The sequence below is a fragment of the Cyprinus carpio genome, unplaced genomic scaffold (assembly GCF_018340385.1).
Source record: "Cyprinus carpio isolate SPL01 unplaced genomic scaffold, ASM1834038v1 S000000001, whole genome shotgun sequence".
Taxonomy (NCBI): domain Eukaryota; kingdom Metazoa; phylum Chordata; class Actinopteri; order Cypriniformes; family Cyprinidae; genus Cyprinus; species Cyprinus carpio.
The window spans coordinates 59,567-131,655 of NW_024872754.1; the positions used below are offsets into that span (position 1 = coordinate 59,567).

At 37.4% G+C, this 72,089-nt stretch overlaps 2 protein-coding genes and 2 pseudogenes across 2 annotated transcripts; 1 reads left to right on the forward strand and 3 right to left on the reverse strand.

Moving 5' to 3' along the window:
* Nucleotides 1-18,244: 18,244 nt before the first annotated feature.
* Nucleotides 18,245-20,035, reverse strand: LOC122142560. Its single transcript, XM_042753782.1, has 5 exons — nt 19,671-20,035; nt 19,473-19,572; nt 19,265-19,345; nt 18,906-19,059; nt 18,245-18,649 (listed from the first exon to the last, which is right to left on the reverse strand). The coding sequence occupies exons 1-5, from the start codon at nt 19,727-19,729 to the stop codon at nt 18,432-18,434; spliced, it is 612 nt and encodes a 203-aa protein (XP_042609716.1). The 5' UTR covers nt 19,730-20,035; the 3' UTR covers nt 18,245-18,431.
* A 3,392-nt stretch (nt 20,036-23,427) lies between these two features.
* On the reverse strand, nt 23,428-26,866 carry LOC109105041 (annotated as a pseudogene).
* Nucleotides 26,867-26,986: 120 nt separating this feature from the next.
* LOC109077424 (keratin-associated protein 10-4-like) lies at nt 26,987-31,867 on the reverse strand. Its single transcript, XM_042753780.1, has 5 exons — nt 31,226-31,867; nt 30,481-30,631; nt 27,565-30,302; nt 27,343-27,482; nt 26,987-27,034 (listed from the first exon to the last, which is right to left on the reverse strand). The coding sequence occupies exons 1-3, from the start codon at nt 31,247-31,249 to the stop codon at nt 28,471-28,473; spliced, it is 2,007 nt and encodes a 668-aa protein (XP_042609714.1). The 5' UTR covers nt 31,250-31,867; the 3' UTR covers nt 26,987-27,034; nt 27,343-27,482; nt 27,565-28,470.
* Nucleotides 31,868-42,010: 10,143 nt separating this feature from the next.
* Nucleotides 42,011-56,499, forward strand: LOC109112725 (annotated as a pseudogene).
* The last annotated feature ends 15,590 nt before the right edge of the window (nt 56,500-72,089 follow it).

The window sequence follows — 72,089 nt, forward strand, 5'->3', positions numbered from 1 at the left end:
CTATTAAAGCATGTGCTTCATTTGCAAACATGCAAGTAAACATGTATACAGGCTGTTATCCTTTTAAGATAATATGCCCACTCAATAAAACAGATACCCGAATGAACACAGAGACCTCAATACATGGTACACCATACACAATGATGGTAACAATCAGTGAATAGTGTTTGAGTATAAATGGGTCATTTTGAGTAGAAAATTAACTTCAGATGTCACAAAAAAAACTATGTTACTAAACCTAGCATCAAAATCAACCATAAAACAGTGTAAATACAATTCGAAAACAGTGAAAAATTTAACATTTTTAATTATTCATGCCCCAGTGCATTATGGGAAATATGGGATCATAACTTTGATATTTGCTTAAAGAATCCTTGTAAACATAAACAGTTCCAAGTAAAATATACTTATGAATTCCAACTTTAATTTCTACAAGCTTAAATTGAGTACTAACATAGAATTAACTTTGTTTTTTTTTTTATTCTTGAGCTAAATTCCATGAATGAATAGATATTAAAATTATGTCATTAATGACTCACCCTCATGTCGTTCCAAACCCGTAAGACCTCCGTTCATCTTCGGAACACAGTTTAAGATATTTTAGATTTAGTCCGAGAGCTTTCAGTCCCTCCATTGAGAATGTATGTACAGTATACTGTCCACGTCCAGAAAGGTAATAAAAACATCTTCAAAGTAGTCCATGTGACATCAGAGGGTCCGTTAGAATTTTTTGAAGCATCGAAAATACATTTTGGTCCAAAAATAGCAAAAACTATGACTTTATTCAGCATTGTCTTCTCTTCCGGGTCTGTTGTGAGCGCGTTCACAACACTGCAGTTTAGTGATATCCGGTTCACGAACGAATCACTCAATGTAACCGGATCTTCTTGAACCAGTTCACCAAATCGAACGGAATCATTTGAAATGGTTCGCGTCTACAATAAGCATTAATCCACAAATGACTTAAGCTGTTAACTTTTTTAACATGGCTGACACTCCCTCTGAGTTCAAATAAACCAATATCCCGGAGTAATTCATTTACTCAAACAGTACACTGATTGAACTGCTGTGAAGAGAGAACTGAAGATGAACACAGAGCCGAGCCAGATAACGAACGAAACATTGACTAAAATACTGAAAATAGCTTAAACTGTGTTCCGAAGATGAACGGAGGTCTTACGGGTTTGGAACGACATGAGGGTGAGTCATTAATGACATAATTTTCATTTTTGGGTGAACTAACCCTTTAACTAAATTATTTAATGTAGAAATTACTTTTGTTATTATGTAGTATTTACTTCACCGCAAAATCATTTTTATCAGTGCATACAAATAAAGTATTTCTTTATTATATAAATCAGGGGTATTCAATTAAATTTAAAAGGCACTGCCTCTATATTGTCTTCCAAGCAGAGGTCAGAACAAAATAAAACAAATGTAAACAAAATTACATGTATTGCATTTTTACATTTAGATATATGCAAGGCCATGCGAAAGAATAAAAATACAAATAAATACATTTATTGCATTACATATAGATACATTCTATTCCATTTTCAGTCAACTTAAAAGCATTATCTAAAAACAATGTAGCTACAATAATCAAAACATTCTCATCTTGAGCAGAAAAGAAAGATAACTAGCAATTTCAAAGTTTAAGTTATATCCTAGCCATATAACAACATATTTTCCAATTATAATTACATGATTCTCTTGAAATATTCTTAGCCTACAGATTAATAATGCTAAACAGGGACGTGCACAGACTGAGGGGCAGGGGTTCAAGTGGAAAAAAAAAAAAGGGCACCTCTCATATTTATTTAATTTTTTCCTAAACAAAAACGTTAAATATATTAGGGGTGTGTCGATATTGACAAAAAATATATATCTTGATATTTTCTGGGATTTTATCGATTGCGATATTAAGACAACATTTTGCTGAGTGTGTTATTGTGCTGATAAGGATAAGGTTGGTAAGACTACCGTGGACAGCTGACTCCTAGAGTTTTTGATATTCTTCATATTCTGTGTGGTGATCAGTTCACAGCAATGATAGAAGTTAATCTTTTCCAAGAAGTTTAAATTGATTCTTAACTTTCATGGGCATTTTTATCTTTATTAAGCCTTTTTTTTTCTAAAAGTATGCATCATCTTTTTAGTCAAATTCTTAACTTGAATCAGTCAATTAATATAATAAGTAATTTGGGTTGTTATCAAGCAAATTAAATCAGTATTGACAAAATTAATTTTTGCAATGCAGAGGAAACACAGAAGCTGCATTAGAAGGGGCATTTAGATGCATTTATACACTGTTTAATGCAGGACATGAATGTTTTAACCTGCAGTTACAAATGCATTAATACTGTTTTGATATTTTTAAACATTAAATGTTGAATACCGATTTGATTTTTGTTTTTAAATGAAAATTTATTTTAAATGTGAAGTTAAAACCGCCAGTAGCTGGCAGCAAGTCACTGTTAATAAGTGAGTCATTGCGATTGAACTGAATCATTCAAATTGTTGATTCATTCAGGAACGAAACACCGTCATGTTGCTCAGAGATGGAAATTGGGATTATATTTTTTGGAGAACTAGAGCAAAAACAGTCAATTGTATCTGATGTAAGAGTATTAAATTCTTGTTTATTGAACTGCTGTATGAAGTATTCGCGTGATACCGATTAACTATATGAAATCATGTAAATATATACATTTCTGCCCCCATATCTTGAATTTTGTGATCATTCTAAATGCATTTTAATAATGGGATCTAGTCATAAAGTGAACCTCACAACCGCTTTTACCTTCCACTGAAGCTCACATCAGGTGCACAGAGTTACAGACTCCATGTGTGTCAGAGAAGACCCTCACCAGTCAGCACTAACACTGCAGTACACACTACAAAGTGTTCAACACCTGATATAGATGTGTAAACACAGGAATAAATCATTTATAAAGCTTTCTGCATCCCCTAATCTAAAGCGTAAACTATTCATCACTTGTAAATGTATTACAAATCATTTGCAGATCTTTCTGTTACATGATCCATCTCATTCCATCACTTTACCCAAGCCTGAACTTTATTTTTTAAAATAAATAAACAGTCTGCCACCATTTAATCAGCACTTAATTGTTTATTTTTTATTTTGTTTCCCATGGGACAGCTGCTCACCATAACATGAAAACGCACCATAAACGTAGTCCATTATTCTGTGCATTTTATTCCAAGTCTTCAGAAGTCATACGATACCACAGTGTGAGAAAAAGATTTGTTTGCCGTAATATAATCTTTATACATTAATAACAGTACATAGCTGCCGTCTCATCCGTTAAAAATGTCAAAATTGGCGCTTCAACACAATGACCCACCTAGAAAATGTTCATGTTCTGGGAATGTTTTCAGCGGCAAGTTTTATTTTAGTTCCTAGAATGTTCTGCTAAAAGGTAGGATAACATTCTCTAAAAACATTCTAAACATGTCTATTGATAACATTGTTAGAACATTATCCTCTAACATTCTAATAAAGCTTCCCATTACACTAGATGTGGACTTACATTGCTCAGAAGTCAAATGTTGGTAGAAAGTGAAAACCCAACCTTTGTTTGATGTCAAACTCCAGCGTAAATAACTCCAAAAACAGTATTACCAACCTCACTTATTATAAACAAGATTGACTTTATTTCTGTCATAAATTTTAAAAAGTTCTTGAGATTAACATAGGTGTTGATGGCTTATTGAAAACAATAGTTTGGTTTAACGTCACCATTATGGTGATCAGTAGTTAGGCAGTATGACTCTTTTTAATGTTAGTTTTTGTTTAACTGCTGTAACTGTATTTGTTAGAGCAAAAAACAATGAGAGAAAAATGTCATCAGGTGACTTTTTTTTAACTTTCTGATGTTAAAAGTTTCATCATGTAATGATCTGATCAGCTGGTTTTATCTGGAGTCTAATCTATGCTATTAGTTTAATTAGTGACTATAGCAAATGTGTTGCAACGCATAAGATCCTGCAAATTTATATCATATGTATTTTTCTCTTTCTTTTTGAATTACACTGTTCATGAACTACTTTGAACCACAGAATGCTTAGACACACAGAGACCTCAAGAATTATTGTATGAATCTCAACAATGGTGACATGCTTCATGTCGCAATGCATTCTGGGTGCCATGGATGAGCTTTGCATGACGTACCCAGAACACATTGCAGCATGAAGCATGCCACCATTGTTCAGGTTCATACACTGAATCTTGATGTTTGTGTGAAAAGGTTTTTTTTTTTTTTTCTTCTAATCCTTGAAATTATCTGCATTAAATTCAGATGTGTCTCAGAATTATCTGTTTTAAATTCACTTGAATAAATGATATGCAACTAACACCATACATTAGATTGGGTGAAACCAGGTAATCAGAACAAGTCAAGTGTCAAATTAATCCCAGGTTGCAATGGTTTGTTTGTGGAGAAGGGGGTTTTGCAGTTCTAGGACCCTGTTGGTTTAGTTTGTAGTCATGTTTGTATATAGCATCAATATATTTATCTCAGTAGAATTTGTTTTTAAATGTGATTTTTGATTCAAAATGCATCAGAGGTTAATTACTAAGTGTGGTTTGAGTCACAATTTTAAATTTAAACATGAATTTACACAAAATATAGATGAAAACTGTATATCAATTTTAAAACAATTGTAAAAAAAAAAAAAAAAAAAAAAATGGAGAACCTTAAAAGTCTTAGTCTCTTGAATTATACAGTATATTGATTAACCTCCTTAAGGTGAATTAGCTCATTATCAGGTAAGTTAAAGTTGGAATCAGCGTATGCAGTCACTAAATTACAGCTGATATTTTAAAGGTTGTTGAGAGGCAAGACAAGACACAAGAATGATTCAAGAATGTTTACAGATGGTAGACAACCAAAATGGGAACTACCGCCGCGCGTACCGCCGCCGCAGGGCCGCGGCGTTAACTGCAAGTCAGTAGCGTGTTAAATTCATTCGCGAAACTACCGCCAGGTGGCACAAAGGGACGGATTGCGAACTGAATGTAATTGTAAAACGAGATAAAAGGAGGAGGTAAAACAATAACATTATGATATAACATTGTACCATCTTTAAAAACTGTACAGTGAGTTAATTTCAAAATGTAGGATAGTCTTAGGCTACAGTCTACTCATCAAAAATTAAAAGAAGACCTTTACACAAAGGATCTTATGCTTGCTATTGTTATTAAACAGTCATTAAATATAAGGCCTATATATACGGATATGGATAAAAAGCTTTTCATTTCGATTCATTCTTGGTTTAAAAAAAAAATCCTTCAGGTTCCATTTGCAGATCGAAATGAGAACGGTCCAGCATTTAGCAATAATTATTATTAATTGTGTTATTATTCTTGATTTTTCAAAATGCTAACACTTTGCATTTTTGAATTATGCCTTTACTGTGTGACCAAAAATTTAGTATTTTCTGTTTCAGCTGTTTGATCGCGCTGGTGCCTCACGCACATTCATTGGAAACAGAAGCCGTTCACCGTGCCATTCGCCGCGAGCAGCGGTCCACTTTGGCATATTTTTGCTAATTATGAATTTTTTTTTTTTTTTTTTTTGTTGTCTGTCGTCTGTCGAATACTGAAACATGCGTGATTAACTAATGATTTTTAGTTAAGCTTGAAATAGGCAACATCACGAATATGGAAACGTTTGGATTTCTCCCAAATGAGAGCCCAACCTTACCTTATGGTTCGCTTTAAATTATTATTCATTTTTTTTGTTGTTTGTTTATAGCTAAGCCTATATTATTTATATACTGCAATTTTATTTATCCATTAGAATTAAATATTTTTAATTCTCGTTTTGTTCTGATAAATTTGTTAATTTTAAAGAATTTGTTGTAAAGTGAAGGGAACTAAAAATATCCTGTTGGCACATTATAACATTATTAGGCCAGCCGTTATTATTTCTGAATGTAATAAAATGCAACTTATACATTACTTATATATATATATATATATATATATATTTTTCCTCTCACAAACTTATTTTTTAGCCTGATTAAAAATAAATAAATAAAGTAATAACAGCAAACGAAAATAGGCGATTAATCGGTTAAAATTTGTTGATGTGGGTTAACAGTAATTATAATTATTATATACTTAGGAACAGAGTCTGGGCCTAATCTAGGCTATCCAGGGTTTTTTATTTTTTTTTATTTTCATTACATCTGAAAATGACTTGGTGCAGCACATTCACTTCGCACGCTCAACCTGCCTCGCACGTTGCTCAGCTGTGGACGATTTCAAAATGTTTAATATAAAGGTTGATGTCCCATTGTATACAGGAATTGTTAATTTAAAAAAAAAAACAAAATAAAAAAAAAAAAAAAATCGAATTATATTGTTAGTCTAAATGAACTTGTTAACAATATAATTAGAACTATTTAACATGCACTGTGACATTTTACCCTTTTGAAGTTCAAGTTTAAAAAAAAAAAAGATTAATATGCAAAATGTCAATATTCTCATATATTAGGCCTATATTTTAATTTATATTTTAAAATTCCTTTAATAAAACAACATGCATTTTTGTTATTCGTTACCTGTCCTTTATTTTGACAGACAACTTCTTGGGAAAATATATTTGTCTGTACACTGATTAAGAAATTGTTGCGTGTTTTATAAATTATTTTCTTTATTTTAGTAAAACGTGAGGCACTGTATAATTTCGTTTCCATTATTTAGGCCTAATTAAAACAAGAAACGAATAAATTAAACCTGCACGATTTAGCTAAATCATTGAAACTCTAAAGAATGGACGGATTAATAAAACGTTCTCATTTTTAAACTCAAGTTCTCTCATTATAAATCAACAAAATACACACGATGTAAATAAGAGCTTCATTAATTGACAATTTCAGTGATTTTAAAGGGAGCCTTCTTTACTTGCTTTCATATAATTTAAGTAAAAAAATAAAATTGCAGCCGCATTTAAATGCAGGTGTGTAAATTTGTCTGCCTTCAAGATTTGCTCGGCGTGAGTCATGCTGAGTGCACGCGCAGCATTTATTCTTATTTGTTTTATCTTCATTACAACTCTTGTTTGGTTTTATTTTGGATAATTGCATGTAAAAAATAATTTACGTTGTAATGCATATGCAAAATGTGAATTATTATTCATATTCAAGTGTTTGTGCGAAAATTATTAATGCGCATGCAGGACAGGGACGCGCTCTCTAGATCACTTGAATTTTTTCCTGATAATGAATTAACTTAAAATTGTGGTTTCTCACATACATGAGAAATATATCTACAGAAAGCTTGAAATGTCTTTCAAACGAATCAATTTAAAACTAAAGCATTATGTAATCTGTGAAGGTTGTATTTCTCTTTAAAGGCGCGTCCATGTGGAGAGAGTCAGCACTGTGAATTTCATCTTGCAGCCGACAAGAAAAAAATTTGTTTATTAATAGGCGAGTCCATGTGGAGCCTTTTTTACAATTATTGGGCTACTTCTGCCTGTGCTTTGTGGCAAACTTTATGCATTTGCTTGAGCACAGAATATATTAAGGCTCATTATGGATTATAGATGTAAATTTAATATAAACCTGCGATCAGTTGAATAATGACAAATGAACGGCTAGTAACTAGAAAAATCTTATGTGGGGGGCAGACCTATTAAATACCCTCTAGACATATGCGATCAGTTGAATAAAGCATATTTTATACGCGTTTGCATAAATTCTTCTTTCAGAACGGTCTGTAATGGAGAGATGCTTTAATACTGTTTTTTTCCTCTGAAACACAAAAACGAAAATTGAAATAAAATTGATATTTTATGTTTTGAGAATGGCCAACCCTTCTCTGCAGATATTGTTGCTTCTGGTTTGTGGATTGTAAATAGGCTACAAAAAAATAAATAATAATAATAATGTCTCCAAAAACTCCAAAAATGTTTTTGTCATGTCTGTAACGCATGTGTATTCCCAAATCTAAAAAAACCTATAAAACATCATAGACAGATCAAACTGATGTCTGGACTCCGTTTGGGATTTAGAAAAACATAAAGAGATGGTTCAATATATTGGTTATGAAAAGGCTACATTCTGTGAGAATTTATAATTCATAGTCTAAAAAATATTGTTTAGACGAAACGAAATAAAACAGTTTGCGAATTTATTTATTTTATTATATTTATTTATTTATTTGAGTTAAGGCAACTACCTCTGAAATTAAGTTATAATAACCAATAAACTATATTGCGCTATACAGTAGTCAACATTTGAAGTGGATCAAAACCTTTCTTCAAAGTTGCCCTAAAACCAAAATGACGAGTCCTATCTAAACCTGTTCTGCAAGTCTGATACCCTCATAAGACACTGTGCATATGAAAGACCAAGAGTTTAAGACCATTCACGCCTTCAACAAGCTATACAGAGCTACCCCCAGCCCCCTCCAGCTGAACTGAATTTGGTCTGTTTTTTGGCTGTGAGGAACGCTGTTGTCATGTTACTGTGTTTGAACATGCCTGCACTCACAGCAGCCCTACTCTTTGTATTCATTATTTTCCCGCAGCCCATATTATTATTATCACTAAACCATAATAATAACAAATTATCAATTGATATTTAATCATTTTACGAAAATCATTGTTATTTGTGAACGTAGCATTTGCGGAAGGCTTTAAGACCAAGCGGAATCCTCCGTCAGCTGCTCCCGCTTCACAGCGCGCGTGTCTCGCGCTAACTGACCCAGCTTCAAAGTCCGCAAGTTTTGATTTAACTAAAAAAAAAGTATCGCAGCTTCCAAAAAAATATTTGGCAGCACAACTGTTGATAATTCTAATAATACATCAGCATATTAGAATGATTTCTGAAGGATCATGTGACACTTTATACTGGAGTCATGGGTGATGGAAATTCAGCTTTGCATCACAGAAATAAATAATACTTTAAAGGATATTTAAATAGAAACCATTATTTATTTTATAATAAAATTTTGCAAGATTACAGTTTTTTTTTTTTTTTTTTTTGCTTTTTTGATCAAACAAATGCAGCCTTGATGAGCAGAAGAGACTTCTTTAAAAACATTACAGGTCTTACTGATCCCAAACTGATGAGCAGAAGAGACTTCTTTAAAAACATTACAGGTCTTGCTGATCCCAAACATATCTCATTTTTTGCGACAACATCACAACAGCACCAAAGCGAACCCCTCTTCCATCAGTTGCTGCATGGATAGAATGGCTGTAGGCTTCAACTCTAGAGAAAGAGAGAGCGAGAGAGAGATAGATAAGAAACATTTGTTTAACATATTCAACTGAAATATATATATATATATATATATATATATATATATATAACTGATTTAACACTTATGCACTGTTGGAGTTTTAGAGAGAGAGCCAAACAGAATATTCAAATTGTAACAAGCTATTAAAACTGCCAAACGCCTCTTTCATCATTGCAAAACAATGCCAAAACAACAGGCTAACACACAGTGCAACTAGGCAGTCAGTGCAGTTTAATTATGAAATATATTTTAGACTTAAATATGGTAAAACAACCAGTATTAAGCCAGTATTCACACTAATACTAGATTCACTTATAATACTTCGTCATATAAACTCAAGGATTTATGAAGTCATGGCCATGAATTAACGTCGTAGTAATTAATAAAACTAGCTCATGAATTCTTAATTTGGCAGGAATTAATTATTAATTCATAGTTAGCAGTTCTCACTATGTAAACTTCGCACAGTTTAAACGTTATAAAATAAAACGTAATTAAATATCGGTACTCACCGTCTGATTGCTGTCCACGTCATGCATCTTTAATTAGTGTTGATCCATCACGGTAGGTGGCGCTGTCACAAAAAAACTAGGGTCCTAGAACTGCGGTCCTAGAACCGCGGTCCTGAAACTGCAGCCTCCGGTTGTGCAGGAATACCCTTCTCGTCAAATTGCACAACTAAAGCCAACACTGACCACCATTATGGTGACATCAAACCAAATTATTACTTTGAAACTGACATAAACATCCACATCTAAACATCTGTTTAAATCTTAATTAGAATGTTAGGGGATAATGTTATAATAATGTTATTAATAAAAAATTTTAGAATGTTTTTAGAGAATGTTATCCTATCTTTTGAGAGAACGTTCTGGGACGAAAAATAAAACTACCCGCTAAAAACATTGTTAGAACAATGCATGGTAATGTTCTTAAGACATTTTTAGAACAAAAAAAATCTAGCTGCACTGTAAAACCTGACAAGTCACAGTAACTCAAACCGTTTGAGTAAACAGATATCCTTAAAAACCTGAGAAGTTAGGTTTACTCAAACCGTTTGAGGAAACCGATTGCCTTAAACCATTTAAGTTTTAAAACTAATAGTTGTGAGTACTCTGAACTTAATTCAGTTGAGTTCACTGAAAGAAGATATACATTGCAATTAAGTAATTAAGTGATTAATTGAGTGATAATTGTGAATTAGTGATGAACACCTGCTGTTAACAAACAGAATTACTGAAAGAAAAGAGAGAAAGGAACTACAACTGACTTCAGACACAGCCTCACTAAAACCTGACAAGTTATGTTAACTCAAACCGTTTGAGGAAACTGATTGCCTTAAACCATTTAAGTTTTAAAACTAATAGATGTGAGTACTCTGAACTTAATTCAGTTGAGTTCACTGAAAGAAGATATAGATTGCAATTAAGTAATTAAGTGATTAATTGAGTGATAATTGTGAATTAGTGATGAACACCTGCTGTTAACAAACAGAATTACTGAAGAAAAGAGAAACACAATGAACTACAACTGACTTCAGACACAGCCTTAGATAAAATAAACTGAAATAAAATACATTAAATCTCTCAAGATCTGATTAAACAACCCCACAAACAGCATCACCAGCTCCACTTATTAATAACCAGACTGACTTTATTTCTGTCAGACGTCTACAGAAGATCTGATTGAGAATTAACTAAGGTTTAGATGTTGATTTATGTTTTCATTTAAAGTAACCATGTTAGAGATCAGTGTTTGCTTTAGTTGGGCTCTTGACCCTTGATCTCTATCTTAGTTTTTTCTTTGGCTGTTGTAACCATTTGTTGTAACTCAAAAGCCCAGAGAAAATATCAAGTGTTATACACACACTCACACTCTTAGAAGCTGCTTTTATCCAAAGCAACTTACAGTGCATTCAGGTTAGCATTTTTTTTTTTTTATTTAACTTGTACCTAGATGTTGGTTGTTATACTGTATATTGGTGATGACAATCATTGATTATTGAACTGTTTGGAGTCTAATCTCTGATGAAATAGGTGTTGTGTAATTAGTTGGACTGATTATAGTAAAAGTGATTCTAAGAGCCACTGATTCTGTGGTAATCAGTTAATATAAAAAACTTTCCAAACAGTTTGGTTTTCTATGGTATGAAATAGTCACACATAGACATCAATAATCAGCATATGAACCTCACCAATGGTAACCATAAAAAAAAACAACAACAACAAAAAAACAATGCAGCAGAGCATGGCTGGGAGCCATGGATGAGTTTTGTACTACAATAGTACCCAGCATGCATGGCAGCATGTTTTTTTTTTTTTTTTTTTTTTCGTAACCATTGTTGAGGTTCATATGCTGATTATTGATGTCTGTGTGTGACTAATTGACACCATAGAAGACCAAACTGTTTGGAAAGTCCTTTATATTAACTGATTATGAAAGAACCACTGACTTTTTTAATGCCTTTCATTATAATCAACTGAACTAACTATAAAACACCTATTTACTCAGATTTTGAACTCTGAACAGCTCCATAATTGATGATTATCATCACCAATATGCTGTATAACAACCAATACCTGATCATATTTTTTCTGGGCTTTATGAGTTATAACAAACATGTTTCAAAAACACATGGTTACAACGTCCAAAAAAAAAAAAAATATCTATGACAGAAGTCAAGGGTCAAGACCCCAACTAAAGCAAACACTGATCTCTAACATGGTTACTTCAAATGAAACAATAAATCAACATCTAAACCTTAGTTAATTCTCAATCAGATCTTCTGTAGAAGTCTGACAGAAATAAAGTCAGTCTGGTTATTAATAAGTGGAGCTGGTGATGCTGTTTGTTAACAGCAGCTGTTCATCACTAAAGCTCAATCAGCACTTAATTAATCACTTGATTACATAATTGCAAAGTTTTAATACTTACATGGTTTAAGTAAAGGCAATCTGTTTACTCAAACGGTTTGAGTTACTGTGACTTGTCAGGTTTTACAGTGTGGGTTTACTCAAACCGTTTGAGGCAACCGATTGCCTTAAACCATTTAAGTTTTAAAACTAATAGTTGTGAGTACTCTGAACTTAATTCAGTTGAGTTCACTGAAAGAAGATATAGATTGCAATTAAGTAATTAAGTGATTAACTGAATGATCATTGAGCATTAGTGATGAACACCTGCTGTTAACAAACAGAATCACTGAAGAAAAGAGAGAAAGGAACTACAACTGACTTCAGACACACAGCCTCACTAAAACCTGACAAGTTATGGTTAACTCAAACCGTTTGAGTAAACCGATTGCCTTAAACCATTTAAGTTTTAAAACTAATAGTTGTGAGTACTCTGAACTTAATTCAGTTGAGTTCACTGAAAGAAGATATAGATTGCAATTAAGTAATTAAGTGATTAATTGAGTGATAATTGTGAATTAGTGATGAACACCTGCTGTTAACAAACAGAATTACTGAAGAAAAGAGAAACACAAGAACTACAACTGACTTCAGAAACAGCCTTAGATAAAATAAACTGAAATAAAATACATTAAATCTCTCAAGATCTGATTAAACAACCCCCACAAACAGCATCAACCAGCTCCACTTATTAATAACCAGACTGACTTTATTTCTGTCAGACGTCTACAGAAGATCTGATTGAGAATTAACTAAGGTTTAGATGTTGATTTATGTTTTCATTTAAAGTAACCATGTTAGAGATCAGTGTTTGCTTTAGTTGGGCTCTTGACCCTTGATCTCTATCTTAGTTTTTTCTTTGGCTGTTGTAACCATTTGTTGTAACTCAAAAGCCCAGAGAAAATATCATCAGGTGTTATACACACACTCACACTCTTAGAAGCTGCTTTTATCCAAAGCAACTTACAGTGCATTCAGGTTAGCATTTTTTTTTTATTTAACTTGTACCTAGATGTTGGTTGTTATACTGTATATTGGTGATGATAATCATTGATTATTGAACTGTTTGGAGTCTAATCTCTGATGAAATAGGTGTTGTGTAATTAGTTGGATTGATTACAGTAAAAGTGATTCTAAGAGCCAGTGGTTCTGTGATAATCAGTTAATATAAAGAACTTTCCAAACAGTTTGGCCTTCTATGGTGTCAATTAGTCACACACAGACATCAATAATCAGCATATGAACCTCAACAATGGTAACCATAAAAAAACAACAACAACAAAAAAACAATGCAGCAGAGCATGCTGGGAGCCATGGATGAGTTTTTTGTACTACAATAGTACCCAGCATGCATTGCCAGCATGTTTTTTTTTTTTTTTTTTTCGTAACCATTGTTGAGGTTCATATGCTGATTATTGATGTCTGTGTGTGACTAATTGACACCATAGAAGACCAAACTGTTTGGAAAGTCCTTTATATTAACTGATTATGAAAGAACCACTGACTTTTTTAATGCCTTTCATTATAATCAACTGAACTAACTATGAAACACCTATTTACTCAGATTTTGAACTCTGAACAGCTCCATAATTGATGATTATCATCACCAATATGCTGTATAACAACCAATACCTGATCATATTTTTTCTGGGCTTTATGAGTTATAACAAACATGTTTCAAAAACACATGGTTACAACGTCCAAAAAAAAAAAATATCTATGACAGAAATCAAGGGTCAAGACCCCAACTAAAGCAAACACTGATCTCTAACATGGTTACTTCAAATGAAACAATAAATCAACATCTAAACCTTAGTTAATTCTCAATAAGATCTTCTGTAGACGTCTGACAGAAATAAAGTCAGTCTGGTTATTAATAAGTGGAGCTGGTGATGCTGTTTGTTAACAGCAGCTGTTCATCACTAAAGCTCAATCAGCACTTAATTAATCACTTGATTTACATAATTGCAAAGCTTTAAAACTTACATGGTTTAAGTAAAGGCAATCTGTTTACTCAAACGGTTTGAGTTACTGTGACTTGTCAGGTTTTACAGTGTAGTTCCTTTCTCTCTTTTCTTCAGTAATTCTGTTTGTTAACAGCAGGTGTTCATCACTAATGCTCAATTATCACTCAATTAATCACTTAATTGCAATGTATATCTTCTTTCAGTGAACTCAACTGAATTAAGTTCAGAGTACTCATAACTGTTAAGTTTTAAAACTTAAATGGTTTAAGGCAATCGGTTTCCTCAAACGGTTTGAGTAAACCCAACTTGTCATGTTTTTAAGGATATTTGTTTACACAAACGGTTTGAGTTAAGTTACTTGTCGGGTTTTACAGTTTTAGTATATTTGTTTGAGTAAACGGTTTTTGTTATGTTTTTTGTGGTCACTTTAATTTCATTCTGTAACTCACTCAAAATTGTGTTGCTGTCAGAACACTGTTAATGTAGCACACGCGTCATTTTATCTGTTCTTTATACTGCTTTTTGTAATGTTTTAAATAAATTATTGTGACTAAAGTACATTTATCTGCCTATTACACTTTGTTTATTGTCAAAATGGTTATGTTTTAGATTATAGGGTGGAGTAGGGAGCTTAAAATTATCCTTTTTATACAATAGTATATTAACTAAGATAACAGTCACTGTCAATATATTTATATTGCGTTTTTATTTTTGTGAAGTGGCTAAAAAGTTGTGTATAAGGGGTGAATTAGGGACTCAAAGATATTTATATAATAGTAAAATATATTTGCATGAAAATATTTATAATTTGAATATCAATTAAGGGATTCGTATAGATTTGTATATCCTGTATATCCACATACTGCATCAATTACAACATCATGGCTGCGTAGAAGAAGGATCCGGGTACTGAAATGGCCAGCCTGCAGTCCAGATCTTTCTACCATAGAAAACATTTGGCGCATCAAAAAGAGGAAGATGCGACAAAGAAGACCTAAGACAGCTGAGCAATCATTTTAATGACATATCTTCCCTAATTTAATACTCTGAGTGTGGACTCATATAAACACCGAAGTAGTGTTAAAAGTAACACTGAAGCAGTGTTAAAGTTAATGAGATAATTAGGTGTTTGATTGAGTGATGATTGACTATTATTGAAGAAACCTGGTGTTAACAAGCAGAATCACCAAAGAATAAAATCACAATCTGTGTCACCATTATAGTGGTCAGTATTAGCTTTAGTTGGGATCTTGACCCTTAAGTGGTTAATTTTAGGTTTTGTGTGGCTGTGGTAATTGTTATAACAGACAGATAAACCAGAGGAAATGTGATCATGTGGTATTTATTATGATTTGGACTAATTGTCATGTAGTGACCTGAATACCTGAGTTTGGTTTTCTTGATTGATTACATAAACTAGGTGAAAAAAAACAATATCTTTCATTTTTGTCCTAATCAGATAGATGTTTTTAAAAGTTACTTCTCCATAAATAAAGAGTTCTTTATTTAGACACACAGACATCAAGAATCAGCGTGAGCATCACAACAATGGTGACCATCAAAAAAGCATGTTATAGCCAATAAAAACTCATAATTTTTGCCGTTTTTATGTGAGTTTTTAGTATGTAGTTTTGTGATGTTCAGAGTTGATCTGTTTATCTGAATATGCTGTTTGTCACCGTTGTTGAGATTCATACACTGATTCTTGATGTCTGTGTGTGCCTAAAACAACAAACGTTTTAAAATCAGAACAGTTTGCAAGGGACTCTTACAAAATGTTTAGTAAACTCAGACTCTTTCACTGTGGAATGAAAGTTGTTATATTCAATCAAGGATACATAACTCACAGAAAAGTCTCTGAATGAATTCAATGATTCAGATCAAATAATGACTACGTTAAAACATAATCATCACCACCTGAAGACTTTCATCTGTTATAACTCAGTTATATCAGCCAAACAAAATTTAATGTTAAAAAGTCAAGGGTCAAGATCCCAACTAAAGCAAACACTGACCACTATAATGGTGACAAGCAAATTGTGTTTTTCTCATTTGGTGATTGTGCTTGTTAAAATCAGGTGTCTTCAATAATAGTCAATCATCACTCAATTAATCACCTAATTATCTCATTAACTTTAACACTGCTTCAGTGTTACTTTTAACCCTACTTCGGTGTTTATATGAGTCCACACTCAGAGTGTTAAATTAACACTGGGGATTTTGCTGTGTAAAATTTATTTGAGTTGGGGCTCAGAGTGTTAAATTAACACTGGGGATTTTGCTGTGTAAAATTTTATTTTTGATTTACTGTGACTTGTCAGGTTTTACATGAGTTACTGTGACTTGTCAGGTTTTACAGTGTGGAATAAAGGGGAGGAAAATTGCAATATAGTAAAGAAAATTCAAGTTTCATAAAAATTGAAATGGCACACAGACACATTATTGCAGTGTCATTTATCAACTGCATTACAGATTATTATATGTAACAATATGTCATGTTATATAAATTAAAACAATACTGACGCATCCTTTTCATTTCCTTTCTCATACTCTGATGATATGAAATAATACAATTTTCAAAAATTATTTAATTCATAATTCATTTTTCTATCTAAAGGCCTGATCCTCCCACTGTGGATAATAAACCCAATTAATTTACTAAATGTAGTGGGTTGTTCGTCTGTTAGCCTAAAAATCCAAATACTCCTCGCTGCAGGCTGTAGCGCGGTGACGTCACGTATGTGTTTACCGCGCATGCGAAAAGTAACATAAGGTATGCCTATGAAACGCATGCACAGTAACGTGGTGACGTCACGTTTATGTATTTATCATAAATACGCGTGCGTGCCGTACTGACTGGCATTAATGCGCATATCCAGGTTCATTCACTTCCGGATGTTCGTAAGGTGTGGTGGATTTGAGATTCGGTGGCAGTAAAGTCAAAAAACATTTAATTACTTTTGTTTTCTTAAAAATGTGAGTATGTGTTAATGGTAAGGATGCTTTGGTCATAATCATAGAGCGTGTCATTGTGAATGTGTGCGATTTCAAACATTTATGATATGTTTTGTGATATATTATTCGAAGTGACAGGGATTCTGCTGCTCTTTAAAGGGTCTTTAAAAGTCTTATTTCGTCTAAAATGAGCCTTTAAAGATGTCTTAAAATAGAGTAATTAAGTAATGCCATTGATGGATGCATGCATTTCAAAAAAACAAACAAAAAAAATTTTTTTTAGCGTATTTGTAATCTTTTTCATTAACTAACATTATCAAAGATTAATAGATACTGTAACAAATGTATTGTTCATTGTTAGTTCATGTTAATTAATACATTAACTAGTGTTTACCAATGACACTTTATTGTAAAGTGTTACCTCTTAAATTTACCTTCATGTGACTTCATATTACTTTTTAGGGACACTGTCAGTGAGAAGAAATTCAGAGAAGAGACCCACTTCATGTGGCTAGATAGTTCTTTAACTCCTTACCATGTACACTGTAAAACCTGACAAGTAACTTAACTCAAACCGTTTGAGTAAACAGATATGCTTAAAAACCTGACAAGTTAGGTTTACTCAAACCGTTTGAGGAAACCGATTGCCTGAGAAGGGTCTGTCTGCAGACTGCAAGACGGGGGTGTAACTTGAAGTAGGAGGCGTAACTTGAAGTTGTCCAAATCACACAGAACCACGCGAGATGTAGACACGAGATGTTGTTTTTCAAGATGGCCGCTCATGTCAAAACGACGGTGAGATTTTTTCCAAGGTAATGGTTAAAATTGAAGTGCTTAAATGAGTTTCGTGGTGTGCATTATTGATTCTGGAGTTGATAATCTATTAAAACTTAACCTTACTCAGCATTCTTGACTTTCAGGTGTTAATTTTATGAAAAATATATGATGTTCTACATACACCCCAACGACATGTAAGTCTGGTTAATAATATCTTTATGTCCATTAAGGTCTGCCTTTAATTTACCTGTTACCATGGTGAATCGTAGTACAAGCCTGTCAACATACATTGCCTATGATAACAATGGTGCCAACCTACAGCCCACTTTGCATTTAGATTTATAGAAACAGACACCTGCAATGTGTGGGGAAAAAAATGCATAAATTCTTTGTAAACTGAATTTATTAACTGCCATATAAAGTGCTTTCAGTTTTACAGAACAGAGACCAAACAAAAATGTAGAAATGCATGTAGTCTGAACCTTTCTAACATGCATATAACATTCAATAGAAAAATCACATCCAACAGAACATCAGTTATTACAAAGTGCCTCCAGCCTCATAAAAGCAGTCAGCACTGCAGTATCCTGCAAATTCATTGTCGGAGTAGAATCCCTGTAGTTTTCCCCTCTGTCCACATCCCCTGTAGCCTTCACAGTCTTTGTATAGAGAATTGCAATGAATGCAACATGTGATTCGATATGGAGTTCTGTAGGTCCTTCTATGCTCCTCAGAAAATGCGTCCCAGTTCACCACACCTGATGACAAAATAATAGAACACAAAATTAGTGTTGTGTTGCTGGCATTTGCAGGACATTCAGTTGTACAAAATTGGACAAACACTTCTCAAACCTTTCTCAAGTTCTAAACGTTTTGCTCTGCACTTGCTGCAATGTAAAAAGCAGCAAGCCAACATGTCCAAGTTCAATGCACCCATAGCTCACAATGATCCTGTAAGTGACTTCATATATATATTTATATATATATATGAAGAAGGAAAGAGTCAAAACTTACTGTCAAGCCAGCAGAAGTGTGCTTCCTTCAGAAAGGATTCTTCTCTCACTACCCTCCAGAAATGCTTGCGTGTGAGAGCCAGGGTATGGATTGCCGGGTCTCCATCTTGTAGCACCACATGGATGAAGATTCTGTGCAAAATTTCCTCAGGCAGCTGTAAACATATAACATAAGTCACTGCAAAATCAGTAGCCTCAATATTAAGTCATCATTATCTTGGACCAATATAAAGGAACGATCTTAATTTACATGTTCTGTACCCTTCAACTGTGGCCTGCAAATTGCATATATGTAGTTCTTGTTGCATCTTGGATTAAGATACAGTATATAAGAAGTGAAAAGCTGGGATGTTTACATGCCTGCAAAATACCAATTCCCTTTGGAGAGGGCTCAACTTTGCATGGCTTTTTCACCTTGCATGGGTTTGAGAGGACAGGTTCCTTTACATGAAGGAAATGAGATACATATTACTCAGCTTATTACATATAAAGCACAATAATTAAAATTACATCTTAAAACCAAGTTTTAGGCCTTTTAAAATTTGGTCATAATTCTTATGATGGTGACCTCATATTTCCTCTTCCTAGGGATGCGGAAAATTGGGTCCAGACTTCCACTGGCCATCTCTATTCCCTGCTTGGTAAAGTGGGCAAACCTCCGGCCATGGCTATAGTATTAAATAAAATAAAATTACATTTACATTGCCTGCCCCAGATTACCAATGATAATATCCTGAATTTGTCTTGAATTTAAAGACACTGGTACCCTTCAATCTCAAGATTCTCCACCAACGCTGTGCACCACCACCTCCTTAAGCAGGGCATGTCATGCTGAAGACACCAGAGTACAATAAATTTACAGTTTAAGTTAAGAGTTTCAAGTTAATATGGAGGCCCAACTCACAATTTCCATAATAATAATAATAATAATAATAATAAAAAACAGGCCCACACATTCAAATAAAGCAAAACAGGATGACAACCCTTTTAGCAGAAAAACCCAAAGGTAAAAGAGGAAGAAATCTCAGGAAAGACCACAGAGGGAGCTGCTTCCTGTACCAAATCCAAAATCAAAATGCACATATATTAACCATAGTTATGAAGTAGTATTGAATTCATACTAATAGAGCTTCCATGACAACATACCATGCTTCCTGGACCAAATCCAAAATCAAAATGCACATATTTTAACCATAAGTCAGCAAGCTAAATAAAACGAAAAAGAGAATCTTCTGTTGCAACAGTATGACTCCCATTACATCAACAAAAACTGCTTTAGGTGGAATTGAGAAAGGAAACAACCAACAGCTGCATCACTGAGCACTGACATTGTGCTGCCATCCTTATTCTGCAGTCCTTATTCCATTTACACATAAGCCTAATGCCAGTAAAATAAAGTAAACCTGCATGTATGACAAGGGCTATAGGTTTTGTTCATGGACTTTATCTGAGATAACATGAATTAAAAAAGTTTTTTTTTTGGTTTATTTTACTGGAAAACTGTTCACTTACCATTATCATGAAGATTCCACAGTCAATGCCATAATGTTGTCGAGGGAGCCCCTTTTAAAAATAAATAAAAAGTAATCAAGTTTAATGAACAGCAAACTAGAGTAGAGATGTGTGTTAGTGTGATAGGGTCTTGCCTGGTTATTGTAGAGTTTTCAGGTAATATTTTGTTATATTTGATTTATTCTGCATTATTCTTAATTCATAAACAGATATCCTTAAAAACCTGACAAGTTAGGTTTACTCAAAACCGTTTGAGGCAAATTGATTGCCTTAAACCATTTAAGTTTTTAAAACTAACACACTGTAAAACCCGACAAGTAACTTAACTCAAACCTTTTGTGTGTAAACAAATATCCTTAAAAACATGACAAGTTGGGTTTACTCAAACCGTTTGAGGAAACCGATTGCCTTAAACCATTTAAGTTTTAAAACTTAACAGTTATGAGTACTCTGAACTTAATTCAGTTGAGTTCGCTGAAAGAAGATATACATTGCAATTAAGTAATTAAGTGATTAATTGAGTGATAATTGAGCATTAGTGATGAACACCTGCTGTTAACAAACAGAATTACTGAAGAAAAAAGAGAGAAAGGAACTACAACTGACTTCAGACACAGCCTCACTAAAACCTGACAAGTTATGTTTAACTCAAACCGTTTGAGGAAACCGATTGCCTTTAAACCATTTAAGTTTTAAACTAATTGTTATGAGTACTCTGAACTTAATTCAGTTGAGTTCACTGAAAAGAAGATATACATTGCAATTGAATAATTAAGTGATTAATTGAGTGATAATTGTGAATTAGTGATGAACACCTGCTGTTAACAAACAGAATTACTGAAGAAAAGAGAAACACAAGAACTACAACTGACTCTCAGACACAGCCTTAGATAAAATAAACTGAAATAAAATACATTAAATCTCTCAAGATCTGATTAAACAACCCCCCAAACAGCATCACCAGCTCCACTTATTAATAACCAGACTGACTTTATTTCTGTCAGACGTCTACAGAAGATCTGATTGAGAATTAACTAAGGTTTAGATGTTGATTTATGTTTTCATTTAAAGTAACCATGTTAGGAGATCAGTGTTTGCTTTAGTTGGGCTCTTGACCCTTGATTTCTGTCTTAATTTTTTCTCTGGCTGTTGTAACCATTTGTTGTAACTCAAAAGCCCAGAGAAAATATCATCAGGTGTTATATACACACTCACACTCTTAAAAGCTGCTTTTATCCAAAGCAACTTACAGTGCATTCAGGTTAGCATTTTTTTTTTACCTAACTTTTACCTAGATGTTGGTTGTTATACTGCATATTAGTGATGATAATCATTGATTATTGAACTGTTTGGAATCTAATCTCTGATGAAATAGGTGTTGTGTAATTAGCTGAATTGATTACAGTAAAAGTGATTTTAAGTGCCAGTGGTTCTGTGATAATCAGTTAATATAAAAAACTTTCCAAATAGTTTGGTTTTCTGTGGTGTCACTTAGTCACACACAGACATCAATAATCAGCATATGAACCTCAACAATGGTGACCATAAAAAAAAAAAAAACAATGCAGCAGAGCATGCTGGGAGCCATGGATGGGTTTTGTACTACAATAGTACCCAGCATGAATTGCAGCATGTTTTTTTTTTTTTCGTAACCATTGTTGAGGTTCATATTCTGATTATTGATGTCTGTGTGTGACTAATTAACATAATAGAAAACAAAAACTGTTTGGAAAGTCTTTTATATTAACTGATTATGGAAGAACCACTGACTTTTTGAATGGCTTTCATTGTAATCAACTAAAGTAACTATAGAACACCTATTTTAGTAAGACTTTTTTTGAACAGCTCCATAATTGATGATTATCATCACCAATATGCTGTATAACAACCAATATCTGATCATATTTTCTTTGGGTTTTTTGTGTTATAACAAACATGTTTCAAAAACACATGGTTACAACGCCCAAAAAAATAAAATAAACTAAGACAGAAATCAAGGGTCAAGAACCCAACTAAAGCAAACACTGATCTCTAACATGGTTACTTCAAATGAAACTAAATCAACATCTAAACCTTAGTTAATTCTCAATAAGATCTTCTGTAGACGTCTGACAGAAATAAAGTCAGTCTGGTTATTAATAAGTGGAGCTGGTGATGCTGTTTGTTAACAGCAGCTGTTCATCACTAAAGCTCAATCAGCACTTAATTAATCACTTGATTACATAATTGCAAAGTTTTTAAAACTTACATGGTTTAAGTAAAGGCAATCTGTTTACTCAAACGGTTTGAGTTACTGTGACTTGTCAGGTTTTACAGTGTTGTAAGGTTGAAGTGAGAAATAGTCAAAGTAGTAATAGCCCAAGTTGTGACAAACCAATAATTTAAAAAGTGATATGCGGATAAATGTCCTTTACAAATGATTTTTACCTTAACATCCAGGCCTGTTAATTCGGTCAATGGTCCCGAGACAATGTGCTGTGCAACGGACCTGATAAAAACAAAGCATCAGTAACTAACAACTACTGGAACAGACACAAAAAGTTCTGTTGAGGAACTGCAGAACATTTCAGTCTTAGGAACACGACTGACAAACAGCTATAGTTCAAACGATCAGAGCAAGTCTTGGGAACACGGCTAACAGTAATCAAACAGTCTGAACAAGGCTGGGGAACACGCCTTCCAGTAAACATCTTTCTTTAGAAACCTTAAGATGTTTCGGTAAGGTCCGTGAGTAAAGCCTTGTCCTCTCTCTGAATATTGGGAATCCAGGAACAAAATCTCTCTTTTAAGTGGCTTAATAACCTACAGGGAAAGTGGTCTTGGAAATGAGTCAACAAATCTTCACCATTGCACAAAAGATCCAAGTCAATGGCAGGATTACAATAGGTTAAAAAGAAAGAGGACCTACAACTTAAATGTGTTTATTTCAGTATAAATCCTCCATAAATAATAATAATTAAGTGTGATTTTGGAATAAATACTAAAAATTCACTTACACACAGCAAAAAAATCAAGGCATCTTTCTTTTGGGAGTCCAACTTAAATAAGAAAGATTGTTTTGCAAATTTGCATTAATTTTGATTAAGGCTATTTTCAACTCTGCCTGAATGTTAGCAAAACTCTTTCATCTTTACATGATTTTATTTAAATTTGTAATGACATTTGAAGCACCTTTTTTTTATCTTGTTGTGTGATGCAACTTTATTTTGAAAAGTGTTTTGTAAGATAAAAGGATTATCATTATTACTTGAATGTATTGTGGTTACTTACTGGAAGAGAGAGGAGAGGGTCACAGGATGAGGGCAAGAGCCAAGTTGGTGGAATATGGAGATCTACAATGTAAACATCTTTTCCCTGTAGTAGACATCTCTATCAATATTTACAGACAGTTTTTCAATTGAATGTGTCACATATATCTGTATATAGACACACACGCACTTGATGCTGAATTATTTCCTTGATAATCCTGAAACAAGCATTTCCCACCTGTAAATACAACACTTTTTAATACCAATTCCATAAAAAGTTCAATTTCTTCAAAATTAAAACTAAAAATGTTCCTCACCACTGAATCCATTTCCTTTCTTAGTCCCAGGGTTACAAAGTTCTCTCTTGTGAGGCTCGTCTGACCATCTTTTATGATTATTTCATTCATCGGTCTGTCCTCATCCAGTACATAATTGACCTATACATTACACATATTACAAATAAATGCAAGCAGTTTCAAATGTGAAATGTGAATTTAAAACTGCTCTATGCCTAAAATCAGGCATGGTGCCTGATAACTTTAAGCTCCAACACTTAAAGAACTTCAACAAATACAAACTAAATGGCACAATATTGTCAATTAATAAATCTTTGTGACAAAGCAGTACATCCAACATACCAGTTTGTCTTGAAGGGGATGATGCAATCCTAGTGTCCATGAGGCGCGACAGGGCCTGAGGTTTGTTGTCATAGTCAGAGCCTCACATTGCTCACCACAGTGGGCTTCCATGTCCACATCTGTAGGGACATCCACATGCACTGCAAGACAGTGACAGTTCTAAGCATTTGACAGTGATAAGACATAAAAAAAAATATTTAAACAATGGTTTCCTTCAGTGATGTTTGGGTGAATGATAGTTCCCTAGATTCAGACATTTTAGGTATATTTGTTACTTGAAATTATAGTTAGATCTTAAATTTATAAGATCTTAAAAAATCTTAAATTAATAGATCTTAAATTTAAATGTATTAAAATAATGAAATCGAATTATTAAATACCCAAAATGGCTTTTCCATATGCATCAAGGGTGATATCTCCATGAGAAACCTTTTTAAAGTCCTCCAGTGCCTTCTGGTTAACTCTCTCATTGTGGTGATGTAAAATGTTACGCATAAGGAAGATGTGGCTTGCTGGGGAGAGAGAGTTCATTTAATAGTTTTTAATAGTCATGCCAGAGAACAGCTGCTCCGCTGTCTGGGAGTTTATCCACCCACATAGCTCTGGCACAAGTCCAGTTACTCTCAGAGCATCCTTTTCATCTCTTGTGTTATACTGATGAAACGTGTCATACAATGCATAGTGCTCTGCGGAACCAGTTGCAGGATGGCTATTAGGATCAGGTGGGTCTTTTTTCAACTGCAACCATGGCAAATTTATTTTCAGTTCCCCTCTCTTAGCAGATTCAATATTCTCTGGGATAGCTGCAGCCACTCTTCCTTCATATGGACTGAAGGGCAGTCTGTCTGGTTCCCTTAGGTTGGTATGAGTCACTAGTCCTCGAGCAAAATCATAGATGACAATGTTTGGGAAATGTTGGAATGACAGCAACATATCTGCATAATCACGTGGGCTTTCAGCTCTTATTTTGAATTTGACTGAGTTCACAATGCCACAAGGACACATGATAACTGCCCAGCCACCTTGAAATGGAAATACACACGATTAGCATGGCCATTAACCTAGCTGTCTTCAGGTACACGTATAGACTCATACTGACATGTTAAATATAACTATTAAATATTTGCTTAGATCATTACATAGATTATGGAACAACATATAGTTAGGGCACTTACCAGATGCTCCCCAAACCTTTTGAAACACTTTGTCATAAGTGCTCCTTGTTTTCATCTCCTCCCTCAAACGGAGGAGAAGATCCATTTTTGAGCCCTTTGAATCCACACCACATTCTTTTACAAGTTTTCTCAAGGCATCAACCTGTGAAAAAATGTAGATGCAATAACAACCATTACTTACAAAGCAGGATAGATTATAATCACAATTTTTCTTGCTTTTAGTTAATAACCAAACTTGGAAGCGGTTCCAAAAACATCCAGCAGATTATAAACATCCAGTACATTTATTGAAAACCCACCTTTATAAATTACTTATGTTTAAGTGTCAGATTTGTTTTATATCATTGTTGTATATTGTTTTCAATTTTATTTGTTTTTAACTCTGCTGTAGTGCTTAGGTTGTGAGAAAGAAAAACACATAATTGAAATGTATGCATTGCTATCATATTTACATAAAATGTAAAAATTCACCTTTAAGTTCATTAGTTCGCTTGACAGTCGTTCTTCTGTGATGTCAGTGTCCACATTTTCTGCAACAGACTTCTTTGCGGTAACTTTGGCATACTCAGTGTTGAGTACTTTATTGCTGGCTCTGGTGAGGGGACCAATCCACGGTGCCCATTTTGAATAAGAAGGTGAAACTTTAAATGGATTCCTATGGTTACCTTTTTAGATGAAAAACAAAAGTTTTCTTAAATGTTATTGCACTTATGATTATGGCAGTTAAAAATAATAAAAAATTATCCATGGCACTAGAAAAGCATGCACACAGATAATTACAGGGCATTGTAAACAGAGAGATAGATCTTTTGGAAAACATTTCTAAATATGGCTGCAGGATACTTTTTCATATCTATAACTTACTTTGTAAAAAGCCTCTGCAAATAATTTCTTGGTCAACAGATAGCCAGAATTCTTCAATATCAACGTGGCCATCAAACTGTGGGTGGGGGATCCTCAATATCGCTCACTGTAAGACATTTTGCTCAAAATCATTGTTTTACTATTCAAGTTGAACTATTCCGGGGTGCGTTTCCCAAAACCATAGTTGCTAACTAAGTTAGCAACTTTGTTGGTTGCAATGCAATCTCCCATTGCCAACCAACTAAGTTGCTAACAGGTTAGCAACTATGGTTTTGGGAAACACACCCCAGTATGTTTTTTTTTTTTTTAGCTTATGTATAGGTAAACATTTATATATAGTATATTTATAGTCAAAATCTCTCAGTAGGTTAGTTGTGTATAGGGTTTATACTGTTTTACTTCATTGTTGTATGTCTGTATTTATGTAGCAGAATGACAATAAAGCTCAACTTGCCTTAACTTGAAAGAGGAGAAAGACCACTTCTTACCTGGCATGCTAAAAACTCCCTTCTTGTGCAAGTCCATTATCACAACAGGTGGATGGACCCCACAGTGCACACATGAAAAATGGTAATTATGTGCCGTCAACGCTTCAAAGTGAAGATAACCATGAAGAAGGGAGTCATGGTTTGGATACTTTTTTTGGTTGGTCTGTTCTAAGATGTCCAAGGCCCTGCCAACTGCAGTGTGATTCTGTAATAGCATTTGAAATTAGACAACAGATTGTCAAGTCATGTTTGCTTTTCTGTTGACATTTGTGAATGCTTACTAGGATTTCAGGGTGAAACTTTTAGAACAAAAACACAATAAAATAGTTACATTTCTGAAATTATTAAATGAAGAACAAACTTGCTTGTTTATAAAGAATTATCAAATCCTACATCGTTCCCGTTTAAAATAATGATTAAAATAGTACATTAAAAAACACACAAGACGTGCGTTTATAAAAATATGATGGGGTGCATTAAAGTTGCATGCATGAATGTAGAAGTGAAGCTTACCTGTACAGACTGTCTCAAGAACAGACAAAGATGCAGTGTTAATATTGTGTGGTCATCAAAATTGTGCAGCCCCTCTGCCCATTCCTGGTATCGGTAAAAATGTCCACACAACCCACACCTTTTACAGTATGTGGTCACATCTATAAGGAAGGAAAATAATTCTGTATTAGTCATGGAATCACTGTAGGTTATAACATGAATTAGCAATTAAGTTACACAAACCTTCCAGTATGCCAGTGAACGTGACAATTTTCGCTTTCTGTGTAATTAAGATTGGATCCGAAAGAGGGATCTTTCCTGGGCATACAGTGCAAAAAGTCTCCAGTGGAATGAGGTGCTTGGGGAGTGTTTCCATGTTCTGTGGTGAACAAACATCTTTTGGCAGAACAGCTGGCAATTTCTTGTTGTTCAGCAAGTAAAGGACAATTGCCGTCAAAGCGTTTCCATTAGGTGGATATTGAAGTCTTTCCTCAGTACTGTGCACATCTGGAGGACAAGTTTCTGCAAATGTGTCAAACACATCACTGTCTGTACATCTGACTTTTAGAAAAAGCTCAGGATGAGTCTGGTTCAAGTGCCATTTCGCAATGGACTTATGAGGACATGAATTCCTTGGCTTAGAGCATGGGCAGTGCCAAGTATTTCTTTTTTTGTCAAAACAAACAATTACTCTCCCTAACCGAGAATAATATGAGATGCACGTTTCCAGGACTGACACACATATTTTTGATGTTCCATTGCCAAATGAGACCTCTTTACTCAGTGGGTAGCTCTCAGTCTCTGCTTTTTGCTACCTTGAAAGACACTTTTTCTTTGTTTTGTCAGAAATCCACTTTTTCCTTACCATATCTGACAGAACTTCTTCCTTAAGGATGATGTCTGGTTCGGATGAAATAGGGCAGTATGATAATGACTTCAAATGGATGCACTGAAACCCCATTAAGCCACTTCTTCTGGAAAATTCAGAAGCCTGTTTGCATTGCTGTAGCTCACAGCTCACTTGATGGTTGCTTCCCCAGGTGCATTTCTGTACGTGTATGGGGTTTCCAAATCCAGAAAAGCTTCTTCTGACAGCAAAAATGCCATTATTACAGTCTATGCATTGGGATGGTAGATGGTGATTTGCCGTTACATCTGTATCTGCTGTTGAGTGACGTCTTTGAATGTGTATCTTGATGTTTTTTTATTAACAATTAAATTGCAGAATGTGCATGTAGTTTTTTGGGGCTTTGACCTAATTATTATTGGGTTACTCGAGCAGGTGGTTTGGGCTCGAGTTGATGAGGTAGGTTTGTTATCACTGTTAGACAGTGTAATGACTTTTGGATAAGAAGCTGCACTGGAGTGTACAGAGATGCCGGAGGGTGCAGAGATGCCGGAGGGTGCAGAGATGCCGGAGGGTGCAGAGATGCCGGAGGGTGCAGAGATGCCGGAGGGTGCACAGATGCCGGATGGTTCACAGACGCCGGATGGTTCACAGACGCCGGATGGTTCACAGACGCCGGATGGTTCACAGACGCCGGATGGTTCACAGACGCCGGATGGGGCACAGACGCTGGATGGTTCACAGACGCTGGATGGGGCACAGACGCTGGATGGTTCACAGACGCTGGATGGTTCACAGATGCTGGATGGGGCACAGACGCTGGATGGGGCACAGACGCTGGATGGTTCGCAGACGCTGGATGGTTCACAGACGCTGGATGGGGCACAGACGCTGGATGGGTCACAGACGCTGGATGGGGCACAGACGCTGGATGGGGCACAGACGCTGGATGGGGCACAGACGCTGGATGGTTCACAGACACTGGATGGTTCACAGACGCTGGATGGGGCACAGACGCTGGATGGTTCACAGACGCTGGATGGTTCACAGACGCTCGATGGGGCACAGACGCTGGATGGTTCACAGACGCTGGATGGGGCACAGACGCTGGATGGTTCACAGACGCTGGATGGGGCACAGACGCTGGATGGTTCACAGACGCTGGATGGGGCACAGACGCTGGATGGGGCACAGACGCTGGATGGGTCACAGACGCTGGATGGTTCACAGACGCTGGATGGTTCACAGACGCTGGATGGGGCACAGACGCTGGATGGTTCACAGACGCTGGATGGTTCACAGACGCTGGATGGGGCACAGACGCTGGATGGTTCACAGACGCTGGATGGGGCACAGACGCTGGATGGTTCGCAGACGCTGGATGGTTCGCAGACGCTGGATGGTTCGCAGACGCTGGATGGTTCGCAGACGCTGGATGGTTCACAGACGCTGGATGGTTCACAGAGGCTGGATGGTTCACAGACGCTGGATGGTTCACAGACGCTGGATGGGGCACAGACGCTGGATGGTTCACAGACGCTGGATGGGGCACAGACACTGGATGGTTCACAGACGCTGGATGGTTCACAGACGCTGGATGGTTCACAGACGCTGGATGGGGCACAGACGCTGGATGGTTCACAGACGCTGGATGGGGCACAGACGCTGGATGGTTCGCAGACGCTGGATGGTTCACAGACGCTGGATGGGGCACAGACGCTGGATGGTTCACAGACGCTGGATGGTTCACAGACGCTGGATGGGGCACAGACGCTGGATGGTTCGCAGACGCTGGATGGTTCGCAGACGCTGGATGGGGCACAGACGCTGGATGGTTCGCAGACACTGGATGGTTCACAGACGCTGGATGGGGCACAGACGCTGGATGGTTCACAGACGCTGGATGGGGCACAGACGCTGGATGGTTCACAGACACTGGATGGTTCACAGACGCTGGATGGTTCACAGACACTGGATGGTGCAGAGACACAGGGACCTGCTGACGCTTCAGCTAACCCACATTTCTGCACATGGTTCAAAAATAAATTTTGCCGAGTTATAATTCTCGCACAATAGCAGCAGTGATAATGATGGCTTCTGCAACATACACCATGGCATCTGTACATTTTATATCCTAAAAAACAAAGAGAAATACAGGTGTATATAAAATACAGATACATTCCTTATTATGATGCAATGTTCAGAATTAAAATTGTACAGAAGTTGACAATGAAATAAATAGGTTAACATTACTAGTGAATAATTAATAAAACATTTCAAGCTCTACAACATTTATGTAAAATAACAAATACCTCCATGTTTAACAGCTGTCTTCTCATGGGTTTGCATATGTGCCACAACATATGCATACGCTCCTGTTTTGCTGCAGATCTGGCATTTGTAGTTCGGACCTTCAGAAATTGGAGTTTTCAATGTACCTTCCCTACAAACCGTTGGATGAAGCTGGAAGCAATTAAAAAAATAAAAATTTTATTGTTTACACACATGATCAGATCAATAACACTTTACAACACTTTCCAAAAGAATCATGTTCTCTAAAGGTGTAATACACCCTCATCATTTCAGTAAACTCATTAAATACTCTATTCAGGCTGAAGTGCACCTGTTAAGAGAGGCACAACCAGCACTTTTATGATTCACTAAGCAGTATTAATTCCAGCCAAAACTACAGCAGGTGATTTCACTTTATATTGGTGATATTCATGAGTGAACTAAACATTGCAATAAAAACACTTCACAACACACAAGAAATCCTGTTTCCCGTATTTGCTGGCTAACAGTTGAAAACCCCGTCGTTATTGAATTCAACGTTATCTACTTGCGATTTAACAATATAACGTTACATCTGGCAAATTTTGTTCTTTTAGCCGCCAAGTGTTACCCGCGAGAACTTAAAAAATGTGCTTACTTAACAACGCAAATCGAGGAATGTTAAGTTTTAATAGATTATCAGCTCCAGAACCAATACTACACAACAAGAAACTGACTTATAGACTTAAATTTAAACTTTTTATCTCGGGGGAAAGTTATTCTCACCGTTGCCACCTTACGAGCTGCCATCTTGCCAACAACATCTCGTTTCTACATCTCGCGTGGTTCTGTGTGATTTGGACAACTTCAAGTTACGCCTCCTACTTCAAGTTACGCCTACTTCAAGTTACGCCCGCCTTGCAGTCTGCAGATATACACGCTTGCCCGGCGGCGGTACGAGCGGCGGTAGAACCAACGTTTTGGATGGCCACCTACTGTACACACACAAAAAGAAAAGAAATAAACCTCACAAGGGAGCATGCCCTGGGTCTCCACTCAGACAGTTCACACTATTAATATAATATTAAAATAAGAAAACAGAGTTGCAGAACCTCTCAAATATATATCTATTTATGAGGATTTATGTTTTTACACATCTGTCAAACAGTTGATAGTGGTGAAGAAATCACATATGCTGATATGACATTCTACAAAAGAAAAGCACAGAAGTCGGTAAGAAATTTCATTTCTGTGTATATATATATATGTATTATATGACTAATAAATCTGATCTAGGTGTGTTTACGTGTATGTGTTCTAATAAATGGTCAGTTATGTTCTTGATAACTACATGTATTATGTAAATGTATGTTTTTTTTTTTTTTTAGTGTGTCCAAGAGCAGGACGATGTGGTGTATGCAGGAGTTACCATTATAAAAATATACAGGAGTGGCCAGACACTGATAAAAATGTGATTCTGTTTAAGGGCTACCAACTTTCTAGAACCCACAGATCCAAAATGGGACAGGGGTTATTTTGTGTGTAATGATATATGCATATTTTTTGTCACAGGAATTGCAGACAGATATATACTTTGGATATTGAGAATATTATACTAAAGGTGTTTATACATAAGACAATGATATTTATTGAACCTAACCCTCACACAATCCCGTTGACATTATTCAAAAAAGTGAGTTCATCAAAATTAATGTGGCATTAACTGAAAATTATTGAATTTTATCCCATAACTTCTGAAAAAAATGGCTATCAAAAACCTGTTCAGTCATTTCTGTGCAGCTCGATCCCAAGATCACAAAATTAGGAGTAGCAAAAAATAGAAAAAAATGAAAAAAAATAAAAATAAAAAGGCGAATACTGTACTTTTCAAAAATGGGCACTTTTGTAATGGGTGGAGTCTTAATGTAAGAATGTGATCAGCATGAGGAGAGCAATCAGTTGAAATAAGGGTTCAGGCAAAGGTTTCAAAACATATAACCACACTGTAAAAAGATTACTGTGAAATTTACAGTAACTTGCTGGCAGCAATTGGCAAGTATTATATAAGTAATATATACACTCACCTAAAGGATCATTAGGAACACCTGTTCAATTTCTCATTAATGCAATTATGTAATCAATCAATCACATGGCAGTTGCTTCAATGCATTTAGGGGTGTGGTCCTGGTCAAGACAATCGAAAAGCACCCGGCTGCAGGAGTTGTTGGTTTTTGTTGACTTTTGTGCGGTGTAGTGGGTTATGTATTTGTTTCTCTAGAATACCACGCATGCGCAAAGTGACGTAAGGTATGTCTATAAAACGCATGCGCAGTAACGTGGTGACGTCACGCTTATGTATTTACCGTAAATACACGTGCGCGCCGTACTGACTGGCATTAATGCACATATCCAGGTTCATTAACTTCCGGATGTTCATAAGGTATGGTGGATTTGAGATTCGGTGGCAGTAAAGTCAAAAAACATTTAATTACTTTTGTTTTCTTAAAAATGTGAGTTTGTGTTGATGGCTTTTAATTGTAAGGATGCTTTGGTCATAATCATAGAGAGTGTCGCAATACGCAATACGCAATACGCAAATGTGTGCGATTTCAAACATTTATGACATGTTTTATTATTATTCGAAGTGACAGGGATTCTGCTGCTCTTTAAAAAAGTCTTATTTCACCTAAAATGAGCCTTTAAAGATGTCTTAAAATAGAGCAGAAAGACTTTATTAATGTAAGTAATGCCATTGATGGTTGCATGCATTTAAAAAAAAAAAAAAAAAACTTTTTTTTCGCATATTTGTAATCTTTTTCATTAACTAACATTATCAAAGATTAATAGATACTGTAACAAATGTATTGTTCATTGTTAGTTCATGTTAATTAATACATTAACTAGTGTTTACCAATGACACTTTATTGTAAAGTGTTCCCTCTTAAATTTACCTTCATGTGACTTCATATGACTTTTTAGGGACACTGTCAGTGAGAAGAAATTCAGAGAAGAGCCCTACTCCATGTGGCTAGATAGTTCTTTAACTCCTTACCATGTAGTGAGTACTGTAAAAAGTATTTGAGTGTCTGTGTCTTTTCATCTCTCTGTCTGTCTCCTCTCAACTATCTGTTTTTTGTTTTTCTCTGATAGACTGTATCAGAGGCTCACAGGCTCACCAGCTCCTCTTCTTCCTCAGGACACTGAAGAAGAACCAGCTGTCTTCAGCCATCCTGGTGAACTTCTACCGGTGTGTGATCGAGAGCATCCTGACCAGTTTTATCACAGTCTGGTATGGGGTCTGCTCGGTGGCTGACCGCAAGGCACTGCAGAGTGTGGTGAAAACTGCCCAACACATCACAGGAACACCACTTCCTGCTATTGAGGACATCCAGAGGAAACACTGTCTACGTCGAGCTCGCAGCATTCTTAAGGACTCCTCTCACCCTGACCATATACTGTTTAACCTCCTGCCCTCCGGGAGGCGCTTCAGGAGCCTCCGGACAAGGACCAGCAGATCCAGGAACAGCTTTCTCCCTACAGCTGTCTCCTTACTGAACTCTGCCCTCTGACACCCCCCACACACACACACACAGACTCGTCACCCCTCCTCATCACTAAATCTGATTTACAAACAAGCAACAAACAGTAACTTGTTATTACTTGAACTACTGTCTGTTCATCCAGAATACTGAGTAATCCATTTGCACACTGAAATATTTTCTATGCACTTTTTTACTGTCCATTGCACTAGTGTAAATGATGTCCATATACCACTCCTTACAATCAAGAGCCTTTTTATGCCACCCACGAGGGCCATTCTTGTAATGCTAGTATACAAGAGAGGCCTACAAATCATCTCTCCCTCTCTCTCTCCCACACACAAACCCACACCTTATTATTTTACCTCATAAATTCCCTTTCAACACCTCCCTGTTGTATATGCTGACATCTTGTTTGTTTGATTGTGAACCACAGAAGCAGAGAGATCTGAACGCTGGCAGAGCGACTGGATGGCCTGTGATTGATATCTGCTAGAATCTGGTTTGGGCTCATGTAGCCACTACACAAACATGTGAACGATGAGACTATCTCTAGCCATAACCAATGTCAGGCTCGGCTGATATCGATCAGTCTCTGTTGGCACAGCCGTGCTCTGACCGGGAGATCTGCTTACACGGGTCAGTGGAGTGTTTAGACAGACAATTGAAAAGGTCAGTAGCTACTGGTAAAACACAGTGAAACGGATGCGCTGGAAATGTGCTGCGTGTTACAGAACAACAGAGCAGTTAAATACAATAAAATACCTGTGCATCACAATTCTTATTTAAAAGAATCATGTAAATACATGTCAAATTTACTTGTAACAAAGACAATATTTTAGCTACTGTAATATAAATAATTAAAAAATGTGAATATACATACTGTTCAAAAGTTTGGTTTGTTTTTTTTTATTTTTTTGATTGCCCTGTAATTTCAAATCTGAATACTATTGTTTTTCTGCATCTATGTACCCTACCATTCAAAAACTTTGGGTATTTATTAAAAAATGTATTAAAAATAACTGTTCTCTATTTGAATATATTAAAAAAAGATCCAGCCTTGGGCTTATTTGGGAGCCTTTCATTTATTTTTGCACTGAGGTCAGCTATGTAATTGGGCTATTTCATAATGATGCATTATAATAATTAAATGGATCCGGACCAAGACCAAACACATAAGATCAGTCGATACAGAACGAAACGCTTCTGATTCCTCTTATGCCTCTGCACTTTTTAATACTGCTTTTATTAGAATATTTTCAAGGAAGCAGTGCAGATAATGATAGAGCCTTCTTTGAAAAAAAAAGAAAGAAAGAAAGAAAAAAAAAACCCTTGATGAAATCATTATGCTGTAATTTCAGTTAAGAGGACCAGTGGAGATTATATGGTAAGAGTGAGCTAATATTTAATAAAGAGGTAGAAATGGAGACAACAACTGTAAGAGCGACTCAGAATGAAGAGCAGGAGAGGAGCTGCTGCATGTTCATTAGTCTTTGGCGAAGCGCTCCTCGAGTTTCAGCTCATCTGCATGAAGACGGGCTTCTCGTGTCCCTAATGAGAGAACCTAGAGACAGTTACATTACCACAACCCCCAGCAGCACGAGCCAATCGATCCCAGGTTTAGCCCAGCGAGTCTCACTAACACTGCTGCTCTGATCACCTGATGTGTTTTGGGTGCTGGTGGGGTTTGCTTCCTGGTAGAGAGATGATGTGAGGGGGAGATGAGGCAGAGATGCCACACCCTGCAATGAAAAACATCTTAGTATTTGTTTTCATGTACATAAAACAACAAATACTGTAAACTGTTCATCTGAACGCTCTGTAAACTGAAATATGCATTATAGTGCAGGTCCATTGCTTTCTTTGAAACCCCCTAGAACACCCTAGAAACCATATATTATGGCCCTGTTAAAGACCTAGAACACCATAGCAACCACTACTACCAAAACAGCCAAGAATGTGAGAACGTGCTAAAACATCTCAGATCACCATAGCAACCACTACTACCAAAACAGCCAAGAATGTGAGAACGTGCTAAAACATCTCAGATCACCATAGCAACACCCTAGAAAACAATTAAAACACCATAGAACGTGCTAAAATTACCCAAATCACCATAGCAACTGTTTAGCAGTCACATAGCAAGCAACACACTAGAAAACAACTAAAACAGCGTATGATAAAAACTTCTCAGATCACCATAGCAACAGCATAAAAAAACAAATAAAACACTCTAAAACCCGCTAAAAAAGCAACACACTAAAAATACTCAGATCATATGAAAAACTTTGTTAAAAAGAAAAAAAGGGGGAGTGTTTTAAGAACCACTGAACAAAATATTTTAAAACTGAGGGTAAAGGGGCACATTTTCAATAAATTCACAAAGCTTATGTAAAGTGAGTGAGTGACGTGACATACAGCCAAGTATAGTGACCCATACTCAGAATTCATGCTCTGCATTTAACCCATCCAAAGTGCACACACACACCATAAACACACACACAGACCATAAACACACACACACACACATAAACACACACACACACACACACACACACACACACACACACACACAAGTGCACACACACGGAGCAGTGGGTATCATTTATGCTGCGGCGCCCGGGGAGCCAGTTGGGGGTTCGGTGCCTTGCTCAAGGGCACCTCAGTTGTTAACATTGTACATTAGGTATCATTAGATTTATTAATCCTTAAGAAGGTCGCAGGTTCGAGTCTCGGTGCTGGCAGGAGTTGTAGGTGGGAGGGAGTGAATGAACAGCGCTCTCTTCCTCCCTCAATACCCATGGCTGAAGTGTTCTTGAGCAAGGCACTGAACCCCCATTTGCTCCCCGGGCGCTGGATATATAGCTGCCCACTGCTCCGGGTGTGTGTTCACGGTGTGTTCACTTCTCACTGCTGTGTGTGTGTGTGTCCACTGCTCCAGGTGTGTGTTCACTTCTCACTGCTGTGTGTGTGTGTGTCCACTGCTCCGGGTGTGTGTTCACCAGAGGCGGACAGAGTACACAGCTTTATTACTTGAGTAAAAGTACAGATACCCCTTGCTAAATTTTACTCAAGTACAAGTAAAAGTACTACAGTCGGATGTCTACTTAAGTAAAAGTACTGAAGTACTTGTTTTTAAAAGTACTTGAGTATCAAGAGTATAAGAGTACATTTACTAAATATTGCATTACTACTGCCACAGTGCTTACATTTATGTACAGAAACATCCTACATGGAGTTATGAAAAATTTTAATGTTAATACCTTGGAGAATGTAAAAGGAATTGAAAGTAAAATCAAGTCATTTTCATCTTTTTACCGTGTTGCTTTATTTAACATTTCTCACTTGCGCACAATGGCAACGCTCTGACAAACCTCTGCTAGAGTTTTAATGGAATTGTTGCACCCACATTTGAACCTGACTGTTAAACACACCGCATACTCAAGAACATCAAAGCATAAATGCTCAGCTGATTACATTAATGGTGTAATATCAGAAAAGAAAATTCAGCTAAGAATTGTGTGTACATGAGTTTCTCTGTTTTTTCATCAATCAAATCAATAAACCTAAATCAGCAAAGAAGGCAATATAGCAATGTTCTGACACACCTCTGAACCTGACCGTGTTATCAACACGCAGCATAGAAGAGAAAATAATAATGATTAAAGAAAATTAGCTAATCAGCTGTGTTTAGGTCAGCGTACAAAGAAGGAAAAATAAAAATTCAGCTCATTTGAGTGACAGTATTTAAAGGGTTAGTTCAGCCAAAATGAAAATTATGTCATTAATGACTCACCCTCATGTCGTTTCCCAAAACCCGTGAGACCTCCGTTCATCTTCGGAACACAGTATAAGATATTTTTAGATTTAGTCCGAGAGCTTTCTGTCCCTCCATTGAGAATGTATGTACGGTATACTGTCCACGGTCCAAAAGGTAATAAAAAACATCTTCAAAGTAGTCCATGTGACATCTAGAGGGTCCGTTAGAATTTATTGAAGCATCGAAAATACATTTTGGTCCAAAAATATCAAAAACTACGACTTTATTCAGCCTTGTCTTCTCTCCCGGGTCTGTTATGAGCGTGGGGGCGGGACAGATGGGGGTTGGGTTTGGGGTGGGTCAGAGGCAAGTTGAATACACATAAGTAATACATAATACATAATTATTTAATAAGAATTATTGTGATAATAATAATGAGACTTATTCATGTTTCTTTTTTCTTTATCTTTATTATAACAAATTTATTATTACATAAAAGGAAACAATGTGGTGGTGCATGTAGAACATGTAACAAGAAATGTCATGGTACTTGAAGTACATGGAAACACCTTCATGTTAAATACATGAGGTAAAGTACTTCATGTATTTAACATGAAGGCGGTTCTTGAACCGGTTCTTGACTCGTTCGTTATCTGGCTCGGCTCGGTGTTCATCTTTAGTTCTCTCTTCACAGCAGTTCAGTCAGTGTACTGTTTGAGTAAATGAATTACTCCGGGATATTGGGTTTATTTGAACTCAGAGGGAGTGTCAGCCATGTTAAAAAAGTTAACAGCTTAAGTCATTTGTGGATTAATGCTTATTGTTGACGTGAACCGTTTCAAACGATTCAGTTCGATTTGTTGAACTGGTTCAAGAAGATCCGGTTACATCGAGTGATTCGTTCGCGAACCGGATGTGCTGTGAACGCGCTCATAACAGACACGGAAGAGAAGACAAGGCTGAATAAAGTCGTAGTTTTTGATATTTTTGGACCAAAATGTATTTTCGATGCGTCAATAAATTCTAACGGACCCTCTGATGTCACATGGACTACTTTGATGATGTTTTTATTACCTTTCTGGACGTGGACAGTATACTGTACATACATTCTCAATGGAGGGACAGAAAGCTCTCGGACTAAATCTGAAATATCTTAAACTGTGTTCCGAAGATGAACGGAGGTCTCACGGGTTTGGAACGACATGAGGGTGAGTCATTAATGACATAATTTTCATTTTTGGCTGAACTAACCCTTTAAGCCCCTTCCTCTCACAGACATACAGGCAAAGGCAGGAGAAAATACTTTCAACTGAATAACACCATTCTCACACACACAATCTATGTGTGACAACTCTCTGTGTGTGTGTGTGTGTGTGTGTGTGTACTGTACTTCACTTCAATCAGATGTCATGAAGTCTTTGGCGGATAGCTGAATGTGATTGCTGATAGGCTGTGTCCCAATCAGTGGCGCCTGCACAATCCAATCACGTTTGAGAGGGAAACAACACGTTTCCGAGAATTTTCCTTTTTTTCCGTCACACAAATTTTTAATCAGATAGGCGTTTCGTCCACACGGAATCCGGCGTTTTGGAAGAGTGAAACCGATGTTTTTTGAAACTGGGTCCCAGAGTGGATAAATTTGAAAACGCCGCCCTTGTGTTTTCGTCTGGACCCGTATATTTTCTGAAATGATGAAGTCATCAGCCCACGTCTCTCCCTAATCAGACACCGCTACGTCACGTAATAGCAACAAAAACATGAATAAACACTGAACAATTGTCTTTTTATTAACTAACACGGATTAATAAATGTATTGCTCCATGTTCGTTTGTGTACCACGCGCAAGGTTTATGAGCTTCTTCTCCGTTTTTAGTGTATCTCTGTGGCAGAATCACAGCGCCACATGCTGGTCTGGCATGTTTACTACATTGTTTTGCGGTTTCGTGTGGACGCGGATATTTCTTGAGACGAGGGAAAAAAAAGATCGGATAGGGGGTAAAGCTCCGTCTCCGTGTGGACGGGGCCGAAGAAGTAACAGGTACTTACGGTTATGGATAGAAATGTAGCGGAGTAAAGAGTACAATATTTGCCTCTCAAATTTACTTGAGTAAAGTCATGAGTACTCCCCAAAAATGATACTCGAGTAAAGTACAGATCCCTCAAAATTGTACTTAAGTATTGTACTCAAGTAAATGTACTCCATTACTGTCCGGCTCTGGTGTTCACGGTGTATTCACTTCTCACTGCTGTGTGTGTGTGTGTGTGTCCACTGCTCCGGGTGTGTGTTCACTTCTCACTGCTGTGTGTGTGTGTCCACTGCTCCGGGTGTGTGTTCACTTCTCACTGCTGTGTGTGTGCACTTGGATGGGTTAAATGCAGAGCACCAATTCCGAGTATGGGTTACCATACTTGCCAAATGTCATGACTTCACTTTTTTTTTCACTTTCGTATTGCCGGCCCGAGACTCAACCCACAACCTTAGGGTTAGGAGTCAAACTCTCTAACCATTAGGCCACGACTTCCTAAAATGTGTCCTGCACAATAAAAGAGAACTTCTGAGCATTCAAATTCTCTGCTGGGACAAAAAGAAGGAAAGAAAATCACAATTAGTTCTCTGTAAGTTAAATTGTTTCTCCTATAGACAGCAATAATATGCAATGGAGAGCAAATGGAGACTTTTGCTCGAGTCTCTTGCTTATCAGATTTATTCTGCTGAGAAAAGACCTAGTGATCTCACACGTGTCTCATCTAGAGTTTTAGAAGAGATTTCAAACAGTCTACTGTGCTCTGATTTATCAAGATGTCACAATCTGTGATGAAGAACCAGAAATCTCAATGTGAACTTGTATTTAACATCATATTCTAGAGCTATAATGATTATATTCATTTTATGACTCAATATTCTTACTTAATGTTAAAAAAGAGAAACATCTGTTACAAAAATGATAGCACCTGTAAATGTCTCCTGAGCAACAAAAGAGAAACTTCTGAGGACTCATCTTTTCTCTGGGACTCATCAATTCCCTAGAAAAAACAAAATTGTTCTCTTTATAATCTAAATTGTTTCCTCTCAATAATATCAATGAAGAGCAATTGGTGACTTTTGCTAAAAGCATCCTGCTTCTCAGATTTATTCTCCTTAGAATAAGACACAGAAATCCCATATGTACGTCATCTATAGTTTCAGAAGAAATCTCAAAATGTCTCAAACTGTGCTCAGAAGGACCTAAGACCTCAAAGTCTGAAACAGTCAGAGATCTCAATATGAACTCAAACATTTCTCATCAAATACTTATGTTATATTATTCACTTATGAGTTCTGTTATTCACATTCATTTTATAGCTCTGTACATTTACTGTATACTAAGAATTGTAACACTTGAGTCTATTTTTATTTATTTTTAGCAGGAAAAATCCAAGACTCACATCCAAGTTCTCCATGAGTTATGAAAGCACAAGAGCCTCTGAGCAATATGATTTCCCCAGATCACATGTTGGAAAGAAAACAAAAAATCACACAACATCCCTTAATAATATTCACAATAAATATTAAAAGCAGAGGAAATGGAGACTTTTACTTGAGTCTCCTGCTTTTCAGAATTATATTTGTGAGGAAAAGACCACAGTAATTTCACATGTGTCTAGAGTCCAGAAGAGATCTCAAAATGTCTCAAACTGCACTCAGATTTCCCAAGATCCCAAAGTCTGAAATCAAATGCCAGAGATCTCAGTATAAACTCAAATATTTCTCATCAACTGATTTGAGCTGTTACTCGCATTTCTTTTATAGTTCCATATATCTACTGCAAAATCAGAAACGAAACAGATACATCTGAGATCTCCAGAGTTATGTAAGAGCAACCTCTAAGCAATATCAATTTCCCTAAAAATAAACCACTTACACAGAAAATCACACAAATCGCATATGACTTTTAAATAAACATCGCGTGATCCTAGAGGTGGAGGGAGATGAATTAGGGAAGTGCCACATTCCTTGCCCTTTGTGCATGGAGATATTCATGAGTTGTTTTTTCCTCACAAGCTCAAAGTTCACGGACAGCTCTAACAGGTGGAGCACTTCCGATCCATTCGTGTCCACCTACAGCTCGCAGGTCTGGCTTCCCGGTTCGCTTCTGCGAGTGTCACAGAGGTGTCTGGTGACCATTGTTTTCTCTTATCTCACACTCACACTCAACTAATGGACTGCTTTGCCCCTTCCCTCCGTTTCCCATCTCAGACTGGGAGGTTCCCCTGGGCCCTGCTACACGGCTCAATAGCTCAGCTCCTGGATGGGATCATAACCCTGAGTGCTGGCCAAGAGAAGAGCTGCTTCTCCTCAGACCCAGAGTTCCTGCTGCAGGATAACAAACTCACTCGAGCCTCACCATGGTTGACCGTAGGGTGGCCGCGGTTGTGGTTATGCTTCTAGTCCTGGTTACACCAGCCCTGAGCGGATGCCCAAGTGCCTGCCGCTGCTCCTTCGCCATGCTTCAATGCCTGGAGCCAGACAGAATCAGCAGCATCCCTGCGTTGGCAGCACAGGAGAGCGAAAACATCACTGAAATGTAAGTTGTGTTTGTTGTTCAGGCATGTTTACAGTGAGATGCTTGAGAAAAGTTGTGTGGAAGTCCAGCGCTTGATCTTGGAAGGAGATGGAATGGGTTCAATCAAACTGATTGGCTTTCATGAATTTTCATGGAGAATTCTGGGCATTTGGATGTATAGTTTGTGCATGGTGTAGCCTAGTGGTTTTTCCTGGCAGACCACTCCAATTATCTTCAGCTTTTAAAGCTTTTAAATGAATTTCATTTATTTTGAGGAATCCGAACGTAACACGCTGAAAGCAGAACTTTCTCAAAACAAGGCAATGCTTGGGAACTAGTCAAGGACTGGAGGAAAGGACTGCTACTTTGTGTTGCTGCTGAGCTGTGTGCAGCTTCTCTTTAAGTGCTGTTAAGTGTGTCAGGTACATAATCTATTCACGGAAATGGTGAGAAAACATTTCCATGTTCATGTGTGTTTAGTCAGAAGGATGGTTCCCGGAGGTGTAGGACTTGAGATCAGTTTAGTGCACTTCATTCAGAATCATGTTTATATCACTATAGCACTCATGCTTATAGTAGGAAACATAATTGCCACACCGCTTACAATCATCTCAGTTTCATGCGTTCCCTCTTGCCCATCCCTTAAGTGTAAACAATGAAATATTTAAATGGAAGGAAATGCTAGAAAAAAGCCTGATAACTGGTTAACTCTAAGTTAGTTTACCATACACAATGAAAAGCTATTTTATATATATATATATATATATATATATATATATATATATATATATCTATCTATATATATAATATATATATATATATATATATTTAAAAAATTACAGTCAAAACAATATCCTTCACAAATGTAAGACATTTCTTTTTTTAAAGCAGTGATCCATCTCATTTTCTTATTATTTATGTCCATTGGGGTGTTTTATGACATTTACTTAGTTAATGTTTATTGCATTATTTTAGTGGTATTTAGATGTGTTTACCTTGATTGTATTTGTTTGGATCACAATGTGCGTTGCCCATATCTATTGTTTGGTCACAGATGCTGGAAATCCCATTTCTGATGAACTGTACATCATCATGTATCATTATGCTGAAGAGTTGTCCATGTTTTTTTTGTGACCAAGTTTTTAAGATCTGGTTCTCTAGAAGAGATGAGACATATAAAAAAGGTGAAGAAAAAAAAAGAACCTGGGTTCAAATCCCAAGCTAATATATCATGTTTTAATAAATCAAGCTTAAACTGAAATAGATGAGATCAACATGCAATTTCATCGTACAGAAAAGAGCAGCTTTGACATTTTTGATAATAACTCCTATTGTTTTCCATGGAGAAAAAAAGTCATTTGAGTTTCAAGCAACATGAGGGTAGACAGTTATCGATAAAATGTTGCAATACCATTTTATAAATACAAATGGCTGTTTTTTGCCTTTAAGGCCAACACTTTACCTACAATGACAATAATACAACATAATTACAACAGATTATTATTTTTTTTTTCAAGTTGAATTGACATCTACCAATCGATCAAATGTGATCAATTTAATTATTAGGATAATTGTTTGTAAAACAAAGTTTCCAAAATGCATCCCACAATGTCTGACATCATCATCACTGCATTTTTAGTTCTGCACAGTTGCCACTGTTGTTTTCCTCAGTACACCTGCTCAGGTGCGATTCTCTGAACTCCAGTAGAGTCTTACATTTACTACAAGCATTCAATCAATAAATAAGAATGCACTTTTGCCAAGTGTTTACACAGAACACTGTGTGCCTGTAAAAAAAAAAAAAAAAAAAACCAGCATTTCGCCGTATTATTGAGATGGGCACAGTACAGAAGAGCAGTGCTTCTACCAAGAAGGAAAACAAGAGACCATTAACTTCACACCAGCAGCAGAAATACATCATTCATCATGCTGTAAATTCCATTCTGTGAATTGCTCATGAATGTACTGCTGAAAACAATAGATGAAATATTGCCCACTCGACTCGATTCAATAAGCCAAAGCAGTTTGAGATGTCGTCCCACCTGCTCTGTAATCAGATTACGGCTCTCTGAGTCAATCAGACGCTAATAAATATCCGTTTGTGCTTTATGAACACAACTGGACAGAATCACAGATCAAAAGATTCCAATAAATTTGGTAGAAATGTCTTTAGTTATCAACATATATATTTGAAAAGGTTATTATGTATAATTTAGAGAAGATTTATGGCAGCAACATTATTATCAGCATGTATAATGTACACTGAAAAAAACAACTGGTGTAGGATTTACTCTGAACTATTTTTACTAAGATGTACATTTTAGTTTTTTAATGTGATTAATATTGAAATGGTGAGTAAAAGATAAATTTTTGTAATAAAATTGGTGGTGAACCAAGCAATAAATTTTACAGCTTTGAAAAATAATTTTTTTGCAGTGTACATATATTCAGTGCCTTGCTATTGGTGAATATTTTGTCATCAATCATTTGTCTGGGATTAATACACAACAAAACACACTCACTTCTTTAAAGCTTTTTTTAAGACCATATTTCAGCATGCTACAGCAAATGCATTAAAACATCATATTGAATTGAACTGAAAAAAGTTTTTTACTTTGTACTGAATTAGGGCACACGTCGTATGACGTATGCCTTTTGTCAGTACAGCTCTATATAGTCTGATTCACTGAGCCATTGTGGAGAAACCATTTAAACTTTTCTCTAAAATAATCTGAGTTCTCCTTCCTGGAAGTACAAATGCTTTTCAACGAATCTGTGTGTAACTGAAAAGTAATTTATTTCAAAATACTTCACTGATGGTACTTATGCCTCATATTAACGTCTGCAAGGGCACAGCACTATTTCATTTAACTCAAAGAGACCTGCAATCACACACTTCATGTGTTTTAGAGTGGAGATAAAACAAGTTTCTACTGCTATATGTACTCATGTGAACATTAAAGCATTTAAGCATTTATTTTCATATTTAAATGCATTCATATATATTTTATATACGTACATAAAAATAATGCAATATCAGGAAGGTGTCACTATAATGAAATGACTCGGTTACATATTGTAACCCTTGTTTCCTGAAGGAAGGAACTGAGACGTCACGTCGGTGATGACGAATTGGGAATCTCGCCATAGAGACCAATCTACTTCGAGTGTAAATTATACGAGCCAGTGCACATTGGCATGCAATGATTGCATCCATCTGCTGCTGATATAGCGCAGGTATAAATAGGCAGCAGATTCACTGCATATTCAGGTTTTCGCCAAGGAGCCGAGCCAGTGACCCGATAATGTCTCCATTCCCTCCTTTAGGGAACGAGGGTGACAATACCTAACCGAGATGTTCCCTTCCAGACGGTCACTTTCGACGTCACATCGGTGACCGACGAATTGGGAATCCCTACCAAAGCACCGCGTATGCTGTCACATATGGAAACCGTTTAGGTGCATATGGAAGATTTAGAAGTGATTGCAACTCTCTTGGGAAATGGGAGAGAAATTCTGCCGGGGAAACGCCATGGGCTCTGAGGCTGTACCATGGACTTTACACATATGGGATCTGCTTAGGTCTCCGCCTTTAGTTTACTATGCCGCCCGCAGTTGGAATCAGCTTCCAGAAGGATCAGAATGTGCTAAAACATTAGTCACATTTAAATCAGGACTCAAAACTCATCTATTTAGCTGTGAGTTGAATGAGCAATGTGCGATGTCCGAATTGATTGCACTGTATTTTTACATATTCACTATATTCTATGTAAAATCATTTTCTATTTTTAACTGTTTTAAATTCATTTTTAAATACGTCAACTTTTTTAAATCATTTCCAATGTTTTAAAAATTGCCTGTTTTATGTTTTTTAAATTGCTTGTTTTATTTTTGTTATTATTTTTCTTCATGATTATTTTACCTTCTTTTATGTAAACACTTTGAATTACCATTGTGTACGAAATGTGCTATATAAATAATCTACATACGGAACGCAGCCCTCTACCGGTTCTCAAGGATTCAGTGAGTGAGGGTCTGGCACTGGACATTCTGCCATGTCTGGCTGCCGAGGAAATGGAGGAGCTTGACAGGGTCTACAGTATGGACTCTCTGGAGTGGTTTTAGCAAGCCGACACTAAACCGAGGCCTCTCGGTGCTTCTACCTGTTTGATGTGAGAACATAGGAGGATTCTGACAGGGGGATACCACAGGGGAACCTAGGAAACATGTTGGGGGTCCCCCAGCCCACAGCTCTACAAATGTCTGTCAGCGAGGTGCCACGAGCCAGCACCCAGGAGAATGCAACACTTCTAGTAGAGTGAGCTTGCAACCTGAGGGGGCAGGGCACACCCCGTGCTAAATAAGCCAGGGTGATGGCATCCACTATCTAGTGGGCTATCCTCTGCTTGGAGACAGCACTCCCCTTCTGCCGGCCTCTGTAACAAATAAAGAGCTGTACAATTTTGATTTGTACTCAACACTGACTGAGCACGTTCCTCTGTGAGGCATGCTGTCTGTTTGACCAAATCCAACTCCATACCTAGAAAAGGGATCCTCAGAGAGAGTTTGCTCTTTTTCCAGTTGACCCGAAGACCCAACAGGCTGAGGTGCCTGAGCAACAGGTCACTGTGCTCTCTCAGGGGGAACAAGAGCCCCCTCCACAACTTTCATGAAGACACGGGGGGACAGGGACAGCCCAAAGGGCAGGACCTTGTACTGAAATGCTCGTCCTTAGAACGCAAACCACTGAAAGGGTCTGTGGCATGGAAGGATTGAGACATGTAAGGACACGTCCGTCAGGTCGATCGCTGCAAACCAATCTTGGGGAAGGAAACACCCAAAGGAGCATTTCAGCGTTAACATCTTGAACGGTAGACTGTGAAGGGCCCGGTTCAAGACACGCAGGTCCAAGATCGGTTGTAACCTACTGCTTTTCTTGGGTACAATAAAGTAGGGGCTGTAAAACCCCGTCTTTCATATCAGCTGGAGGGACCGCCTCTTTATCGCGTCCTTTGCCAACAGGACTGCGATCTCCGCATGCAAGACAGGGGCATCAGCTGCCTTGACTGATGTGAACTTGATGCCCCTGAACTTGGGGGGACACCAGGCGAACTGAATTGCACTGCCGAGTCTGATGATCCATAGGAGCCAGCAAGACGGACTGGGCAGCGCAAGCCAGGCTTCCAGATACCGTACAAGCGGGACCAGCGGAACCACCAATGTACCAGCAGTGGGGCAGAGCCAGAGATAGAGGAAACCGCTCTTTTGTCGAGATTTTGGCCACTCTGCCCGGCCCTCGTCTGGGGGAAGGAGTGGTGCGTTCACCATCTCCTGAAGAGCAGCTCCCTCCATCTCTGGGTTGCCCGTCACAGGGCCTCTTGCTCTTGCGCTTACCACCAGGTTCGGTGTCTGCCTGGATGGGCGGTGGCTGCTGTGTGACTGGCTGCTCAGCTGGAGGCTGCTGGGGCGCAGCAGCGGGGGCAGAAGCAGGAGGATGCCGTCGGTGACGAGAGTTGCTGAAACCCGGTTGATGGGTGGAGGCAGCAGCAGCCCACTGGGGCAGGAAGCGAATTGCCTCAGTCTGCTTCTGTGCAGCCGAGATCTGCTGGGCGAAGCTCTCGACTGCATCACCGAAGAGGCTGGTCTGGGACACGGGGGGCATTGAGGAACCACACTTTGTTGGCATCCCTCATAACGGCCAGACACAGCCAGAGATAATAATAATAATAATTAATAATTCCTTACATTTATATATCGCTTTTCTAGGCACTCAACGCGCTTTACATTGTCAGGGGGTATCTCCTCATCCACCACCAGTATGCAGCATCCAGCAGCATTTGGCGACGGCAGCCATAGTGCACCAGAAAGCCCACCACACACCTGCTTACTGGTGGAGAGGAGACAGAGTGATGAAGCCAATCAGCAGATATGGGGATTGTTAGGAGGCCATTGATGGTCAGAGGCCAATGATGCGAATTTAGGCCCAGGATGCCGCCGAGGTCAGACCTCTACTCTTTTCGAAAGACATCCTGGTCACACCTCTACTCTTCAAAATTTTTTAATGACCACAGAGGGTCAGGACCTCGGTTTAACATCCAAAGGAAGTTTCACAATTATTATATTGGGGCGCTAGGACCCACACAGACCACAGGGTGAGCACCCCCTGCTGGCCTCACTAGCACCTCTTCCAGCAGCGACCTAGTTTTCCCAGGAGGTCTCCCATCCAGGTACTGACCAGGTTCAGCCCTGCTTAGCTTCAGTGGGCAGCCGGTCTTGGGCTCCAGGGTGATATGGCTGCCTGCGATATCAGATAGATGGCGCTCCTGGACCACAAGCGTGGACATCGCATGACCCAGAGAACTCGCTGGGAAGGAATGGTTTGCCCTGCCAGGTGGAGGCGGTATTAGGACACAACTGCATCGCTACTGACCGCTCCACCAGAGGGTTCTCTGTATACCCCCTGGCTGACCCGCTGTCGAGGGTGGCGAGGGAGGAGGAGCTAGCAGGCCTCAACAAAGACTCAACAAAGTCTTTAAAAAGACGTGCCCTGTAAATCCTCTTTTAGGGAAAAAGGCTCTTTTAGCATGCTGAAGCACACAGGGGAAATGGCATCCTGCAACACAAACAGGGGGTAGTGCAGCCTGATGTGTGCAATCCACTCGACACGGGAAAAACAACCACTGCTGTAGCGCCATTCCGTCAACACAAAAAGCTCCCAGAGAGTGCACTGAACTCAAAGTTCAAGTTCACTCAAAGTTTGGCAGGAGCAGAACGATGATATCGCTAGGCTCCGAAGCAAAAAGCTAAATATGCGGTGCATCTGCTGCCTATTTATACTTGCGCTGCGATCAGTGGCAGCTGGATGCAATCAATGCATGCCAATTTGTATTGGCTCTTTTAGTTTACACTCGAAGTAGATTGGTCTCTCTTGCAAGATTCCCAATTCGCTGGTCACCAACTTGATGTCGAAAGTGACCGTCTGAAAGGGAACTTGGGTGGCTGCATTTCCAAGGTTATTTATTTATTTATTTATTTATTTTGATATTTCAACAAAGCAAGATAAGCCTTAGTCAATAAGAAATTCTACTTACTTAACTATCTTACTTTCATAATGTAACATGTTTCCGATTTAAAAAAAATTTAATCACTAAAAAAAAACAGGTGTTTTACGGAGGTGAATCAAGTTATTGCATTTTGATTATGCAAACAAAATCAGAAATAAAGTGCAGCAATGAAATATACTGTAACACTAACATATGGTAAATAGTTTCAGATTTGATTTAATGACATTGATCATGATTATTACTAGAGGGACCTGTTTTAATGCAGCATTATTTTAGTTGAATTTCAACCTGTTCTTTCATTTCAACCGTCTAGCTACATAGAGAGTCAAGCCAACCTAGAGAACATCACAGACATAGACCTCACCAACTACAGAGAACTGAAGAACCTGTAAGTATAACACAGTCTACAAAAGATGTATTAGATTCCAAAAGATTTTCAAGTAACTTAAGATTTGAATGAGACTTTGTGCATTCATATATGTATTTCAGGACAATCACGGATTGTGGGTTGGTATACATCTCTGAAAATGCATTCCAGCACAATTTTAAGCTGCAGTATGTGTGAGTATTCTTTAGATACACGACTGGCCTTCCCACAATACACTTGGATCTCAGAGCTTGTATCTGTCAATCATTTCAAACCCTCTTCCCCCCTGATAACTGAAGTTGCTTTATTGGTCTCAGGTGGTAAAAACCCAAGACACATTTAAAGTTACTAATCAACCAAATGAATACTGAGGAAAACATTTCCACATTTCACATCCAGAAATCATTTGAATGCATTAATTTTCCCATAATTCAAAAGGAAATTTGCAGAGATAATCATCATGTATTTCAAGAAGAGCATAACAACAATCTGAAAAACTGTGTTTGGTGGTGTGGAGGAGACTTCAGCTTGGCTCATGAATATTAATTACACAACATGACATCCAGTAGTTCTTCCTAATTTTTATTTGCAATGCAATTGTGTGGCAGAGGCTTTAGCTAAGTAAAGGAACAGTTCACCCAAAAACGAACAATTCTGTGATAATTTATGCACATTCCTATAATTTCAAATCTGTAATCTGTAATTTTTTTCTATGGAATTAATTCATCATGCTGTAAACGAGGGTTACTCCACCACAAATCAGTGTCATTAATCACTTACCCCCATGTCGTTCCAAACCCGTAAAAGCTTCGTTCGTCTTCAGAACACAATTTAAGATATTTTGGATGAAAACCATTAGGCTTGAGATTGTCCCATAGACTGCCAAATAAATAACAGTGTCAAGGTCCAGGAAAGTATGAAAAGCATCGTCAAATCAGCGTAGCACCATTTTGGCAAATCTGAGCAGTATATGCACTGTTTTCATTCAAACCAAAGCGTAAATACACGGATTATAGATCCTCCTTAAAGAACTTCCTCAGCAAATGTCTTAGAATAAAGGTACATAACATAAACCATGAAGAAAATACTATTCAAAATGTCATGTTTTATTCAATGTGTTACTCAATTCTTTGTCATTGTGAAATTTACTAGCAACATTTTTAGTAATTTTTTTTTCTTTTCTTTTTCAGTGTAGAAGCATAACTATTTTCAAATCATCCTTTTTAAGGTTCAAACTAAAGATCTGACATCTATTCCCTCCTGAAGGGAAGATTTCTAATCACGGCATCAACGAAACACTAATGTCATTAGCTGAAAGGTTGTTGACCCTTATCTCCACTATCTTGTAATGGTTATCTCTCAGTGTGTGCGACATGCCCACTGTTGTAGATGTGGGGGGAAAGCGGGTCACACAGGAGGGGAGAACGGGAGGGTTCTGGAGAAACATGATAGCATATCCAGCAGTCACATTTTGCTCACCCAATTTGGCGTATTATTGACAACTGATGCATAATAAATACACTCCACTAAGGGTCCTTTATCATGCAATTAATATTTCACAGAGGACCAGATGTGTCAGTATCTCTGCGAGCATCGTGTGGTGGTGGGGCTGTACAGTAGAAAAAATCATAAGTGTAAATGAGTCTATCTTTATTCACCTGACGTGCATGGCTTGGGTTCTTTAATCCACTGCCTCCCCCTCCTCTTGATGCCAGCTGCTATTCTCAGACCGTCTCTCCCTATGGTAGAATCGAGCTGTGATAGATAGGCGCTGATGGCCGACCCATCTGACATGAACTTTTGGGAGTAGGGAAAACAGATATTTGAACCCTAGCTTAGCCCTGCCACAGAGAATCTATATGTGCGAATCCGTCACTGTCCCCATTGGCTGTCATCTCTCTTTATTTAGCTTTAGATTTCAGCTTCCATCTGGCAAATTCAATTAGACAGGACAACAAATATCTCTGAATCAGAAACCTTGAATTGAGAGGTATTCTGTTCACAAAACGATGCAATATAATAAATGAAACTATGTATGCAGGCAACACACAGGCCTTCAAACTCCACTCTCTAGCTCTTAGCCAAACTTGTTTTAGCTTGTCTGTGAGAAAGAGAAGAAATTCATTCAACTAATTAAGATTGAATCCAGTTGTCAGCCAGTACAGAGAAATGCGTGCCAGTGTTATTTTTGAAATGCAGTGCTGCTATGAAATATTTTGCTTCATTGTACCTTGTTACTGTCGCTCATGTACTGTATGCATGTTTTTTGTTGATACAAACTCTTAAGCTTAAATATTGCTCTTTGGAGCATGAAGCATACAGTAAGTTTGTGCCGCAGACATGAAAAATAACTCAAATTATGGCATTTTTACTTTTCTAAGTGAGTGGACTTTAGATGATCAACTGGAGGACAATAAAACTGCTAAAACATTTAAATAAAATAAAAATCCCACTTACATGAAAGTGTTTATCTAAATACCAGAACAATGTTTTGCAGGTTACAGTGTTATTTTGGAAATATTTATATACAATTAGAATATTTATTATTATTTTAAATTGGCTGTTATTTTTTTTTATCATTTCAGTTTTCATTTTTAGCTTAGGTTTTAGTACATTTTTAACATGCTTTTGTGATTTTTTTTTTTTTTTTGTATTATATTTCTATTAAGCCATTTTTTTCAGTCTTAGCAACTTATTTTTCTTCAACTTATTTTATTTTACTTGGTTACCTAGGCAACATTTCAAATTTTCATTTTAATTTTGTTTTAAGGGTTTTAATCTATAATATATATTTTATTTCAGCTTTATTTTAATGAACCAAAATGATTTTTAATATTTTATTTCAGCTTTATTTTAATGAACCAAAATGATTTTTAATTAATAAGAATTAGAATTAACAGAACTTTGCAGCCTTTATTTATGAGTTAATGCATTATAAAAGTATTGTTAATGCATTAATTCTGCCTTGTAATGCACCTTAAAATGTAATATATGATCGCATGAATAGCTGTAACCACATTTATAACACATTTTAATACTTATGTATTCATTCTTTCATTTTAGTACTTCAATAGAAAATATTACAAACCACAAGATGTAAGGAATCTGAAAATATTATAGTGCATTTTAACTTAGGTTACAATTATTTGTAATTATTATTATATATATATATATATTGCATTATAATGTATATTATGATATTATTTATAATGCATTACACATAAAAGCTTTAAGTGTTACTAAAAATAGTATTCAGCGATTCTACTTCATAATTACATTTAATTCTGTATTACTTGCTGTTTCTTTGTAACTGTTTATTACATTTATTAGCAATTTCTGAGTGAAATTATCTTTTTTTCTCTCTCTCCCTTGGTGTAGCATCACAGTAGCACATTTTACACTATTTATACTTTCTTCAGAAAACATAACAATCTAGTTATGTGATAAAATTCCTCCGAAGTGGGTAAAGGCTCTGTATCTGAGCTGTCTACAATTTTTTTTATTTTTATAAAACAGTCCTATTTATGAAGAGTCTATTTAACTATTGTACAACAGAGCTGATAGAATTGAATGCATGAGAATATGCATCTCTCTTTTGCATGTGTAATTCACATCTTCTCTTACAGAAACCTGGCCTCAAATTTTCTGGTGCACATCAGTTGGAGGGTGTTCCAGTCGGTCCCTCTGTTGAGTCTGTGAGTAACACACTGCACTGAGATTTACAGATTTATACTCGGCTGGTGATTTGAGACCGAAAATGTGAACAATATACCTCTGACTGAAAAGTTTAAATGATAGATCTGAGGTCCTGCGCACGTATTATTTTTCTGAAAGCATGAAATAAGCATAAGAAATGACACCTGCTTCATTTTTGCACAGAATCTTGAGGGACAATCGGCTCACGTGCTCATGTGACATTTACTGGCTTCAGCAGTGGCACAGAAAAAGACAAAGCGACACGGATTTTCAACAAAATTGCATGCACAATGGCAACAACATTCAGCTGGATTCATTTGAAATGGAGAACTGCAGTATGTGCTCTTATCTGGAATGAAACATATTTCAGGATAAAGTGTGTTCTTTTACATACTTCTCTCACATTTAAAATGAAGAGACAATAAACAAGCCATTCTTGATTTCCCCAAAAACTTGGGACGGAGCTATTCATTTGACTGACCAATGGAAAGTGTTAAGGAAACCTGTTCGAAAGAATCATTATCTATGATAAATTACATACTTTGCATTTAAGATATTGAAACAAAATTGTCATGATGGATACTTTACAGTTTTACACACACCATTGTTCAATAATAGATCTGAAGTCTCTTTTACTAAGGCTGGATTTATTTGATCAAAAATACAGTAAAAACGGTGTAAATATTATTACAATTCAAATTAACTGTTTTCTATTTGAATATACTTTGAAATGTAATTTATTCATGTGATGCTTCAGCCTTCAGTATCACACCATCCTTTAGAAATCACTCTAATATGCTGATTTGGTGCTTAAGCAACATTTTTCATTATTATCAATGTTGCAAACACTTGTCCTGCTTCATATTTTTGTGGAAATTGTCATCCTTTCTTCAGAAATTTTTGATTATATAAATGCTGTTCATTTCAACTTTCTATTAAAGTAGACACACACTTTATATTGTGATATTTCCTGATCTTCTTCCCCTTCATTTTCAGTTTTCTCTCAATGTCCTTATAACTAAAACTGGCTAAATGTTTTGTGGTCTGAAGGCATTCCTGAGGTCACAATTCACCCATCGACACTGACCACTCAAGAAGGTGGAAATCTGACATTTACCTGTCTGGTGACTGGAGCACCAGCACCGACGCTCCGCTGGAGAACAGAGCACCTACAGTCCAGCTGGAACCTGCAGGTACATGACACTGCTTTCAGATCAGGACGCTGTCAAGGAAGTAATCAATGGAAACTGACCAATGTGATTAACCACGTACTTGAATAAAGATCGCTTGTGGTACTGGGACGTAAAAAACATGCAATCATATCTCTGAGCCTTTTGTTGTAGTATTCCTGGTTTGTAAGTCACTTAGGGCAATTAATACTCGTTCAAGCCCCTTACCCCAGTCCACTAAAATATGCTTGGATGATTAAACGTTGTTGCAGGACTTCGAAGACTTGTTTACTTTGTCAGTCAGTTAAATCTTGCCTATATCCATCCTTGTCCACAGCAAGGACTCAGGGGTTCAGCCTCGGAGCTGGTTCTCCACATGAGGAACGTGTCGTCTAGAGACAACCTGCAGAACCTCACCTGTGAGGCGGACAATCCTGCTGGAATGGGAGAAGACACGGTGCAGCTAGACATTCAATGTATGTGCTGAAACTTTTCTGTTCTTTCATTTCTGTCATTTTTCTTAATACCATGCACATTCTTATTTTTCTCTTGGAAAACACAGTCATTTTGCATGAATGTAAATCAGTGCATTTTCAAATCTAAATGCAACAGCATATGAGATGTCTATGTATATACTAACACTAAAGTCTATCTACTTATTATGAAATATATCTGCCCTTTTTATTAGAATTTTGAATTATAATAATTATTTTATCTTTATGCTATCATTTAAATTTTTAGTTATTTTGTAATGTTTTTTTGTTTATTCAGCTTTATTGTCATATCACTGAAGTACTGGTAAAGTTTTTTTTAAATTAATATTTTAATTAACTTTTTTTTCTATTTTCCATTTTTCATTTTAAAGTTTTAGTATTTTTATGGCCATTTTTAATGCCTATATAGTTTTATTTCAGCTTTACTTTCAGTTATTTTTAGTACATCAAGTTAAACTAAGTGAGAGTGTCTTTGTGTCTCCAATTGTGGAAAAAAAAGGTTAATTTTATAAAATATTTTATTTTATTTCATTTGTTGTTTTTTTTCAGTAACTTTTTTTCCCCCAATAACAAAATGTTGTTGTTTTTGTCTTTTAAGGATTTTGTTTATAACAAGCTATAATAGCTCTGTTTAGGTTTCATTCATTCCGCATCATGTTTTAGTTTTTATTACAATTTTAGTTTGAGTACACATGGTAATTATAGTGTTTAAACTTATTTTATTTAGTTTTAATTAATTAAGTTTATAATTTATTTAAATTTAGTTTTTATTCATTTTCATTTAGTCTGATAGTTATATTTTATTTCAGCTTTATTTCAATAAATATCAACAAAACCAAATTGAATTCTTTTATACACAAATGCACACAGCTCTGCTATAAAATAGAAAGTAAATTTCAAACATCGGCCGATACTGTGACTGTCTCACTGCACACGTGTGAACTCATTCCCTATATGTGTTTAGTTCCAGTGCGGATCTTGTTCATGAAGGACCCAGAACCACAACATCGCTGGTGTTTCCCATTCGCTGTGGACAGCAATCCTCCCGCCACCATCAAATGGCTGTTTAACAACATGCCTCTGACCGAAACACTCCACACCTACACCGAACTGATCAGAGATGCAACCGAGGGCTCCATTCAACACGGCTGTCTGTTCCTCAACAAGACCACCCCCTCAACAACGGCAGCTACACGCTCATCGTGGTGAATAAACTGGGTAGAGACCAGGCAACGGTAAACGGGAAGTTCACGGGTAACCCTTTTGACCCGGAAGGCATCATTCCTGGTGAAAGGCTGGAGTCGGACCGTCTGGACTGAGAGACGACTTCCCCCTAAGAGAACAAAGGACTTTCCTGATCATTTGAACACTCTCTCTTTCACTCCTAGATTCATCTTTGAGAATCTGATGTCTTGTATTGTATCTTTGAATTCCTGATTATACATATTTAACTCGATCATAAATTGTTTACATTTGAATTCTACTTATTATTACCTAGATAATTAATAAATTGTTAGAAAGCCCCGAACGAGTATCAATATATTAAAGAATAAAATAGGAATAATCAAATAAAGGTGAGAATATAATAATAATTAGAGACAGACAAAACAAACAATTTGCCTTTCAACCTAAAATTCGAGGTAATACTAAATGGGAGTCAGATTAGATCATTAAATGGAGCCCAGATTGAAGTTTAACCCTAAATTGAATAACTCCTTCAGCCAGCACCGGATACCTTCATGTGGACGTGTGCGTGTGGACCTTACACAATGGTGAGTGCACATCATCATACAACTTGTCGTGCTGTTCATAAGCTGGTGGTGCATTGAGTCAATTATTGTTATAATCTCCTCACCACACGCCAGTCCTCACTGATGACCGAGTTAAAGTTATCTAAATCTAATTCCTATTTGACTTTAAAATTTGACTATTTAAAAAACAATTTTTTGGCCTACATTTATACTAATCACATGCCACATTGTTGTCGCAGTACAAATATCGAAGAATGCATAAATCCAGATGTGTTCTCTGAAAAGGTGAGATAATGAATAATAAAAAAATTAATCAAAAAAAAAAAAAATAACCGATGCAGTGAAGTCAGAACAATGAAAACTTCAAGTTTAAACTTGAAATCGAAATAGCCCATATGTTGCATAGATTATCTTTTTTGTTTTCTAAACCTTGCCTCCATACTGCCTCTGAAACAACTTTCCTTTTCAGCTGAGCTTAACAAAACCCACCGAACCATCCATTTTGGAATGTAACACAAACTTTTCACAATTCAAACTTAAACCTCAATGGAGACAATCAAGCCTCATCCTACATTTTTTTTCTCATTAAACATCCTGTTCAGATCGGAAATGCCACCAGAGATTGCGAATGCCCAAAAGAGGTTGTGATTAAAGAGTTTTAGTTGACTTTTTCTTATTATCAAAGTCTTCTGTTGAAGGAATGGCAAGTCAGTCTACACTCCACCGCTTATTTGCAACGCATGCCAAGCTGCCCTATTGTTGCCGGATGAAAGACCAATTAGAAACGGGGAAAGGTTTGCCCAATAACATTTAAACTTTTTTTTTTTTTCTACGTTTTTATGGATTGACAGGCCTGATAACATAGTCATCAAGTCATGTGATTCTAAACATAAGCCAGCCACACATATGTTGGAAATAAAAAAGCTTTTTCCCACTCTGAGATGACTTCATTTCTTAATCAATTGTCAACAAATACGACAATTTCAAAATTGCTACTTGGATGCCTTCAAAAATCCAGATCATATTTGCAGGTTAATCCGAAGGCTAAATCAGTTGTATTTTGCGCCTAACAGAAACTGAATAAATCAGTTTACTCATGTCTCAACAGGCAAGATGTGTTGCCGTCTGAAAGAGGTCCTTTAATGGGGAAAGAGCAACTATCTCGAGCAATAGACGACAGAATCAGAATCAAAAGTGCAGGTGGGCAGCTCACACAACTGCAGAAGTAGACTAGTCTAGTGTTAGATGAAAGCCGGAGTCATGCACAATCATGGCCCATGCCCCAACTGACTTTCTCCAATATTATTTTGTCGGATCTGAATGAGGTCCACAGGAGGCAATGGGTGTCTGGCTTTTAAGTACGGCACAAAAGGCCAGCGAAGATTACAGTCTTCTTCTAAGCCTGTAACTGTTGTACAGTGTCCGCCTAACAGCGCGGCAAAGTGATGAAGTTCGTAATTACAGAGCAACAAAAATAGCATCCGAGCGAGCCATTGAAGAGAGGCATGGAGCCAGGCTTTTCACAAAGTGCCTAGTGGACTGATAGCCTCCCTCCCCTCTCGCTCTATCCCCTGCGTTTCCTATCTCTGCCAGTCTGGGGTCTCTGCGGTTATAGCTGTAAAAAAACGCTGGCAGGGGTGGTTACCAGAGAATTCCTGTAAAAATACAGCAGCACGTAGATTACATTTCGGAAGGACATCTGTAATTGATGTTACAGTGAATGAAAATGAAAGCCGCTAAATCACATTAAAAAATTGTTAAGTCTACACTTTTTTTTTTTGTTAATTTCACATAACTGCATTGTATATAAATAGACAATTTCCTGATATTGTGTACATGTAATAAGTGCTTATGTGCATCATAAATAATCAAATTAACAGGGAAAATATCAAACAAAAACTAATTTAAAACTGGGTTATAAAACACAGTAAAACTTTGCATTTTTTAAATGGAGATGTATGTATATTATACCGAAAATAGCCATAATATGCTGTATAATTAGGTTAATTAATGAAGTTATATTTATAATGTGTTTACAAAATAAATACATCTTGAAATAAGACAAGAGAGGAAAAATATCACTTTTGCAAAATTTATTTAGTAGCCATCAAAAAGATTGTAAACATAACTGGATGCATTTTATTTTTTTTTTTTTTTCAAACTAAGTTTTAAAAAGTTATTTAACAAAGTTTAAGTGCCAGGCACAACAACAATTCACAACAACACACTCTCCCCTGTCTGGAATGTTCCACAGTAAGACTTATCGATCTCCATAGAGACAATCAGGTGATGCCAATAGGCCAAGTTACAGGTCAGATCTGTGGAGAGGCGAGCCCCCTTACAGTAAGAATGCAGGTTTGTTAAGGTTTTTTTTTTTTTTGCATTAATAACAGTTCTAATTGAATAAATGCAAGATACATATGGACCCTCTACCAGAGAGTTACAGTGCACCTTTAAGAGTTTAAAACAAATTACATAGTGCCTTAACCATAATACACATTGTGGATTTAACAGTGAAAACAGTACCTCTTTCTCAAACAAACAGTCAGAGTCAACAGAAAGAGTCCATATTTAGGCTTAATCGCCACCTTCGTGATCGGGAGGTTCCTGCATCAGGGTGAGGAATCGAGGGTTCAAGTTAAGAGTGATCACTTTGGAGTTTTTATTCTGCACTTTGGTTCCCCTTTTCTGGGCTTCTATTGAGAAAAAACACCTGTAGAATAAAAGCATATTAAGCATTTTAGTTGAGAGAGAGAGAGAGAGAGATATACATACACACACACGTTTGTGTGTATGTACGTGTGTCTGTATGTATGTATGCATGTATGTGTGAGTCTCTGTGTGTGTGTGTGTGTGTATGCATGTGTCTGTCTGCATGTACAATGCATGCCAACTCTGCTTAATGTATGTGTGTGTCTGCGGTGTGTGTGTGTGTCTGCTATCTGTCTGTCAGTGCTACTACACTACAGGCTTAGCACGTGTATCAGCAAAACTTATCACGGATCCGCGGTTTGATTAAGAGTCAATTTTATTTTAAAATGCGCCTCTTTGGCTGACCACAATCAAGAGTGCCGAAAGTATTAAAGGCCGATGTTAAATTAACACTCTGCAGACTTACAGTTCAATGAACCAATATTTTTGTTTTGCCATTCATCGGTTGGTTCCTCACTCCAGTAATAGCCTATCAACACTTGCGCAGACGGTTGAAGCCGGGTCCGCTAAGCAGTGGAACTGTAAAATAAACAAAGGAAGGCAGCACACCTCAGCACTATTACTGGTAGGCGGAATAAACAGTCACAATCGTGCTATCTGAGATTATGCTTGTTCAAGCAGAGTTAGTAATCCCAGTCACACCACTGAGAATGGCCGGGTTACACATACGGTGTTTCACTCCACTGAGGCTAAAGCAAAGGTTTTTGATTACTCACTCACTCTTGAGCGCCTGCCACAGTGATTTCACCGTTAAGCCAATGGTGAGGTCCGCGCCAATGAGGCGCGATTTAGCGCTGGCGCCGCCCAGTTTCGGGCGCGCAAATGAGGCGAATTGACTAACATGCAGAGCGAATGAGGAGAGTTTGTGTTGATTAGGTTTCCCTGTATCTCAGACACTCAGCATGTAACTTGTTGAGGAATAGCAGGACTGTAAAAAGCAGCAAATAAAACTGTATATCTACCAGCTATGGTTTAACTTTGCACCTTTCAATCCGCGGGCAATCAGCAGAGGATTGAAATAAATAAATAAAAAACGAGGGACTGATATATACAATAACAGCAAGGGTAAAGCGGACTTGCTACAGGTGTGAACTGTCAGCAGCGATTACAGGTCCTTCTCAGAACAATGAGAATATTGTAAAAAAAGTCATTTCCATAATGTAATGATACCACCCAAATGTCAGCGCCATTAGATTCATTGCACACACTGAAATATTTCAGGTCTTTTCTTGTTTTAATACGGATGATTTTTGGCATACAGCTCATTGATAACCCAACTTCCTATCTCCAAAAAATAGCATGATCCATGAAAAGGTCGTCCAAACGCAGTTATTAAACATAATCCTGCTGTTCATTTCATAAATGGGCCAGGGGCTGCCTTACTTCCCCGTCCGGAGATTCTAGAAATGTGGTAAAAGAGGGACCTACATGCCGTCAGATGACCATCATTGTACCCACAAGCGAGCAGAAAGTACTGACAAGAAGTTTCGGCCATCAAGGCAGACTGTTTTCCTAGTAGTGATGCATCAGCTCACACCTATACTTCATTCTATGTTTAAGTTGATTAGATTAAGCGCCATTTAGTTTTTACTGCTTCATAAGAGTGTTTTTGACCCTGATGAAGATTGTCGAGTGGCACTATTCCAGAACGGGGGACTGAGTGGAGCATTTAATTCTTTTGGCGTGGTTTTTTTCATTGTGCATGATCACAGTTCATATGTGTGTGGGGACCAGATACAGGCATTAGAGCGCCTGATATTTTCATGCTAGAAGCTGCACTCCATGAGTTAATAAGTGGTCCAAAGTATTTTTATGAAATTCCCGCAAATTTTTGCGTATGAAGTTGGAAATCATGTTGCCAGAGTCTGGATTTATTTTTATGAATTAAGGGATGTTTCAAAACATCCCCTCTGTTTTTTTCTACAAATCAAGTAACTCCTGTATATATATGGTATATATATGCCATATATCATATGCTATATATATATCCACTGTGTTGTTTTATCAGGGCAGGACAATGCGGTGGCTAGCTATCAGGGTTCTGGGAGCACTTCATGCTTCCATCTGCTGAAAAGCTTTATGGAGATGAAGATTTCATTTTTCAGCATACGACCTGGCACCTGCTCACAGTGCCAAAACCACTGGTAAATGGTTTTATTGACCATGGTATTACTGTGCTCAACTGGCCTGCCAACTCTCCTGACCTGAACCCCATAGAGAATCTGTGGGATATTGTGTAAGAGAAAGTTGAGAGATGCAAGACCCAACACTATGGATGAGCTTAAGGCAGCTATCGAAGCATCCTGGGCCTCCATAACACCTCAGCAGTGCCACAGGCTGATTTGCCTCCATGCCACGCCCGCATTGGAAGCAGTCATTTCTGCAAAAGGATTCCCGACCAAATACTGAGTGCATAACTGAACATAACTATTTGAAGGTTGACTTTTTTGTAGACTAAAACACTTTCCTTTGAGGATTGGTCGGATGAAATAATGCTAATTTTTTCATGAGCTATCACTGCCAAAACTCATCAGTATTAAAACAATAAAAAGACACAAAAATATTTCAGTTGGTGTTTAATGAATCTCAAAATATATGACAGTTTAATTTTTATCATTACATTATGGAAAATAATGAACTTTTTCACAATATGCTAATTTTTTGAGAAGGACCTGTATCTTCTACATGGAAGAACATGGACTCCTCCTCAAAGTAGCGGAGTGAATTTCGTGTGAATGTCTCTTTGAGGTCAATCCCAGTGGGTTCCTTGAAGTGGACTGACATGCCAAGTTCATCAAACCAAAACGGCCGCTCCTCTCTAAGGCATTTGATACTTTCTCCCTGGTTGACATGTTGACGCTGTGTGTAAAACATGGACTTCATTAGGCATTTTACCTCCTCTGGATTGGCATCAGAGCGCTGGAACATCACCTGGAGTTTTTCCATCTTTTGCTGCTGGCTCTCTTGAGTTTCTTCAATGGGCATTAGATGCACCCGTAAGTGTCCTGTATTGCTGCTGTCTCTTGTAATGGATCTCGTCTGTCTGGTCTGAGACATCAGTCTGATGTTTTCTTTTTCTTATTTTGGGTGTTGAAGTGAGCCTCACATTTTCAATTCTGTTTTGCAACTGTTTGACAAGGGAATGGTAGCCTGTTCCAACAATATCACCCTCTATTACATCTTGGAGAGAATTGGGATATTTTCACATTTTTGTTGCAACATCAGTTGAATGCTTTTTCCCTACATAAGGGCATTTTTCCATCATCTCAGTCACAACAATCCGGACCATTTGCTGCCTCAGTTTTGTGCCGGGCCTTTTTCCCCTCTCCAGAGAATGCATCCTCCTAAGGAAATTGGAACTTTCCAAAAGGTGTCATCACAAGTGTGTCAAGTCTGGGGCTGAGGAGGAGGTTGACGATGAAATTCGGGTAGATGAGGCTTCCACAGATGATAGTGAGCTGTTGTCGGGAGTGTGGTCTTTAAATGACAAAAAAATAAGATTATTATTTACACTGTACAATATTACACAATGTCCATGTCTGATTTTGAATAGTTGTGTGGTGTTTTTACTTACATTTCTGTTTCCAAACAGAAAGAAGCTTTCTGGCTTCTACAGGTCTTAATGCATCTTCAACAAATCAAGCCTCCGTTATGGAACATGAGATCATCATACGTACTCGACTCCAATGGGACTGCAAGTGCTCTTCCAGTAGGATGTGTTTGTTTATTGGCTTGCAAGTTGTGGCAGGGACTTTCCATGTGGCGACATGCTTCCTACACATGTGGAGAAGTGTGTATACACCACTTACTGGACACGACACAGAACCTGCCCTCATCTAATATTGATCATGTAAGTGAGGACACTAGTTTCTTTCATCGTAGTGAAAAAATGGCGTTGGAACATAATGAAAAAATTGGCATAATACATTAAATCCGCAACAACAGCTATAGGAGCCGCTTGCGGTGCAGGTGCATTGTGTAGACGATAATAATGGGCCTTGAAAGCCGCGTAAGTGGTTAATGTTTGACTAAAGTTGGCGCCAACACATTTGAAAAGACAACGGGGTTCATTCCTAAGCACTCTGCAATGAAGTACATAGCCTCTTAATTAATGGGCTTTCAGCACACATTTTCACTTGGTCTCGGAAAAAAGTAGACTGAATGTGAAGCTTACCGTTGCAACTTTCTCACTTTTCGGAGGAACAGCAGCAGATCCTCCAAAAAACTTTGTGTTTGAAATCGTCAGAAATTTGTCCTAAAAACTTTTAAAATGATTTTAAAATGACAAAGTGGTCCAAAGATTTCTGCTGCGCCGGTTTTTTTTTTTTTTTTTGTCTAGTAAATACAGCTCTGGATCGCTCGTTATTGACGTCACTCATGCTTCTCCCGCGATTATCCAATCAGAGACGAGCTTCATCTGCGCTATGAAATTCAAAATTATGCGGGCTCAGTGCACAATGCTAGCCTGCACTGGTAAACGCCGCCCAAGTACTAACTAATAACTCAAAAAACCGTTTGAGTAAACCGATATCCTTAAAAACCTGACAAGTTAGGTTTACCTCAAAACCGTTTGAGGAAACGATTGCCTTAAACCTTTAAGGTTTTTTAAAACTAACAAACACTGTAAAACCGACAAGTAACGTAACTCAAACCTGTGTTTGTAAACAAAATATCCTTAAAAACATGACAAGTTGGGTTTACTCAAAACCGTTTGAGGAAACCGAGTTGCCTTAAACCATTTAAGTTTTAAAATTAACAGTTATGAGTACTCTGAACTTAATTCAGTTGAGTTTCACTTGAAGAAGATATACATTGCAATTAAATAAGTAAGTGATTAATTGAGTGATAATTGAGCATTAGTGATGAACACCTGTCTGTTAACAAACAGAATTACTGAAGGGAAAAGAGAGAGAAAGGAACTCAACTGACTTCAGCCACAGCCTCACTAAAAACGTGACAAGTTATGGTTACACTCAAACCGTTGTTGAGGAAACCGATTGCAGTTAAACCATTTTAAGGTTTTAAAACCACTAATAGTTGTGGATACTCTGAACTTAATTCAGTTGAGTTCACTGAAAGAAGATATACATTGCACTTAAATAATTAAGTGATTATTGAGTGCTATAATTGTTGATGAAATTAGTGATGAACAGCTGCTGTTAACAAACAAGAATAATTACTGAAGAAAAGAGAAAACACAAGAACTACAACTGACTTCAGACACAGCCATTAGCTAAAAAAAACTGAAATAAATACATTTAAATCTACTCAAGATCTGATTAAAACAACCCCAAACAACCGCATCACCAGCTCCATTATTAATAACCAGACTGAACTTAGTTGTCTGTCAGACGTCTACAGAAGATCTGATTGAGAATTAACTAAGGTTTAAGATGTTGATTTATGTTTTCATTGTAAAGTAACCATGTTTCGAAGATCATGGTGTTGCCGTTAGGTTGGGCTCTTGACCCCTTGATTTCTGTCTGTAGTTTTTTTCTTTGGCTGTTGTAACCATTTGTTGTAACTCAAAAGCCCAGAGAAAATATCATCAGGTGTTATACACAGACAGACAGACAGACAGACAGACAGACAGACAGACAGACAGACAGACACACACACACACACACCACACACACAACACACACACACACTCACACACACACTCACACACACTCAACACACACTCTCACTCACACACAACACACCAATCAACACACACACACTCACACACACACTCACAAGCTGCTTTTATCCAAAGCAACTTACAGGGTATTCAGGTTAGCATTTAGGTTTTTATCTAACCTGTACCTAGATGTTGGTTGTTATACTGTATATTGGTGAATGGAAATCATTGATTATTGGAGTACTGTTTGGAGTCTAATCTCTGACTGAAAGTAGGTGTTGTGTAACGAGTCGATTGATTACAGTAAGACGATGTTAAGAACCAGTGGTTCCTGTGATTAATCATTTAATATAAAGAACTTTCCAAAACAGTTTGGTTTTTTCTTTGGTGTCCCTTAGTCACAAACAGGACATTCAATAATCAACATATGAACCTCAACAATTGGTGACCATAAAGAAAAAATAACCAATTGCAAGCAGAGCATGCTGGGGAGCCATGGAATGACATAGTACCCAGCCAGTGCATGGCAGCATTTTTTTTTTTTTTTTTTTTCGTGAAAACCATTGTTGGAGGTTCATATTCTGATTTTTTATGTGATGTTGTGTGGACTGAATTGGACACCATAGCAAGACCAAACTGTTTGGAAAACATTTATGGTTAACTGATTATGAAAGAACCACTGACTTTTTTCACTGACAATCACGTGACTAACTGTAGTAACCACTGCTATTTACTAAGATTTTGAACTCTGACAGCTCCATAACTGATGATTATCATCACCAATATGCTGTATAACAACCAATAACCTGATCATATTTTTTTCTTCTGGGTGTGTTGAGTTAATTAAAGGTGTTTCCAAAACACATGGTTTACAACGTCCACAACAAATAATCTAAGACAGAAATCAAGGGTCAAGAGCCGCAACTAAAGCAAAACCTGATCTCTAACATGGGTTACTTTAAATGAAACAATAAATCAACATCTAAACCTTAGTGTAATTCTCAATAAGATCTTCTGTAGGACGTTTCGACAGGACATAAAGTCATTTCTGGTTATTAATAAGTGTAGCTGGTGTGATGCTGTTTGTTAACAGCAGATGTTCATCACTAAAGCTCAATCAGCACTTCTTATCACTTGATTACAAATTGCAAAAGTTTTAAAACTTACAGGGTCTTAATGTAAAGCCCCTCTGTTTACTCAAACGGTTTGAGTTACTGTGACTTGTCAGGTTTTACAGTGTGGGTGCCAGCCCGAACCTCGCCCGCAACATTTTTTGGACGGGAAGTTCGGTCTGGATTCGATCCATTGAGGAGTAATTAGAGATCTGGTAACTCCCATTACTTTCCTGCAGAGACCTATACTTGAGTAATTATGCTCGGCTCCCAGAAGGCCGAGCCAATCAAATTGCCAGGTCGTGGGCTTTGGGCTTAATCGATGATGGAACAGGCTATCTGCGGTTACGTAACCACCCACGTCATCAAAGAAGCGCTGGGTTGAATTGGTTTCATCACCAACGATGACGTGCAGCTGGAGAAAGTAGGATGTGTTAGAGATCGCCGGTATCCACGTCTGTAATAACAAAGAATCGACCAGCGCATTGATTTTAAAAGACGAACAAAGAAACCGCATCAAGGCATTTGTCGAGGCGAACGATTTGTTTGCCGTGCCTTCCACCCGGGATTCGGCATAAGTTTAAAGGTATAGTTCACCCCAAAAATGAAAATTATGTCATTACTGACTCACCCTCATGGTCGTTCCAAACCCGTGAGATCCTCCGTTCATCTTCGGAACCCAGTATAAGATATTTTAGATTTAGTCCGAGAGCTTTCTGTCCCTCCATTGAGAATGTATGTACGGTATACTGTCCACGTCAAAAAGGTAATAAAACCTCTTCAAAGTAGTCCATGTGACATCAGAGGGTCCGTTAGAATTTTTTGAAGGCATCGAAAAACATTTTGGTCCAAAAATATCATAAACTACGACTTTTATTCCGCATTTGACTTCTCTCCCGGCGTCTGTTATGAAGCGCAGCCCGTTCACAGCAGTTACGTGTTCGCGAACGAACGCAACTCGATGTAACCGGAGATCTTCTTGAAACCAGTTTCCCCCCAAATCGAACTGAATCGTTTGAAACGGTTCGCGTCAACAATAAGCATTAATCCACCAATGACTTAAGCTGTTAACTTTTTTAACATGGCTGACACTCCCTCTGAGTTCAAATTAAACCAATATCCCGGAGTAATTCATTTACTCAAACAGTACACTGACTGAACCTGAAAGCCAGATAACGAACGAAACATGACTCGTTCTCGAGTCAAGAACCGGTTGCATCGGTTTTCGGATCACCGGTAGTGATGGGAAGTTCTGTTCTTCTCCGCGAAACCGTTTCTTTCGGACAGTTTGATTCAATAAACCGGTTGCCGAAAACGGTTCACCAGTTCTTTTGCGCTCGACGTAATGACTTCATTGGCGATGATTGCGTTGCCCTTGATTCAAGCCTTCGGTTTACCCGCACTCATAACATTAGCACAGAATCAGTTCAGAATCAATCACCAAAAGAACCAGTTCGGTTCAGACGCGCCTGTGTGTCGGTCTGAATTCACGCATGCGCAGTATCATCAGCTCCTCGTTCTCGAACCGGACGCGTCCGACAGAAACGGTTCTTTGACTCGAGAAACGTCAAGTCAATGTTTTCGTTCGTTATCTGGCTCGGCATTTCAGTCAGTGTACTGTTTGAGTAAATGAATTACTCCGGTATATTGGTTTATTTGAACTCAGAGGGAGTGTCAGCCATGTTAAAAAAAGTTAACAGCTTAAGTCATTTTGGATTAATGCTTATTGTTGACGCGAAACCGTTTCAAACGATTCAGTTCGATTTGGTGAACTGGTTCAAGAAGATCCGGTATCATCGAGTTTCGTGAGTGATTCGTTCGCGAACCGGATGTGCTGTGAACGGCGCTCATAACAGACCCGGGAGAGAAGTCACATGCTGAATAAAGTCGTAGTTTTTGATATTTTTGGACCAAAATGTATTTTCGATGCTTCCAAAAATTCTAACGGACCCTCTGATGTCACATGGACTACTTTGAAGATGTTTTTATTACCTTTCTGGACGTGGACAGTATACCGTACATACCTTCTCACTGGAGGGACAGAAAGCTCTCGGACTAAATCTAAAATATTTTAACTGTGTTCCGAAGATGACCACGGAGGTCTCACGGGTTTGGAACGACATGAGGGTGAGTCATTAATGACATAATTTTGATTTTTGGGTGAACTATCCCTTTAATTTATCAGCTGGCTCCGATGGTCGCTAAGAAGATAGGACGCAATGAAAACCCTGTGGTCATCGTGGTTTCTCCTTTGGTCGCACTCCTGGAGGACCAAGTAAAAGAAGCAACCGAAGTGGGCATCACAGCGAGGTGGACATAACCAGCGGTCGTTGTCTGCTCCGAATCCTGGCTCTGAACAAGAAGTGGAGGGACATGCTAGGCTCCGATGTTTTCCAGACAACGTAATGGGTATCTTCGGGGATGAAGTTCATCATCATTTACAAATGGTTTAAGATTTAATCTGACTGTCTGACGACCTAGAAAAATAACTCATCAACATAGAGACATGAAGCAAATGTTGTAAAAAATAATATTGTACCTAACGTATGTCCCGATGTAAGTTACGTCTGTAAGTCAGTTTTGTGCAATCATAACGAGAGTCTCGGTGGAGTGAAATAACAAAAAGTTCAGAACATTCTCATTTACTATATTATTTATAACAGGGGTCAAGCTGCAAAAGGGTGGACGACATTTCGTGAGAGCTTCGCCAAGTTGGGGGGTGGGTGGGGTAGGCAACTTAGAGATCCTAGTTACGAGCGTGGTATGTTGTCGTAGCACAACAAAGCTACCCTTCCTGTATGTGCATGTGTTCGATGTTGTTCTACCACTAAGTCTAACGACACCTGTTTATGTTAACCCCAGTTGCATACAGCAGGTGTGTGAATTTTCTAACATGTATTTTTAATAGTGTGACCAGGAAAGGGTCAAGATGCCCGTCGAGCTGAGTTAGCTTCAAACAAAGGGGTCTGGACGCTTTTGTTTATACTCACACACCATACCCATACTGGAAGTCTCTGTACCCCTTATAATTGATGTACTTTTTTTAGTAAATGTATGTACGGCCATTACAAATGAATAGAAGATGCTACTCATCATTTTGTATTTAATGATTACTTAATGTTTGCTTATTGTCCTTCTATATTATTGCCAAGGTAGCACTATACTTGCATTGACTGCATCTGCTGATCGGGAATCCAGAGCAGGGTAATGAAGCAGCTGCAGATGGACAATCCAACTACTTTGGCTATGATTGGGGGAACTCGGTGAAGATTCCTGGGTTGACAGAGATCCTGAGAAAAAGATTGAAAACCTAGGCAATGTTCCACAGCCAGACACTCCCTCCACAAGAAGAACAGAGTGCGGTCATCTCTGAGCGGGACAGGGTAGCTGTAGAGTTGTTGTGCGCGACAACAGCTCTTGGGATGGGCCTTAAATGTTCCAAACATATCACACATTTGTGATGTATGGTTACCAGACTGTGGTGGAAGCCCATGGTTCACAGGTCGGGATGGCAGGCAGAAAGTGGTTTGCAGACCCATAGTTAACGACAGTACGTGAGACTGGAGTCATTATTTGTCAGCTTACGTGCACAAAGCATTGTGCTGCCATCTTGAGTACACACGACCGCCCCAATCTGTCCATCCTGGACATCTGTGCTGCGCACCTACTGCCATTCTGTTTGTTCTATGTGAACCCTAAGGTTTGTGGGGAGCCAAGCCCAAAATATGAACATTTTTAAAAGGGTTATTGTCTTCGCCTGACAAATGTATACTGGTCACCAAATGAGGACCAAACGTTTGCATCCGGGAAACCTGTTTACCTAATTACCAGGGCCTCACGTTTGACTCCGGACCATACGCATCGTGTACACGTTTTGCCCCGCCCTGTAACTTGTGATTTGGAGCTGAGCTCATCAATGCGGTTTACAGAACACTGCACACACACATATTTTTGAACCTGAACTCAACGGGTACACACATCATCTCCCTGTATTCAAAACTGAGAACATGCAAAGGCAAATCAATAAGGATTCTTGATGAGGTTTTTGATGACATCGAGCCGATGTCCCCTACTTTGTTTTTACTGACATGTTGTTCAGGTTGACATGGACTACACAGGTTACTTTGATGAAGATCACGAGGATGACCATATACAATCAAAGTAGCTTGGAATCAGGCTTGACAGTGCTAAAGGGTCTCTGACTAACTAAAAAAAGAGGCTCAAAACTTTAGCTTCAGGTTCTTATTGACTGTCATTTTGTTGTGTACATTTTTAACCTCACTTTCTAAAATACTTTGGAATAAAATGTAAACTATTTAAAATGTTCAAGTGGTGGTTGATGTTTTTCATTTAGAAAATATGAACAATGAGTCTTATGGCAATAAGCCCAAATCTTCATAACTCCAAACATATTAAGACAACACAACCATAAAAACACAACGTTGATTTTAAGAATGTGATTTTAAATGTATACTGTATTAAATAAAAAAAATGAAATTAAAGAATAAGTTAAGTTAGAATGTACCTTATCAAAATTCATTCTGCCTAGAATATGAGTATGACGAAGTCAGGCTAGCACAATGACAGAAAACAAAGACAATTAGAGGCACTGTTAGGATGTTCAGCCTGTGAGAATGATACCATGCTCAATTTTTTATTTTATTTTTTATAAAAATAAATAGAAAACCATTAAGCTAAGTATTACATTAAAATTGAAAGACTAAAAGAAACATAAAGCATACGATGATTAATGTTGGGACTGAACAGAGCACAATTTTGCCATATTTATTTATATATAGATGGCAACCTCTCTCAGGTTTCACATTATTATTATTTAATTTTTTTGTGAAAAAAAAAAATTTATTACCTCAATTTGCATCGTTTCATCAATCATGCTAGAATTAGCCTACGGCATAAACTTGTAAAGTGACATACACACTTTATTTGTATTTTTAAAAACAACAGACTAAAACTTTTTGACAAATAATTTTGATTACAATCACATATTGTTATTGTAAATATAACAAAATATTATGTTTAATAGTTTACACAAAATTCAATTGTGAAATTAAACACAAAAATTATGTTTTGGGCTTTACAATACTTTTTCTGTAGGGAGTTTGAACATAGTTTCTCAGTTCATTTTTTACAGTGTGTTGAGTGGGTTTTGTGGATTTGAAGGAGAAGCTTTCTAAAAACCAGAGTGATTTTCTTTAAGGATCAGGACCCCATTCTGCCAGATACGGTTTAAGAATGCTGTTTTGGGCTGGGTGGCATCATAGTTGTGAATTTTAAACTCACCATATAACAAGGCAAGCGCCAGCAGTACTCCTCACACTTCCCGATGCTAGAACACACTGAGCCTCAGCCATTTAATAACACTATGTAATCATGTGTGCCACATGAGAACCCTAGATCTTGCTGCTTGTTGAGGAAGGTTGTAATAACTACTTTTTCAAACCAGGGGATTTGCAATCTTGACGTTGCCATGGACTACTCAGATATGTTCATCTCGTTGTGCAATAGCTCCCCGTGTGTACAGTCCCAATATACTTTAGTGAAAAACATTAATATTATAAATAGCATTTTCTCTCTACTCGCTATAGTAGTGACGATCGGATGCATCTTTTCTTTATTTATTCTATACATTTAATTTACAATTTTTTATTATTTTGATGTTATGTCAATTCATTTTGGTTTATTTATTCATTACTTACTTTTAAATAGTTCAGTTATCAAAACATTATTTCTGAATGTTCTCTGAGGTTTTCGAAATGTCCATTTTTTTTTTTTTACATTTCTTCTTGTGTTTAGAGGAA

Coding starts and splice junctions, on each gene's coding strand:
- LOC122142560 (XM_042753782.1), bottom strand. CDS start 19,729: ATGCCCTGCTTAAGGAGGTGGTGGTGCACAGCGTTGGTGGAGAATCTT. Junction 19,060..19,264: donor AGGGAATTGGTATTTTGCAG/GCATGTAAACAT, acceptor ATATGTTTACAG/CTGCCTGAGGAAATTTTGCA. Junction 18,650..18,905: donor ACACTTCTGCTGGCTTGACA/GTAAGTTTTGAC, acceptor TTTTGTCATCAG/GTGTGGTGAACTGGGACGCA.
- LOC109077424 (XM_042753780.1), bottom strand. CDS start 31,249: ATGGCAGCTCGTAAGGTGGCAACG. Junction 30,632..31,225: donor CAGCTCGTAAGGTGGCAACG/GTGAGAATAACT, acceptor AATTGCTTCCAG/CTTCATCCAACGGTTTGTAG. Junction 30,303..30,480: donor GACAGCTGTTAAACATGGAG/GTATTTGTTATT, acceptor TTTGTTTTTTAG/GATATAAAATGTACAGATGC.